This window comes from Brachyistius frenatus, unplaced genomic scaffold (genome assembly GCF_029030835.1).
Source record: "Brachyistius frenatus isolate BFR_SWC_R1_liver_20210118 unplaced genomic scaffold, ASM2903083v1 Contig_78, whole genome shotgun sequence".
Taxonomy (NCBI): domain Eukaryota; kingdom Metazoa; phylum Chordata; class Actinopteri; family Embiotocidae; genus Brachyistius; species Brachyistius frenatus.
This window is the reverse complement of record NW_027210677.1, coordinates 1916156-1973506: the sequence shown is the minus strand read 5'-3', so window position 1 is coordinate 1973506 and position 57351 is coordinate 1916156. Positions and strand designations below refer to the sequence as shown.

Below are 57351 nucleotides of genomic sequence, written 5' to 3'. Positions count from 1 at the left end.
GTAATACACCTGGACACGACACCACCCTGCAGTAATACACCTGGACACCCCGTAGTAATACACCTGGACACGACACCACCCCGCAGTAATACTCCTGGACACGACACCACCCCGTAGTAATACACCTGGACATGACACCACCCCGTAGTAATACACCTGGACACGACACCACCCTGCAGTAATACACCTGGACATGACACCACCCCGTAGTAATACACCTGGACATGACACCACCCCGCAGTAATACACCTGGACACGACACCACCCTGCAGTAATACACCTGGACACCCCGCAGTAATACACCTGGACACGACACCACCCCGTAGTAATACACCTGGACACGACACCACCCCGCAGTAATACACCTGGACACGACACCACCCCGTAGTAATACACCTGGACACGACACCACCCCGCAGTAATACACCTGGACACGACACCACCCCGTAGTAATACACCTGGACACGACACCACCCCGCAGTAACACACCTGGACACGACACCACCCCGTAGTAATACACCCGGACACGACACCACCCCGCAGTAATACACCTGGACACGACACCACCCCGTAGTAATACACCCGGACACGACACCACCCCGCAGTAATACACCTGGACACGACACCACCCCGCAGTAATACACCTGGACACGACACCACCCCGCAGTAATACACCTGGACACGACACCACCCCGCAGTAATACACCCGGACACGACACCACCCCGTAGTAATACACCTGGACACGACACCACCCCGCAGTAATACACCTGGACACGACACCACCCCGCAGTAATACACCTGGACACAACACCACCCCGCAGTAATACACCTGGACACCCCGTAGTAATACACCTGGACACGACACCACCCTGCAGTAATACACCTGGACACCCCGTAGTAATACACCTGGACACGACACCACCCCACGTGGAAAGTAAGTGACCTGACACAGAACAGGTGTTTTCAACTAATTTAAGATCTAACGACGATATCGTATTACCGCAGTAATACTTAAACAGCACTCGTAAAAATATTATTGAAGCAGTTCTGAGTATTTTATCTTTAAAACCGAATATAATTAGTAAGCATAGATTTTACTAAACACACAGTGATGGTAATGGAGGGGTTGACATTAAGATAACTACAAATTCAACACTTTTGAATGCAGGACATTTCCCATGTACCTGATATTGACACACAAAGAGGCCTAATTACATAAGCAGGATGCAACTGGGTCTGTTCCTTTTAACACAGGATGCAGACTGCAAGTATCACCGCCTCCATTCAACCTTACAGCAGTAAAGTATGTATGAAAAGCAACAGATCTGCCTCAGCCTACAACTTCATATGTCCCTGTCAGCTGTGGATGAGGAGGCCATGTTGGGGGGGGAAATGGCTGCCATGATTGTATGACTTATGTGCACCAGCTACTTCCATCCAAGAAACTGTTATTTCTGTCTTCAGACACTCAGGCTGACTTAAATCATACATATACATATGCAGAATACACTCAATGGGATCATCACTGCTAACAAAGAACTGAACAGGATATAAGCCTACTCATCTTTAATTATTTGTAATAAGACGGGACACATGAAGCTGATAATGTCGTTAAATTGTTTGAGGTTTGTGTGAACACCTGGGGAGCAGACAGGTAGTCTGTCCCGGGCCCACGCCATCTGAATGGGACACATGAATTGGGCTTGGACAGGAGAGGGGAAAAAGTTGCATCGTCTCAAAACTGCAAATCCACGTAACCCAACTAACTTCATCCTGGGACGAGGAGGAAACGTGGCCGAGTGCGGGACTCCAGCTCCAACGTAACATTTCGACATCTTAATTTAATGTACGACCACTTTTCCGAGTGACTTGCTGCACAGTCGCTTAAGTTTAGAAACGCGAGGGACCGCTGCATCCGAGGGGAGTTAAAGGCTGCAGACACCGACACCTCCAAAACAACGGCTCCACGCTGTCCGCTGGGACATCGACCCTCACGGCACGTTTGTGTCTCGATCCGTGGGAACACACCGGACACTTCGCGACCCTGTCGGGTGTCTGTGGACTTTAATAAGCAGTTCTTTTTTAACACCAAAATAAAGCCCCCACCCACGCGAAGATATTCAAAGTTACGCAAAAACAGTTGTTCACTTACTACGAACTCGATGGAAGTTCCGGCGGCGTCCCGTCACCGTCCGGCATCATAAAAAGCAGGTTAAGCTGGGAAGAAACACACCGCAGAAACATTTGCCTTCCTTCTCCCCTCTCTGTGGAACCACAGCGACGGCGGCCATGACAGTCCATCCGGGTACTGCCGTGTTCTTGACACTCATGTAGAAGCGGATGAATATGGATTACTTGTCAAATACCAAACTAGTGCCATGAAGGATGGTTCTTTACAAAGCAGTTAAAACAACTTTCACTCATAGTGGAAATACATGTTTGCGGATTTCATCCGTAGGAACCTGTCGGTGTTTTCGCAGTATGAGCCCTACGTCATCCTCCCTGTGTGTGTGTGTGTGTGTGTGTGTGTGTGTACTACTGTAGGTGGAAGAAGAAGCAATGAGCAGCAATGGCGGACACACGCTATGTCCTATTCAATGCGTCACATGTTGGACGAAATGCTTCTGGTGGTTCTGTAAAAGAGTGAAATCTTTTACAGCTCTGAGTCCTGAAATTCTGTCCCTCTCTGTCCCTCTGTGTCCCTCTGTGTCTTTGTCTCTCTCTCACACACACACACACAATGTATACCCACACAGACCAGAGCAGACTTACAGTAATGGAGGATGTGAAGCTCATACAATGTCACTTCATCACCCAACACTGGAGCATTGTAGCATTATCTACTGATCCTGTTGCAGTCCTGCAGTATGAGTAGCTGTCGGTGGTTCATCAGATATTTTGCTTTTGGCTGCATCTGCCTGTCTTTGTCTGCCTTCATCTCTGCCCCTGACATGTTAAAACAGGCAGCCATTTTATCCACTTGGACTGTCTCATCATGGAGCCTGCAGACCCTACAGAAACTACACATTCGGCCAAAACCAAATGACGGGCATCGTCTCCCTTTGTCTGTGACTTTGTCATAAAAAGAATAAACCACAAAAATGTGCATTTTTTTGTAATGAAAAAAATAAAACCCTGTAGAAAACAGTGGTAAAGATTTAGCTCAACCCAGTTTGCCCTCTTTTCTCCTGTTTTGTGGAATTAAAAAAAATATGTTTTGATGCAGCAATATCTTATTTGCTAAGTGTTTTCACTTTGTTTTTGATTCAACAGAATATTTGAAATAATAAATCAAATGAAAATGGTGGTGACAGATTTCATGTTGCCCTGCACAGACTAAAAGGTTTTGCACAGCCGCTGTAGTGTTCTAGTCAAGAAATACTTCCATCTTTTCATTTCTGAACACAAAGTTTGGGTGATTTCCAGTTTCGTCTCATTTGTCCAAAGGGAATTCTCCCTGAAGCATTGTGGCTTCTCAAGATGCTTTTTTAGAAAATTCCAGTTTGGTTTTTAAATCATTCTTTTTTTCAACAGTGGGGTCCTCCTGTGTCGATTTTCATGGAGCCCACTGTGTAAAAACAAAAAACAAAACAAAAAACAGCACTGATGTATTTTTAAGTTTGAATTCAGCTTAAATCTACCTGGAAGTTGCTTGGTTCTTTGTCGACCATCAGCACCATCCTTCTGTTTAATCTGGGGTCCGTTTTCCTCCTGCGGCTGCATCCAGCCAATTTGACTACTTCAACTTTTCAGTAATATTTGCAACTGTGGTCACAGAAACATCAATAAGCATGGTGATCTTATAGCCTTTACCTTTAACATACATGTCTATAATTGTCTTTCTGATCTTGATTTCTCTGCTCCATGTTCAGTGTGGTGCACACAATGATACCAAACAGCACAATGACCACTTTTCACCATTGAAAGAGGCTGAGTGACTGATTACTGAAGACTGAAGACATGTGATTCTGATTAAAGAAAGTTTGTTTGAAACACCATTATAATCCAATTATTAATTTTTTTCTGGGGGTAGAAGTAATAACTTGAGTTGTATTTTTTTTTTTTTACACTTTCTTTGCTTTACTCTGTACCAAAGGCTGCATGTCTACATGAGAAAAACATTTTTCTTTATTTTTAGAAGGACTGAAGCATTTTTTTTTTTTTTTTTCTCAGAGCTGTGGGTATCAACAAATTCATCCACAACTCTAGGGTTTCAAGACAGCACACAGCATAAAACTTGTATGCTTTATTGGCGAAGGAACCCTTTAAGTCAACGTGTGTCAGTGCTGATCAGCGTTTTCCTCGTTGAAAGTTTATAGCAACACAAAATAAACAGAAAACACAATTAGAAATGACAAGCACAATATTCATAAAGCCAGAAATCAAAGATCAAACTGGTTGCAATATTGTACAAATAGAGCATCTTCTTTTTCTTTGAAGTAACCAATCATGACTGATAAAACAGCAAGTCCAGCACCCATGTCTTCCATCTGTCTGTCCAAGCTGTGGAGCTTTTTTCCATTTCAAAGGGTAATTTAAAGAAAAATAAAAGCTTGTTTTTGGAATCTAGCCAGTGATTTCCAATGTACAGAAGTGCTGCAGTGAAAATGTGTGCATGAAGGGCCACTCTGTCTGTAAATGACATACTTGGTGAGGGAATTGCATTAATGTCATTGGATCACCTCTGGTCTACACCTCTTCGTCCCTGCCGGGAATAAATAGTCAATAGTTATCTTTTTTTTTCCTCAGAGAGTCTCTATTTTCATCTTTGGGTAGATCTGAAGTCTGCCAGTTGACGCTGCCATAGTGATCTGTGTTGGCACACTTTCCTGATGGTCCTGGTTGCTCTTCATTCAGGGAAGGAATGAATCATTTTACTTCTCTCAGTATTGTCTCAGCTAAAAAAAAACTCTATCCTGGTCCTCATTTGTATGATTAAAGTGTAACATTCATCACCCAGTCATTCTCCCTCTTCTGTTTTGTCTTCAAAAGACCCACAGTATTTACCCACAATGCTCTGAGCCAGTTCAGCAAACTGCCTGAATGGGGGTTCAAGCAAAACTGTCTTATTGCTCCTGCAATGACTCTCACCATATGCCATCCATCTGCAGCTTCTGGTCTCTTCTACTGTAAGAGACACCTCAAATTTTCAGATGTTTTCTCCCATGGCACAGTATATGATGATACCCACATGCTACTCTGCACAAAAACAGGGCTTGTGCAGTAGATTGGGGTATCAGGAAATGTCACGAGCATGATGGTACAGTCACTTTGCTATTTGATGTGCTTCATATTTAAGAAAGAAAAAAGCACAAATGGAAATCACATACATTTTGTTAATGGATTTTTTTTATGGTCATGAAATATTGACTGTACTAATATTGGACACTAATATCTGGTATAAAGTACCTTTTAATGTGGCAGCCTTTTCTACCATCCAAAAGCTCCTCAGATTTCAACATTGTACATCCGATCATTATAATCATTGACTTGGTCTACTTGAAGAAAGGCTGGGAACAACTGATGCCTTTCTACAGAGGTTTTTAAAGCTGCCATGCGTATTGTTTAAAATATGTGTGCTTTCTCTCAAGGCAAATCTGGCCTCCTAGATTTGGTTGAGGTAATGAAGAAGGAAGAGGTGTTTTGGCTTTAATATTTGGTTTCATGGTTAATTTGTCCCACAACCAGATTTGAATCAGCACCTGTTTGTTTGAATCTGGGACATCCTGTATTCTCTTTTAATATCTGTAAATAAATCATTTAATGTTATTTTTCCTATCACCCTTTTATTTCACATTGAGGATGATCGTAAATCACTTGTTTTCCCATTTTGCATGCATTATACATTTCAAAGAAAAAGAGAGATGCCAATTACTCATGCAGTAACACCTGAAGTGTGAGTTTTGTGCATGAACTAATGTTGCTACAACTTGAACCTCAGCAACAAGGAGGCAACTGGTGAAGTCTCAAAAAGACAATCAAATTTGTTAATTTCTTCAAGTCAGGAAATTAGTTGGACCCTGAGCAGACCAAAGTCAGTTTGTACTGGTAGCCAAACTCTAATCAAGTATTTTTGGAGCCTAATACAAACCAAATAGGTTTGGTGCCAAACTCGAATTAAGTGGTTTTGGTGCCTAAGCCAAACCAAACTGTCACATTTAAACCAAAACCATGATCTTTTCCTAAATCTAACCACGTGGTTTTTGGTGCCTAAATCTGAAGGACCTTTTGTGTTTGTTAGATATTGTTTAATTTTGTTTAGTTTTAACAGCTAGCACCGAGGTGTTGACCAATGACACCTTTTTAATGTGTTCGGTCATTTTCCTCTCCCACTGACTGATTTACAAATGCTCTGCTCTAAACTCTCAGAAATAAAGCTTTTCACTTGAACCATTAATGGTGTCAAACCAGAACCCTCTCTGGCTAGTTCTATCCAGAACCTTCCCACCTTCTACAGTTCATAACCCAATAGGTTTGGGTTATACAAGAGGTTATACTAAGAACCCTTTTATAACCAAGAGTTTTGACTAAAGCCCACCGAGAGTCCTCTTATATTCCAAGGGTCTCCCCTCGAACCCAGAGGCGGCTCTAAAAATATACTTTTTAGGAGGATTTCAACTGTTGCTCAACCCTTTTGTCTTCTGAAGTTTCTAAGAAGAATCCTGTTGATGAGTCAAAAGATGATTGAATCCCAGATATTGTATATTGCAATCATCCATCATTCTTATAGTCTTTGTAACAGTTACCAATTTAAATTGAGGGAACATTTGAAATGAGTAAAAAAAAAAAAAAAAAAAAAAATTAAAATCTCAAGATTAATGATAACGAAGGGAAAATATCTGCGGATAAGCCAACTGAACAGGAGAGGCTGTGTAGGAGAACAGGTCAAAAAGGAGCAGAGGACCAAATCAGCAACATGACAGATAGGACACAGGCCAGGCACATCTGGCTGTTCTCAGCAGGGCAATTCATTTAATCTCCTGCAATGGTGACATAGCAGAGGGGAATAGACATGAATCAAAAACTATCTACAAATAACAAAGTAAGACACAGTCCAACAAGAGCAGCAGGAAAAGACTGAATAAGCCCGTCCTCTAACTATGAATAAGCCTATCCTTGAACAATGTTGAAACACTAATGTAAATTAATGAATAATAAAATACTTTTCTCTCGTGGCTCAGATGTTAGAGCATCTTATCCACTCATTGCAGAGTTGGTGGTTTAACCCTTGTGTTGTCCTCGGGTCCCTCTGACCCAGGCCTCAGGTCCCGCGCAACCCTCGTCCTCGGGTCTCTGTGACCCAGGCCCCAGGTCCAACACAACCCTCGTCCTCGGGTCCCTCTGACCCAGGCCCCAGGTCCAACACGACCCTCGTCCTCGGGTCTCTGTGACCCAGGCCCAACACAACCCTCGTCCTCTGGGAGTTGTCGTCGCAGGAGCGTTTTACCCTTCGTATGCTCTCTTGGCACTGGGTGGAGGACTGGGACTAAGAAATGTCTACGAGTGCACAATGGAGATGTTTTTCTGAGTGAGTCACCTGTGACAAAAATGAACAATTAGTAATAGATGCCTGACGGTTATACAATTTGTAAAAACAAAACAAAGAAAACCAGGACTCTGGTCCCACGCACACCCCTCGTCCTCGGGTCGCACACGTGACCCTCCCTGACCCAGGCGGAGAGATGGACTCGATCGCCTGTGGTAAATCTCGACCCGGTCCACATTTTGTCTAGTTTGCGTACGAGCAAACGTAACATATTAATCTAGCCTGTGTGACACGTGCGGACACACGCGCCCCCCCTCCTCAACCCCTGTCCTACACGTCGAAGCCATTATATATTAATCTAGCCTCGGTGACACGTGCGGACACGCAACTCTGTCCTACACGTCGAAGCCATGGCTGCGCGTTTCACAGCCGAACAGGTCGTGCAACAGCTCATGTCGGACGTACAGCAAGATTACGAAGAGGAAGCGGAGGATGTGTCTGAGGAAAAAGACGGGGAAGAGTACAATCCGGACCACGACGACTCGGCGTCAGAAGACGAAGAACAGGAAATTTCCCGGGGTGAAACTCTCCTCTCCAAAAATGGAAAAATAACATGGTCGTCAGCATCGTACGCCAAAGGGTCAAGTAGAGCCGGAGGACAGCCGGCGGGGACCGCGACGGACCCAGGTCCCACCACGTACACGGTGTCACACGCTCACGACATAGCCTCTACGTTCTCCCTGTTTGTCACGCCGGCGATAGAAACAATCCTCCGGGAGATGACCAATCCTCAGGGTTTCAGAAGGTACGGAGACGGCTGGAAAGCGATGAACGAGACCGATCTGCGCGCATACATAGGGCTGCTCATCCTAGCCGGCGTCTACAGGTCCCGAGGCGAGGCGGAGAGCGGAAGGGTTATTTTCCGTGCCGCTATGCCACTCAAAGTCTATCACACTGACTCGAGACTTTTACGGTTCGATGACCGCGAGACGAGACCCGCCAGATGTGCTACGGACAAACTGGCAGCCGTACGAGAGGTCTGGGACGCGTGGGTGGAGCGACTGCTGCACCTCTACAACCCAGGGCCCGAAGTGACCGTGGATGAGCAACTGGTGCCATTCAGAGGTGGGGTTTCTATATTTTTGTTTTGTTTCTCATTGTTCAGTTTTACAAAATAATATAACCAGGCGATTGCCACTAGGTGCAAACCGTGTACGTGTTTCGCGTTACCAGCTTTCCTGTAACCCGAGCAAAAAACCACAAAAAACCCCACAAACAACCAAATGTGTTCTCCCCTCTCCAAAGGTCGTTGTCCGTTCCATCAGTACATGCCCAGCAAGCCGGCGAAATACGGGATCAAGTCGTGGGTGGCTTGCGACGCGAGATCCAGCTACGCTTGGAAGATGCAAGTGTACACCGGGAAGGCTAGCAGCGGCGGCTCGGAGAAGAACCAAGGGATGCGAGTCGTGCTCGACGTGACGGAGGGTCTCGGTGGTTGCAACGTGACCCGTGACAACTTCTTCACTTCTTACGAACTCGGACGACAGCTCCTGAAGAAGAATATCACCGTGGTCGGCACGGTACTCAAGAACAAACCCGAGCTTCTGCCTGCGCTGCTTACACCAAAGGACAGACGGGTGTTCTCGTCAAAGTTCACCTTCACGCCCACGACCGCTCTAGTGTCCTACTTCCCAAAGAAAAACAAGAATGTGCTACTCATGAGCACGCGCCACACAGAGGCCGCTGTCAGCGATCGAGACGACAGGAAGCCTGCCATCGTCCTCGACTACAACTGCCACAAAGGAGGTGTGGACAACCTAGATAAGGTGATAGGAACGTACAGTTGCAGACTGATGACCGCTCGCTGGCCCCTGGTCGTATTCCACAACATCATCGACGTATCCTCCTACAACGCCTTTGTGATATGGAGAAAGCTTAACCCTAATGCCTGGTAAAAAGAACAAGAGGAGGGTGTTCCTGGAGCAGCTGGGCAAGGCGCTCGTAACCCCGTTCATTGAAAGAAGGGAACGTCTCCCCCGCACGGAAGCTGCCGCCTCGGTTGTGAAAGCCGTTCAGAGGCCCAGGTCTTGCGACGCGCCCGAGGATCAGCCTGCCCTGGCGTCAGCCCCAAACAGCTCCCCAGCTCTCGGGGCGAGGAAGAGGAAGAGGTGTCAGATCTGTCCACCGAAGAAGGACAGTAAAACTCAATGTGCTACAGGTGTAAGAAATACATCTGCAAAGGCTCGCCTGCTGTCCCGTGTGTACAAATTGAGGCCGTAGATGGCACCGGACAGTTTGACCCGAGGACTCTGGGTGTACATACGATATGAGATAACGTCGGACGGTTTGACCCGAGGATACTGGGTGTATAGACAATATGGTACATACTGTCCATACTGTTTATATTGTATTTATCTAGCACATTGCCCTTTCACTGCTTTCTTTTGCACTTGTGGTCAGATGATAAAAAAACTGCATTTCGTTATCCTAGTATTTGTAATCTGTGCAATGACAATAAAGTTAAATGTGAATCTGAATATGAGATCACCCTGCGCGGTTTGACCCGAGGGCGCTGGGTGTACAGACAATATGAAATCAAGGCCTTTGATAAAGCTGGACAGTTTGACCCGAGGGCACTGGGTGTCTAGAAAATGTGAGGACAACACAAGTGTTAATGCCTGCCCCCTCCAATCCACATGCCAAAGTGTCCATGGGCAAGACACTAATTCCCACATTGCTCCCAATGGGTGGTAAATGTATGATAACTGACATTATTGTTGTGCAAGTGTGTGTGTGAGAATGGAAGGCAAACGTCATAAAGCACCTTGTAGATTTGCAAGTTAGAGGCACTATAAACAGTCGTGGATGATTGTATATCATTGTTTATTTTATATTTAATAAAAATCAGACTTTAGATTTCTGATTTAACCAAATATTTTAAATACATGAAAATGACAGTGACAAGAGTTGATGGGACCCTTAACTTAATATTTTGTTGCACAACCTTCAAAGTCAGTCTCTTCAAACAAACAACTTGTGCAGCCCCCTAAAAAGACTCTCAATTACAATGTTTTAGTTTTGAGGAGGGAGCGATGGTGTTTTACCTGATGTGAGTTGTTCGCAGCGGCATGCCCAATCCTTCTCCTCGATGACAGGTAGAGTGCACAGGAGATTGTGTAGAGTCTCCATTACCAGCCGGATGGTAAGGAGAAGTGTGGCATTTATCAATGCCATAGAAGCAGCAGAGCTGTCTGATGAGGAGGCGCTAAAAATGTTTGTATAAGCACGATGTTCATGGGTTAGAACTGCAGGTGTATTTCAAAAAGACACCAGTCATAAGGACATTTTCCATCCCATTCTCTGATGGCTCTGGGACAGTGAAGTCAACAGCCAGTATTTGGTTTGGCAGCCATCAGATGGCCCATGTAAGCACAGGCAGCAGGTTGAGTCCTTAGCTAACTGGCATCGTTCACAATGTTGGCACCATGGTTCGATGTCATGGTGCATTCCTGGCCCGTAGCACTGCTGATGGACCAAGTCAGGAGTTCTTTCACTGTCTTGGTGCCCATGTTCATCATGCAGCTGATGCAGGACCTGACTCTTGAGTGTCATAGGAAGTACCAACTGGAGAACTTCTTCTCCCTCAGGGCAGAAGACTCTATGATAGAACACTTCCTCTTCTCCCAGTCCAACTGTCTCACCAGCACAAGAGCTTTCTTGAAGGCCTGGCATTGTTCAACTGCATCAAGGCCCTTCCTCCTGGTCCAAGATTTCAGGAACTCTTTGATGGGAGGGTCCGCTTCCTGTAAGACGCGTAGATCAGACTGGGTGTGATAAGGGAAAGCCAACACAGCGGACTGGGTAGCCTCCGCTGTATGAATAGCTTGATTAGCCTGCTGCAGGGACGCTGGAACTGAACTGCCTGGGGCTGCATACTCCAATGCATTCGCACTGACTCGGAGCTGCCAGGAAAGGGAGTCCGCATTCTGATTGCTGTGACTGGGCCCATACTTGATGGTGAAATCAAACAGTTTTGCAGCCCAACGCTGTTCTGTAGCACACAGCTTGACTGTAGAAAAATGGCTCAGAGAGTTATTGTCATTATACACCACATATTTCTGTCCAGGCAGATAATGTCTGAATTTCAGTCATTGCCCATTTGAGAGCCAAAAACTCAAACTTCATAGAGCTGTAGTTGTTCATGTTGCGCTCTGCAGGCTTAACTACAGGTCTGACTTTACCCACCTGTTCTTGCGAAAGCACAGCACCAAGTCCACTGTAGGATAAAGGGAAATCTCTCGGATAAAGGGCAAGGCAAGAACACTGAAGGCCCTCATAGCTCTGCTCACTCTCCTCCATCCATGCAGTGGGTAGATTCTTTCCAAAAGGTTTCTTGCATTTTGTGCCAGTAAAGTGAGCAAGTATACAGTTCAAAGGGGAAGCCAGCTGGGGGAACTCCTCTATAAAGCGCAGGTAATCCTAGGAAGGAACACAACTCAGACACACGGTTAGGATGCTGCCATTTTGAGACCACCTTCCTTTTGGCAGGGTCTGCAGACACACCACCCTTGGATCTAATGTGGCCCCAGTACCTCACCTGATGTCTGAAGGAGGAACCCTTTTCCAACTTTGAGACCCTCTTGCAGGCAGCCCAGCACACTATTCAAACACTCCATGCGCTGTGCTACATTTTAGAAAAGAAAAACACAACATTATCCATCTACACTAACAATGACTGGCAGTTCTGATCTCCAAACAGTCTCTCCATTAACCTCTTGAAAATATATAAACCAAGTGGCATTTGGTTCCATTTGAACAGCCAGAATAGAGTTCTGCCTTCATTTTATGTTTTTTGGTGGCTAGTACTTGATTGTACCCACTAACAAGATCCAGCTTTAAGAACCAGCAGGCCCCAGACAGGGCATCAGGGACTCCTCGATGCGGGGCAAGGGACATGCGTCCTTGTGGGTCTTGCTGTTTAAGAGTCAACAGTCCACACAGGACCGAAGGCAGCAGCAGGTGCAGCTACAAAATAGAAAGAATAGTTCAGTTCAACTAAGCCCACCATGCTGCCAATTAAAATACATAATGTAGCTGCCAGCTACTCACCACCTCTGGCATAGAGCTGAACATCAAGACAGCCGAACCATCATGGGGTTTTCCAACACTAGATCCCAGTCACTTTGTCAGATAAAGCTGTCCCACATGTAGACACTAGATATGCAGTTTAAACTTGGCATATTGGCATGAAGCGTGATCATTTCACTACATACCTGCAACTCCAACAAAACCAGCCACAGTAGGGAGAGAACAAGTGACAGCAGGTGGTATTTATATCCTGTTGATTGGTAAAATGAGGGAGGAGTCAGCCCTCCATTCAACATCACCACATTTAGATTTGTGTTTTCGTCTTAAAGTGACAACGCAGACATTGATAATGCATTATACCATCCCATCAGAAAAGGCCATCTGTTATCACCCAAACCCTTTTGTTCAAGTCTCTGACAAACCTCATCATTTGTTCAGGCTGCATAGTTCATGACTACATTTAAGCAAGAAACAAATATTATCATTAAAATAATCCACCTTTCAGCACAAGAGTCCTGAACTCAAGCTTGCTGAAACATAAGATCTGGCCCTGTGTACTCTGCTCTTGACACAATCATTGTTGTAAATATCACCAGTTTTGTTCTTGCACCAATAAAAAAAAAAGCGTCCAGAGGTGTGAATAAACTCTTAATCAAAAGGTAGATACTCAGATTATTGAGACATCAAAGTAATCACTACAGATATGCAGTTTTGACCTGATATGCATTTAGCAGCAACGTACCTCCGCTTATATATTGGTTTGCGCGCAATGGACACACCATATCCAGGTCAATTCACACACCTGAGTAAAACACATGAACTTTTGCATTGAGCTGATAATAAGAGCTGTCAAGCACAACGACTACAACCAGCATTGGGTAGATGTCCACAATAAAGCAGCACATGTATTCATATTTTAAGATTGTTATTCACAGAAAACTGTCCTGCAGCTTCACGTGAGTGTTGCACAGTAAACACACTCATCTGACTGTCGTTAAATGTCGTTAAAACACAAACGTGTCATTTCACAGGCTACAACCTGATTTCATCAAAAGACCTAAACAGATAATACGGGTTTGTATGTACAGTGAACCCTCGTTTATCGCGGGGGTTACGTTCCAAATAGAAACCATGATAGGCGAAATCCGTGAAGTAGTAACCTTTATTTTACAATTGAAATAGATAGAACTGGACATTAAATATATCTACGTTACATATAGTCGTAATGTGATTTCAATGCACGATGCAAATCCGTGAAGCAGCGAGACCGTGAAAGGTGAACCGCGTTATAACGCGGTTCACCTTTCACGGTCTCGCTGCTTCAGGGAGGGTTCACTGTATACAGCCAGCTGTGAGATTTGAGTTTTAGGGATCATAAACAAAGTGAAGTTCAGACAGAAGAAAATACAAAAAAAAAAGGTTTTATTGAATATTTAATAACTTCAGTCTATCAGTTTTAATGTTCATTTCACACATCCATGATCTGTTGTTGGGTATAATACATGACTCAATGTGGATTTTTTTTTTTCTAGGGATCCTTTATTTAGAATATTCAATAAGTCTTTTTCAGTGTGTTGTCCTTAAAATGACTTCATGTATCAATGATCTCCTTTTTTGTTTTCCAATAAAACTTCCTCAAAATGATGCAACAGCATCTGTTTTAAACGAAGAGTTGCATAATGACCAACAGGAGGAGACCAATGATGTGTGAATAGATTTTTGTAACATTCAAATGTTTAAGAACTGAAGTTATTGAAGCTCCCCCTCCCCCTTGCCCCAAAATGAATAAATAAATAAATGAATGAATAAAACTAAAAAAATCTTAATGATTAAGTAAAAGTACATGACTGTAAATTAAGTGTTGTAGTAAAATCAACAGGAGATCATTGATGGCTGAAGTAATGTAAGTTAATTCAGGAAAAAAGGACAGTTAAGAATGAAGAGCTGGGAGACATGATGGATGTAAACAGTCACCTCATAGGTGATTTGGGTCAAACAGAAAATGTATGGTCAAATCATGTTTGAATTTTCAAATTTGACTGTATATGGGTGGTTGTTGATACATATTTTTTTGTACAATAAATTTCAATAGTTCATGAAACCTATTTTTGCACGTGTATAAACTTTTTTCTCACGTGCACGCACCTGAACAATGTTTTTTTTTTCCACATGCACGCACACCTCCCCTCTGCTGCAACAATGATATCATAGGGAAACATGGGATATGTCACACCCCCTTTTGCAGAGGCAGATGTGGCAGATTAAACCATGTGGTTCAATCTGCAGTGCAAGCACAGGTTTAGACTACGAAACAGGTTCAACATACCCAGGATATCTTTTCATGCTCTTAAGTCATGTGAGCCATTATTTTACGTTACATCACACCCTTACTTTAAGAATTATGACATTTCTTAAATCAACCATTTAAACTTAGCATATTTAGTTAAATTATGTAAAACTGTACAACAAAATAATAATGAATTTATAAATGAAAAAACTTGAACATGTCTCTAACAGTTACAATGTGAATGCGTGGGCTAAAGGCTTATGATATCACCTTACCATCATTACCGCACTCACTGTAATTACATATGTGTATCCCCTTATGTTAGTTTATTTTTAAATATACAGTCTCATGCTGTGTTTGACATCCTTTCAGCTGCAGCCCTGCTGGTGTCAAACGGACTGGAGGGCAAATAAGAAACACATATAAACATAATTTAAAGCTGTAAGTTGGCTTATTGTCACATCTTATAAGTACAAGTACAAGGCTTTAGTGCCTCATTGTCTTTGTTGTAAGATGATATCAGTAAAAACGCACTGAAAAAGAATCTATATCTAATATTTCCTAAAATAGCCAGGTAAAGCCAAGGAGGATTGTTGGTCTCTAAACACTCTGCCCTCCTCAAAGAGAGAACTGTATCACTCGTGCACTGAGCTCCACGTGATCTTCTGCGACTGGTGATGACATTTTCTGAGAGAACTGATTGGTCAGTAGATAACAGCAAATCCTGCTAACTAGTACAGGCCTCTGAAGGGCAAAACGCAAATGCAAACACAAAAATAAAAAAAATATATAAACCAGCAGTTCTGAAATGCAAATCGCAACCCCCAAAAATTGCAGAAATACATAATCAGCTGCCCTGTCAGCTTTGGCTCTCATAGATGCAGGAAGCATGAGCTGGACGGTGACAGGATTGATAACCTTAGAAATGAAAATGGTCCAATGAAGCGGAGAGCCAGCATGCTGGATTCAACTCGGAGGGGCAGGTCACGCATTGAGAGCCAAACTTTTTGGCAGGTCTGGTAAGTAGCAGCAGGGGCGTGCCTTTGGTCAGCCAACCGTTTGCTGCGGGCAACATTTCTCAGAAAAACCTGACGCGCTTTGATCCAGATGCACCTTTGAATGAGGTCATGAGCCAAGAGGACATTGGACTTATTTTCCAGGGCAGGGAATAAGGGGGTTGATAACCATAGACATGTCTCTAACACAGTTACAGTGTGAATGCGTGGGCAGAGACCAGAGGATGAGCAGGAAGGCTTTGGGAAGCGGACACTTTTAAGCTGCTCTTTCAGTCGCTCCATCTGGCCTGCAGGTGATTGAGCCTCTTAGCAGTGCGGACGTATTCGAGGTTCTTATGGTCGGTCCAGAACAGAAACTGCTGCTCGACCCCCTCCAGCCAATGTCTTCACTCTTCTAAGGCGACCTTAATCGCAGGCAGCTCGTGGTTCCCCACATCATAGCTCCTTTCCGCAGAGGAGAGTTTGCGGGAGAGGACGGTGTAGGGGTGCAGTTTATTGTCCAGGGTGGAACTCTGGGAGACGACGACTCCGACTCCCACATCCAAAGAGTCCACTTCTACAATGAACTGCAGGTAAGGACCAGGGATAGCGAGAATGGGAGCAGAGGTGAAATTGTTCTTAAAAGGGTGAAAGCCTCATCAGCCGAGGAGGAGCAGGTGTACTTTACAGCAGCAGAAGTGAGAGCATGTAGGGGAGAGGCTATGGTGCTATAGTTCTGGATAAACCTGCCGTAGAAGGAAGCATCAAGGAGTTCCAAATTGGTGAAGTATTTGGCCCCCCAGAGGAGCTCAAAAGCAGAGATGAAAGGTAAGAGATATCTGTTCTTTACAGTGATATCAAACCTTTGTAGTCCATGCAGGGACGAAGGGACTTGTCTTTCTTCTCTGCGAAGAAGAAGCCTGCTCCTGCTGAGGACGATGAGGGATGGATGATGTTGGCTGCCAGGGATTCACTGATGTACTTCTGCATTTCTTCATGTTCTGGAGAAAACAAGGAAGAGAGATGACCACTAGCAGAACCAGGTAAAAGATTGATAGCACAGTCGTACGGTCTATGCGGAGGAAGGGAGGTGGCCTTAGTCTTGTTGAAGCTTTATTTTAGGTCCATGTAGCTTTAAGGAATGCCGGAGAGGTCAGGGAAACCTTTAGGGCGAGAAGAGGTGGAAGCCAAATGCAGCTACGTAGGTAGCAGCAGCTGGGGCCAAAGAAGAGATCTTCTGAGGTCTGGAGGAGACCGAGGAGGGAAGAAGACAGGATGCCTGGCAGGAGATTCATTTAAAAACTCTGCCGGAAGCCCAATACACGTGTGCATTGTGGACTGAGAGCCAGGGATAACCTAATGCCAGGGTTTGGAGAGGGCAGTTAAATAGATGAAAGCTGAGTGTCTCTGAGTGTCCGTGAGCCATAACAAGTTTCACAGGTTCAGTACCGTGTGTGACTTGGCACAGAAGTTTTCCATCTAAAGCGTTAGCCTGTAAGAGTCAGAGGGTGGATCGTAGTTGTTTTTTGCTAAATCCCAATCCATAAAAACTTTGGCCAGCCCAGAGTCGATTAAAGCCAATGTACTGATGTGCTGTTCTCACGGCGTCAGGTATGGAGGAACTGGAGCAGAGGAAGAATTCGGCTCTTGAGCGTCCTCCTCCTTAGCTGTGAACCCGGTCTTTTACTGGACTGGAATTAATGTAATGTTCCTGTTGGCCACAGTACATGCAGCGGCCCTCATTAATGCGGAGTTGATGTTCCTTCGGAGTGAGACGAGCTCTGCAGGGGGGCGCTGAAGAGGCTGCGGGGGCTGATGATGAACCAGAAAAAAGTGAGTGTCCACCGAACGGCAGGTGAAGGATGGTGGCCGGGAGGCGGTAGGATGACCTGGCTCTCTCTCTCTCTCTCTCTCAACCTGTTATTAATCTTGATGGTTTGAGAGATTAAGGAGTCCAGATCTCCCGGGAGCCTCGAGGGATGCGATTCGGTCCTTCAACTGATCAGAGAGTCCATGGACGAAGGCTTTGAACAGAATGGCCGAGTTCCAGTTATTGTCGGCTGAAAGGGTGGGGGACTCGATGGCCTAACCCGCCGCCCTGTATGGCCCTGTATGGCCCTGTATGGCCCTGTATGGCCCTGTATGGCCCTGTATCTGTATGGCCCTGTATGGCGAATATCTTGTGCAGGGTGTCAGTAAAGGTGGTCAGAGAGGAGCGAACAGGAGAATTTCTCACCCACTCAGCGGTTGCCCACGCCTCTGCTCTATCAGTGAGGTGAGGGATAATGAAGGTTATCTTGGATTTCTCTGCTGGATAAGCAGTCACCTGGAGTTAAAAATGGGGACTGCACTGGGTCAAGAAGGGCTCGCAGTTACCAGAATCCCCCGAGAAGCGTTCTAGGTGGGTGCGATGAGGGAACACAGGAGGACCAGCAGGATTGGGCCACGGGAGCCGGAGGTGGAGGACCGGAACCAGGAGAGTGGCCAGCTGCTGCCTCTGTTCAGATCTGCTGAGTTAAAAAATTCCTTCAAACCCCACTCGCAGGAACTCATTAACTCCTCCTGGTGGGTTAATCTGTGTCCCTGCTTGGCCAGGGCAGAGCGGAAAGAGTCCATGGTGCCCAGTTTCTACTTTAATATAACAGGTACTAGACTCAAATGCATGACTCAGACTCACACCTCAGTTTATTGCTCTTTACTGAAAGAATCAGAAAAGTCACAGGCAGAGGTATCAGGTAAAAGGGAGATCCAGGGAAAAACAAATCATACACAAGGAAAAACTCAGACAAGTAAATGCTGGAACGAAGAGCTGTGAACTACGATGAACTGGCACAGAAGGTAAGGAGAACACAGACTAAATACAGGGAAGACTATCACAACGGCGTGAGAACACGAGGGCCCAACGTGAAGTGATCTGAAACGAAACGAGAGATGAGTAACAAAATAAAACAGGAAACAGAAGATAAGAAAAAAGAACTTAACGGACAGGATGAGAAGTGACACCTACAACACCACATGGGTTTTGGCAAATGCTACCAGTGAGTATGCCGAACAGTCCCTGTTTGTAATGAACCCGTGGATGTACTGACAAATATTTCAGGATTATGGTGATGTAGAGGAAAACTTAATTTTCTGGGACGTGGGGCATGTTCTGAAGTTAGAAGGACCATCTTGTGATTTCTCAGCAGATTTGGACACAGGCATCATGGCAATGGGCATCAGAAATAATGAGTCTAAGTCACACTGACTCTAAAAATATATATATCATGTCTGTGTACAAATTTGACAGAGAAAGGAATGTAATTTTTATGAAAGTGTGAGCTGTTTTTTTTTTTAGGTTCTCTGAGAAATTGCTTTGTTTTTAGAGCTCGTCTCTTCACCTCGTAGAATATCTTTACTTCTCTATGGGTCCCCTTAAATTCTCCGACAGCCCCCTGGCAGAGTTGAATCACAGAGAGTGAAGGGGGGTCTCGGGAAACCACTCGTCTCCCCCACTGGTCCAGCAGGCAGATGGCCGCCCACCCTCTGTGTGGTTCTGTCGGAAGTTCCCTCCTGTTTGAAGGCAGTTTTACCGCCAAGTACTGCTGAAGGGGGAATTATTGGGTTACTTTCTAGAATATTGTATGGTACGATATTGTACGGTCTTATGCATTCTGTTCACATTTATTACATATGAAACCGGTCAAACTGAATTAAGTTCCTGTTGCAGCCACAGCCACAATAAGAGGACGTTAATAAAAGAAACGCAAAACGTGTCACAATATTTTGTACCAATTTATTACCTGACATTAATTCTGCAACAGAAATTCAATTGCTATATTTCAATACTCTGTACAGCACTGTACACATCCTTCATTACATTGCTTTCAACCACAGAAATGTGATCAACCAGGTGAAGAGAAAACACACACACACACGCACTGTATATCAGGTATGATATGGCATCTCATTGAACATACATTAAAATTACACATGTAAGTTTACAATAACATTCTTCTCCCATCCATCAACACTGCTGCTGTACAAATGCATACCGAGTTTGAGAGATTCTCTGCTGAGAGGTCTGATTGCACCGCGATGATGTCGAGTCACAAACAGCATCGAGGTGTGTGTGAAGGTCCATGAAGAGAATGATACCGAGGTCAGATGATTTACTGTGGCATTTAAAAAGATGTGTTCACGGCTGTCGTGTGGGATAACCAACACTTCTGTTACTTTTCGACATAGCATGTTAAGTGATAGTCAGTAATGTCATTAATAATGCTCAGTAATGCCCATTATAACCAGGATATAGCAGTAAATGTTTGCAAGTGCTGCTAATCATTGCCAGTCCGTTACTTCAGTGGCACAAGCAAGCTGGCCCGGATCTGTTTTTGGTGGAAATGCAGCAATCTTCCTGACACAGTTCCAACAAAAAATGATCACTATTCTTTATAAATGTTAAAAAAAAAATTAAATATATCATTCAAAAACATAATGTAATGGACAAATCTGCTGCCATCTCAGTTTTTGGAGAATACCTTAATATGAGGGCTTTGGGCAAAGATGAATCCACAACTTAACATGAGTCAGACTTATTAGTCATGGCCATTTATTTATATATATATATAAATAAATATATATAAATAATATATATATATAAGCTACTGTTGTGCCAGCTTAATTTGGTAGAAATTGCACAATGTATTAAAGTGTTATGGATATTTATGTTAAAAACATGGACCTCAAAAACGTACAGGATGTAAAAGATCTGCTGCTGATGTCTTGAAGCCTAATATACCCCCGGACACCTTCAGAGGTCTTGTATAGTCCATGCCTCGATGTGTCAGAGCTGTTAGGCGGGATGAAGGGAACCTACACAATATCAGGCGAGGGGTTTTAATATTATGGCTGATCGGTGTATAAAAGTTCAGATCTTGCTAAAGAACTCGAAAATTGGTTCAGTTGCATCTTATTTGTTTAAATTACCCTCAAGATAGGTTTAGAAGGATGGATACCAGGACAGGAAATAAAATAAACTCTCTGAAGACCTTTGTGATACAATTGTGAGGAGGCATAGAGCAGGGCAAGGATGTGAATCCATTTCTAAAGCTTTGGGTATAAAAAAGGGAACTGACCAAGAACCCATTGATAACTCTAATAGCTTCAGAAGTCCTCTGCAGATTTGTGAGAACCTGCCCGAAGGATGACCGTCTCCATCAATCAGAACTTTATGGGGCAATACAAGAAGAAAAAAACTCTGTTACAGCCGGATTTTAGTTTTCCAAACCGCATTTAAAGGATTCTGACAACATGAGGAGAGAAATTGAGTCAAACATTGAACCGGGCTCCCCTCATCATCTGGCTCATACCATCCCAAGAACCATCCATCTGAACTGGATGCCAAACAACATTGTGCAACAATATTTAAAAGCAAAATCTTTTAGATATGTGGATCATTCCATGATGAAACAATCATCATTGGTCCATTGCAGAGTTAAAATCACTTCAGAAAGTTTTCTCAAAATAATAACTTCAGTTTATCATTAGACGTTGTCAAGACTAAAGTTATGTGGTTCTTGTTTTGTAAGAAAACCACTAGTAATGAAAGCAGCAGGTTAAGGTTCATAAATACCTGTGAATCTGGCTAGCTAGTGCATTGTCCTTCTCTCATATTGCCGTCAAAGGTTAAGAAAAAAAAGGTGGTTTTCTATACAGAAAACTCTTTTACACCTGCTACCAACCCCGTGATCTCCTACCTCCCTTGTTTGATTATGGAGATGCAGTTTATAGAGTGGCTTTCAAAAGAACATTTAAAAACTCTGTTCTTTGATTTGTTATTAACGCCCTTTCAGAAAACATCACATCACTGCCTTCTGTATTCTCTGGTCAAATTGTGCTCTGTATACTTGTTTATGCTTATCTCTAAAACTCTTCTTGGATACTCACCCCCTATTTAAGTCAGTTATTGCAGCCTGCATCTGTGTCCTTTCATATCCTAATAAAGGTCCCTAAATCAAACACTGTTTGGCCTTCTTTTATTCCAGTCTGCTGCTGCTAACGAGTCACATTTAAAAGTAAATTCAGCACAAAAAAGTGCCCAAAAATCAAAGGTTCTGAATACTTTCTGAAGTGACTGTAGTACTAAGTCATGTCATGTTTGATTCTGAACAATCGCTCTTCATCAGCGACACATCTCAGTGCAGGTTTACTGAGACTCACATTCAGCTGAAGCGTCTTAATCAAAGAGATGTATTACATTATTAGATGAATGTAGAGCGACAGGCTGCACAGACAGTATGTTGATATTCCAGCAGATGTATACAGTGTGTGATATGTCCTTTGTGGCCCTGCAGCAGCTTCCTTCAATGACTTAATAAGTCATGTAAGGCAAAAGAAAAAATAAATAAATGAATGAAAGATGTCTGGAGCAGGCTCAACTGCAGATACATGCCCTCCACATCCGTTCTGCCCCTTCGTTCTCTCTTCTGTCCTCCTCGTACTTTTCTGTCTTTGACTCACTGCTGGTGTCCAACGTCAGGAAGAAGAGCATGCCAAGTCCACTCAAAGTCAGATCTTCATGCCAAGCTTGGCTTTCTGTTGAACAGACACATCACAGATGTTAAACGGATTACAGCCGTCCATCATCTGACTAAAAGCAGCGTCAAACTGCAAGAACAAGAGTAGGGCACTTCAAACAGAAACATTTCATTACCGTTGGCTTTCGTTCTTTGGATTTGATGGAGTGATGGCGGCTCTCAGAGCCAGAGGTGCAATTTAACTCGCAAGCACAAGAACTGTGCTGAAGTACAAATCTGAGTTCATTCTTACTATTTATCTAAAATTATTTATCAGCTTTGGTACTCGTTAATTACAGTATTGTTCCATCTGTATTTTCTCATTGAGTTTTGTGTTTTGATTGTATGTATTTATTGTTGAGTTTGTGTTTTGTACCGTCCCTAATGTATGTGTGTTTACCACTGTGTATTTTACGCACCCATCTGGGGATAGGCCTTGTAAAATAGCATATTAATGCTTTGGTGTACGACGTCACTACATGCTACTTGTCTCTATACAAATAAATATTTATCAAAACAAAGAGACTGTTATAATATGCAGATAATGGATATTTTTTCCTAACACCTAAACTAAACATTACATTTGACTTTTCTGACTAAATAATAACTCATAATAAATATATATGTAAATATGTAATACAAAAAAATATATTTTCAGAAGTACTGGTAATGAAAATGAATGGTGGCAGCTTAACATTTCTCCTGCGATGTAATTATATACAGACTGTCGAGGTTTTCTGGGTTTATTAATTGACAATTTGGAAGGTATCTGATCTAGTACAACTAGTACAACAAGTGTTATTGTCATCTTGATGTGTTAAGGAGCGGAGCAGCTAAACAGAATGATATATTGACCTTCAGGCTTCTTTAACCAACAGAAATGACAGCTGAAGGTGAACTTACGATGCCAGAGGCATGTTTGGGTTTGACGCTGTAGGAAGCCTTCTCCTTGGCCTGTCGGAAACACTCCTCCGCTGCTTTTAACCTGTACAACACACAGTTAACCCAGTTGATGTGAACATTACAGCTCCAGTAACCAAACAGTACATTTGAACTTATCCATAGAAGAAGGTAATAATGTGTCTAAAATAAATTATTTTTAAAGGTATATAAAATAAACAATCTTTCAAAGGTGTATTTTGGTTGAAAGAAAGAAAGAAAGAAAGAAAGAAAGAAAGAAAGAAAGAAAGAAAGAAAGAAAGAAAGAGAGAGAGAGAGAGAGAGAGAGAGAGAGAGAGAGAGAGAGAGAGAGAAAGAAAGAAAGAAAGAAAGAAAGAAAGAAAGAAAGAAAGAAAGAAGAGAGAGAGAGAGAGAGAGAGAGAGAGAGAGAGAGAGAGAGAGAGAGAGAAAGAAAGAAAGAAAGAAAGAAAGAAAGAAAGGCAGCTGTAGAGCAGCATGTACCTCTCCTTGAGGATGACTTTGTTCTCTTTTTTCCACTGGTCCTTGAAGTCGGAGGAGAACTCGTGCCAGATGGAGAAGAGCGTGTTGAGGGAAACCTCCTTCTCTCCTCCTTTGGCCTTCACTGAGAAGAACACTGTGAGCTCCAGGAACCTGACAGGACACAATGTCAGCTTTTTACCCACCAGTACGGGACACAGTCAAACATGCAGCTGCAGTTATCTGGTACTTTAAAGGTGAAGACTTGACTTACATACAAAACACGATGCATTGTTAAACATTGAACTGCTGGTTCCCAGCGTTTGAAACTCGTGACACGTCAATAAATCAGTGTGTAGTCAGATGTCCGTGAGTTGTTGCAGCACAAAGACATTTCTTCTTTTAACTGTATATTTATGTTTAATAATGTCTTGAAAGGTGGACAGTTAAAAAGCGTGTCTCTCCTATTATCGGTTTGGGGTACTTATTAAAAAAATACTTGAAAGACCAGCCTAAACCTTGTACCGTGCCTGATAATCATGTTGGACCAGAGCTGCCTGGCCTTCAGGCATATCGGGCATTTTCCCATTTTCTTTCTTTTTTTTTGGTCTGACCAATCAAATACACAATACTTCAGATCAACGCTCTCTCTAAAATGAAACCTTGTGTTACTGTCTTCATCAATATATACTTAGAACCAATGTCACTATCTAACTCCAGCAAGTGGGCAAATCTGTTGCCTAGCAACAACTGAAACCAGGTACACCCACGTCAGAGCTCCGCTGTTAACAGGAAATGATCCACACCTTTTGGCAAATTATAGCTGAGTATTCTCTGGAGGAAGATCTCTGCCAGTGAGAGCATACAGCAGGTTACAGGTGAGATACTTTACAGGTCAAAGTACCATTAATGTACCACATTCTCAACATCTCAAAACAGTTTCACTTCTTATGTCAGTGGCACATTATTTATTAACTCAGATTCAATTTATACACATTATTTTTACTGTAGATGTATATTTGCCCCTCCCTCTGGTGACATTATGGGTTTCACCCGTTGTTTTGTGATCGTTATGAATCCTCCGGTTCAGATTCTGTCCGTCACCATCTTGTTAGTTCGGAGCGGTTTGGAGCAGGAAGTGACCATATTTGGACGAGCTAGTGGAGGATCCACGGTGGATCTGACCAATCTGATCGGAAACCTGACGATACTACGTCCCGCCCACCGATAGCTGTAACCTGACTGCACCACAGGCCTGTCAATCAAACAGACACGCCCCCAAAACCAGGTCTTCTTGAATCTTCTTTTCTAATGAATGAGGGATTATTTTCAGATGGACCTCCAGAAAACTAATAAGAAGGAGTGACTTTAGCTAACAACACCGAGATAACTGATGGACACATTTTATTCACTTTGGATTTGATGAGAGAAGTTGAATGGGAGTCTATGGAGCCGGAGGCTTTTTGGAGCCGACCTCTAGTGGCACTCGCTGGTATTGCAGCTGAAGACACTCCTGGATCAGAACCATTTTACAGACCTGCAAGCTTTGTCCACTTTTTTTTATCCAGTCTATGATTTCAGCAGCATAAGTTTGTCTTTTAACTTCCTGTGTACACAGGAAGTGGGGCCGTGTCGCATCGTGCAGGCTGACTTATTCTATTTATGATCATTTTGCTCCTGCATTTGATCAAATGCAAAAGATATTATACTGGTACTGATTGTTCAGAATGTGATCAAATTTGTGATTTTGTGATTTGTGATTTGCAGAGGAGCAAAAGCTGTTTCCAACATGTTCTAATACAGCACTTTACAGCAGTTTCACTACACAGCTCAGTTTCTGAAAGACACAGATTTAGATTATCATTCCATATTAAACTGTCATTTTTAAAGGTGAGATGCTCTCTTTAAACAGATCTCCTCATAAATACAGATGAGTTCAACGTATTAGTAGTCTGTGTGAACCAATCAGCAGAGAACAGAAATGAAACAGATGAAGCAGGTTGTCCTTACAGTTTCTGAGTGCTGCTGAGTTGAGCATCCAGAGTCTGCAGTTCACTTTTAGCTAAGAAAGGAGAAATAAGACAAAATGTCAGAACAAAGGATCAAACATGAGAAAGTCCTTCGGTTCTGTCACCCATTCAGTCCAGTGAAATGTCATATGATAAAAAACCTCCTGTGTTCAGAGGGCCAGACAACTATACGGGATAATCAGTGTCTCTTTCTGAGATATATCAAACATATTGTAATCTCTGTCTACATTCTACACAAATAGAAAACTAACTTTGAGAAAATATGAGAAACATACTCCTGCTGTAAGGGATTCTTTGTTGGCGTGCCACGATTTGCGACTGAGATAAATAACCAGAGACGAACGTGCTTCGACTCACACAGCTCTCTTCACAGATTTATGATTCTCATCACTTACCTTGTGCAAGGAATTCCCCCATCTTATCTTTGAAAGGCTGCAGGTAGTCTTCATTTGACACTTTGCACACCTTCTCCACTTCTGACGTACACGCTAATGAAATAATGAAGAAAGCAACAATAGGGTAAAGTTGATGGATATCAAAAAAGAAAAGCATAATCATAAGGAAAAACCTAGATTGTGAGGACATTTATGCAGGTCCAGGGGTAATTTGAAAGTTAAAATGTTTTTATTTAAGGTTAGAATTAGGTTCAGGTGAGGGTTAGGGTACCGTTTGTAGTTAGAGACTTCGTTGTTATGGTTAAAGTTAGGGTAAGGGGCATTATGTCAATGGGTGTCCTCATAAAGATAGAACAACCAGTGTGTGTGTGTGTGTGTGTGTGTGTGTGTGTGTGTGTGTGTGTGTGTGTGTGTGTGTGTGTGTGTGTGTGTGTGTGTGTGTGTGTGTGTGTGTGTGTGTGTGTGTGTTACCTCTCAGGTCCTTCCTCAGTCGTGTCAGATCTTTCTGAAAGTCTTCAAATTTCATCTGTGAAGCCTGGAACAGGTCGTGAGGCTCAGGGAGAGGAAACACACTCGTCTCCCTGCCGGCATCCTGGTGATGGTCACACACACACACACACACACACACACACACACACACACACACACACACACACACACACACACACACACACACACACACACACACACACACACACACACACACACACACACACACACACACACACACACACACACACACACACATTAAACATTTTCTAGTAAACAAATAGTCAAGTTTATCATGAACATTTCATGTGTGATACAATTCCATCATTTTCAGATATGTGATTATTATAACTCCTAAAATGTTTGTAAATACGATGTAGATAGTCATTATGAAGCAGATCACATCTGAATGTGAGCTACATATGAAAGGAAGATATGTGCGATAACACAAAGTCAGTTTACCTCGTCGAAGTGTCTGAGGTAGTACGCAACGATGTAAGACAGCAGACTTCTCATACTGTCCTGCATGTGGAGAGAAGAAGAAACATGTTTGTTTACAGGAGTAGGGAAGAGACTCTGATGAACATCCTTACAGCTGTTTCTAGTGTGGCTTTATTAACTGTCACATATGAGCTAAATCAAATCAAGCACAAACTAAACACCACAACTCAGTACAATGTTGGAGTGACACCTACAGATGGAGGTAAAGGTTCGGGCCCCACTGGGCTGCTGATTCTTTAATTGAAAATAAATAACTTCAATCCCTGCAAACACCAGTAAAATGAGCCTGTCTGAACAGTAAAAACATGAATTGTCTCATTTACAAAATATGTGAATATATATATATACAAATGAATGTATGGAAAAATCTGAATGTTTGAAACCCTCCAATGAGGGAATGATTAGAGGGAAAGGCCGCTGCAAAGCAATTAAGAGTTGTTCTGAGTCATCAACTTAATCCTATGATGAAACATTTCTGTCCGGATGGGAGTGGACTCTCTCACTGAGTGGTTTGATGAGACAGAAAATGATGAGAATCACGAGCTATCACCTGACATTCACCAGATCTCAACCCACTTCGACGCAGAGATGGCGCTCTCCACCATCAATCAATCAATACACCAGCGGAGGGAAAATCTTTTCAAGGAGCATTGAAGCTGTTCCAGCAGCACTCAGCGGCCCAAAACCGTACTACTACTGAAATCCAACATACTCAGAAGATCTGGGCACCAGTCCGTCACGTTCCTCACTGGACAACACGCCATCTCGAACCATTGATAAACATGCCTCCAAATCTTGTCTTGCTTTCCCAGATTGCTGGAGGATTCTGTCTTCCTTAATTTGCTTTTTAATTGCCAGTGTTTGTTCCATTTTTTCATGTTTTCCATCTGCAACACATCAAAAGTTACCCCATGCATCTGAAGCACAGACTGGATACAAAAGTGGACGAAACTTTTTGAAGTCTGTAAAATGGTTCCGATCCAGAAGTGTCTTCAGCTGCAATACCAGCGAGTGCCACTAGAGGTCGGCTCCAAAAAGCCTCCGGCTCCATAGACTCCCATTCAACTTCTGTCATCAAATCCAAAGTGAATAAAATGTGTCCATCAGTTATCTCGGTGTTGTTAGCTAAAGTCACTCCTTCTTCTTAGTTTTCTGGAGGTCCATCTGAAAATAATCCCTCATTCATTAGAAAAGAAGATTCAAGAAGACCTGTTTTGGGGGGCGTGTCTGTTTGATTGACAGGCCTGTGGTGCAGTCAGGTTACAGCTATACAGGAGGCCCCAGATAATGTAAATTTAGTACATTTTGCCTCCCGAGACTGATAAAGGCCTCAATTTCAGACATTTCACATGGTTCCAACTGAGGAAACGTCAGATTCCTTTTTACTCACGCTGCTCTTGACATCTTTGAGTTTAGGCAGGATGTCGAGGACGAAGCCATCCGCTTGGCCCCTGGTCCGATTACCACCATTCATGAAGTTACCAAAGGCCAGAACCAGACCCAGAACCCTCTTCACGGTCTCGCTGTTCTCTAACGCCTGCAGATACAAGTATTTTTTTTTTCAACAGATCTCAGATAGAGAAAGAACCTGATAAACACAGATAAAGTGATCACATAAGGACTTAAAGATATTGGTACCAAACCCTAAAAAGTTTGCTCCATCCTGTGTTAGTTTGCAGGATAAATCACAAATCGCAAATGATGGAAAAAAAAGATTTGTCTCTTCCTCTTGTTTGCATTGTGGCTCCGGAAAGTCTCTTGTCAAGCAGGCTCTGAAAAGTTTCCTTTGTTTTCTGTCTTATTTGCAAGTGATTCTTTTTGTTTTACTTTCCGCATCTAATTGACAACTCCCCTGTGTCCTTATCTTGTGGCCTACAACCAACTCAGTATTACCATACGAAAGCAGATACAAAGGGAACGGGGGTGACTGTCAATTGTTTGTCAACTGTATAAAAGCTGCCCTACGGAGGAGTGACGTAGAGAACTGCTGGGGGGAGCACTGCTGCACACCTCTCTTTGAGGGTCCATGTAGTTGCTCCTTCTTGCAAGAATAAATGTCCAATGTGTTTGATTTTGAACCAAGCTTCTGAGTAATTTTTCCAACAGCAAACGTTTAAACCAAATCTCTAGAAATGATTGTGTGTTTTAACATGAGATAAAAGCTGTTGGCTAAATGGAGAGAACATATTCAGTTAATGAGTGAATGCAGCTTCACAGCAGCTGGAACTCATCATCCTCCTGCATCACATACGAATCAGTATCTGTACATCTGTCGTCCTGAATGTCCACAGCGTAGATGTGTTATGTTGCTCTATACACACAACATATATTACATCTGGAGAACTGATGCCTCCTCTTTGGCTCTTCCTGAGGTTTCTGAGTGACTTTTTCCTGAATCAGAATTATCTGATGTGTGAGGACTTGGTGTCACATGCTGTACTGACTTGTGATATTTGGCTCAACATCTGCTCATCACTAAGTTGGACAGGGTCAGTGTTTACAGGTTATTATGTTGTTAATCAGCTGTGTTCATGGCTGCAGTTGCTCAAACATGTTTGTTCCTAAGTGGCGGATACAAACTTTCAGATTCACGGTATAAAAAACACTTTTCTCATACTTTGTCTTGAAGGAACAAAATGTATAAGTGTTCCAGAGACGTTGTACGAGTCCTGGGTTAGAAGTTATGACGGAATTAAGGACATAATAATGTTTTATTTTTATAGTGGTCAGTTTTAGGGTTATAAGTGCAAAAGTAGGAAGAAGAGCAAGAACAGAACATACAAACAACGCATCAACGATCAGGTCGTTCCTGACTTGTTTTTTCGTAAGTATTCACATTTTCATGTATAGTATTGTAATGTGTTTCCAATATCCTATGTAATTATCAGGACTCTTTTTTTTTTTTTTTTTTTAAATTTTAGTATTTTTATTGCCACATTCCTTTCCAGTAGGTTCCTCATCACCTTTAGAGTGAAATACTCTCCTGACAAATACCTCTGTGACTGTTCCTGAGCACCTCATATATCCCATATGTCCTGGGCTGCTTCACTTTCCAAAAACCTCCTGTAACTGTCTTTATTTCTATCACAATGCTGATGACTCGAGTTGGACTTACATTTTAAACATTTTCTCATTATTTTGGCTCCTCTGTTTTTCTGATCTGTTTTTGTTTGCTGATTTATGACAGCAGATTTTAAGCTCTACAGTTTGAGACCTTTTTTTTTTTTTTTAAATCGTGCGTTACATTTTTGTGAATGAAACTTTCCCACAAACTAAACAAAACAGGCAAACATACATGATAAATTTAGAGGCCATGATAATGTTAATTATCTCATGGACACACACCTCCTCATGAACTGCAGGTATTCATCAGCATGAGATACTGACTTTAAGGCAGGTACATGTATGTGCAGTTTGGTTTTTACCTCAGTTTCTCCCTCAGCATTTTTTACTCCGTTTTATTCTGGAACTGTAAAAGCGTAGCAGCGAACAGTGTTTTCTGCAGTCTGACTCACCTTGCAGACCTTCTGCAGCGTGTCCAGTTTCCTCATGATGGACGACATGCACTCCGAGAAGCTGCACTGGAAGAGGATGCAGAAGACTCTGCCTGAGAAGTTTGGGATCAGGGAGAGCTGGTAGAGAAACCTGCAACCCAGAGGAAACATGAATACACACAACATTTAATGTTATAGTTACTTTTAAACTTAGTTCAACAGTGCTGTCGTACGCCAGCCAGTATGGATATTAAGATTTAATTTTGAAGGAAAATCTCACGTTTAAGGAAGTTTTTTTTTTTTTTTTTTCCCATTCATCAAGTAATGAATCAGTGCTGAGCAGTCAAACATGTAAAGATCTGGGACTTCCCACTGACAGCTGTGAGAGGGTTGTTCAGATTACAGTATGTGACTAGCATCATGGGTTTCTGTGAACAGGTGAATTGTAACATTACAGAGCTCTTCCATTGTTTTGGGGAGTTCAAAACTGAGGAGGATATGTGATGGAAACCTCTAAATATAACGCAAAGATGTAATATGACTCAACTTTGGAACAGACTTGAGAAAAAAGCGGCTAACGAAGCATTCTTAACTGAGATATGGATATTAGATGGGTACCTCTGGATTACTGAAATCTGACTGATCCTTTTTAATTTTCCAAAACACATAATAAACCTTATGTCTAAGTTTAATGAGGAAGATCTGTTCACATTTAATCTATATTTTTCTGTGGAAGTTTTTTAACATGCTGCTCTCTTTTCTTTGTCACCTCCGCTTGATTAATAATCAAACAGTTCAGAGTTTCTAAACTGTGTAAAATGGTCTCTTGTACGTGTATCAGACTCTCACTCACTAAACATGCTCATCGGTGCTGAAGTGTTGGAGGAATCACTCACTGTTCAGGTTTGTCCAGAGGTTTGGCGTTCTCCTTGTCTTTAGAGGATTTTATATGCTTTTCAATCTTGTCCAGCTCATCCTGTTGCGCCCTCTGTAGGGGAGACACAAGAGACTCTTCCTGATCCATAATTTATGCACTTCATCGTGACAGCAGAAAATATATATTATATATTGTAGGCGGTGCACAAATCCAGGAGATGCAGAACAATCATTTTATGTTGTGTAGGGGTCAAACGATAAAACTAGCAGATTTACAGGAATGTAGATTAACGTGTATTGTCCCTGAAAAATGATCAAATACACCCAGGACACTCTGGAAAGCACGATTATTATTAAATTGACTATAAGAATATATAATATTTGTAAGAACAAGCCTTCCAAACTGATCAAACATGTAAGTCCACTTCTGTATTCAATCCAGGAAACGTTTTCTAAATTAGTGGACCTACTCATAGCAGGAAATACACCACTGATATACAGTATTTTTCCTTTGTTCAGTTAGAATTAGGAATGAAACAAAGTTGGTTATGTTTAGGGAAAGATCAGGGTTTGGGTTAAAGTAGAGGACATTTGTCATCATGGGACTCTAAATTTATGTCCCCTCACTTTCTCTTTTGTTCCCATCACAATCCATCAATCCGTAAAACATAACTGTGTGTTGAAATCGGCTGCAAGCACAAACAGTCTAGACGTGGGCAGTAAAAAAAAAAACTTAATCTGAACTGAATCAAACTTCCTATCAACCAGAAGCGATGCAAAGGCAGCATGGGTAACGGAAGAAGTCAGTGAGCCAGCACCCACCTGGAAGAATATGTTGGAACCAACTGCCACTCAATACATGCACAACAAGGATTGAAATACACACACTGTCTTTACATGGCAGGGCACACAAAGTTCTGTGCGCTGGGAAAACATGTTTTAGGTATGAAATTGACATCAATATTATAATGCACGAATGCATCTTTACAACACACCCCTTGTTGTAGCGTTCTGCTCCTCTCAGTGCAGCCAGGTTCATGTTGAGCCACAAAAATAGCAACTTGGCACAAGTTTGGAAAACATTTAATCATGTGCTGCACTAAAATGCAAATGCACATGGTGAGAAAAGAAAACAAACTGATGTCAAACTAGATTGTAAACAAGATGAAGTGATTGTAGAGAGTGTTTACTGCTCACATTTTCATACAGCGCCTGCAGAGTCTCCAGGTCAACTACTGTGTTGTCCAAGTTCAGGATGGCTGGAGGGGAGGGGGAGGGGGAGGGAGAGAGGAGAGAGAGAGAGAGAGAGAGAGAGAGAGAGAGAGAGAGAGAGAGAGAGAGAGAGAGAGAGAGAGAGAGAGAGAGAGAGAGAGAGAGAGAGGAGAGAGAGAGAGAGAGAGAGGGAGAGAGAGAGAGAGAGAGAGAGAGAGAGAGAGGGGAGAGAGAGAGGAGAGAGAGAGGTTACTGGTCACATCTGTGTTAAAGGATCACTAGTAATTAGTGAAAAGGTTCAATCATATTTTTTTTTGGACCTGTTATGATGAATTAAAGCTTCAGGAACAAGATTTAAAGGAGAAAACTGGGAAACATGAAACAAAGGAGAAACTAAAGAAAACCAACAAAGAAGAGAAAAACTGAGAAAGTGTGATGATCAGTTTGTTTCAGTCTCTGGCTCAAACAATCAAAAGATAGAGTAGAAAAGAAAAAAAGAGTACTATCATTCTGCTGTAGTGCTGTAATTACATACACAATAATATACTAAATATCAATAAGTTTGTGTGAAAATAAAACATAAAAAATAATGTATGAAAAGAACTTTCCAGTTCCTTCAACCCTTTGTTACCTGCGTTCACAAAATGCTAAACGGTGAATTTGTTTACTTATGTTTTAAAAAGCTGCCACTTGTTTTAGTCATTTTTGGGCACAACATAACAAAATAATACAGACCTTAAATTTAAAGTAAAGAATTTAAAGGAAGACAAAAAGAAAACTTGTCACTAAACAGTATTTTTTTGTTGTTGTTGTTGTTTTACCGTCCTATAAAACAGCCCGACCGGCCCCTTTATTTATTTTTAATTGACAGTGGGCTGGCCCAATCACAGTAGAGGATTTCTTTCTGAAATGTAGTGGAGTAAAATTTAACATAAAATATAAAGACAGAAATTAGTAAAAGTGCCTCAACTTGTACTGAACTGATCTGCTGCTTACTTCCCATCACTTTTAAATAATCATACAGTCAGAAAACCAGATGTGCACCTGGTTTTTGCACCTTTTTGGAAAATATTTACCAGAGATTTACCAGAAAAAGTATAAATTTAATTGACTGAAGATTTTCTCATCTACATGGTGTTTCTGGTGGTACAGCCTTTTTGGGGTATTTCAAACCCAGCCGGTTAATAGACTTTGAACAAATCCAGTGATTTCCAGTGTGACCCTGATGTACAATAACACATGACAAGCACAGACTGGCGCTGATTGAAATCCAGTTAATTGAATGAATGTGTTCAGAAAGTGCAGAACTCACCATGCTGGATGTCTTTCATGTCGAGGTGCAGGGAGGACATGAGGATTCCTACTGCCTGAGAACGCTTGTTGTTCAGGAGCTTCACAACCTAAACAATAAATCAACATATCAGACATGACATCAGATCCAGAAGCTCAGATGTACTTTGTAGTGTAAAATATGTGTTGTTTGTTCATATTCAGAGTGAGTGAGTGTTGTTTTACTGCAGGGTTCGACCTGTCCGTATTCAAAATGGGAAACTGACAGATTAACGATGCACTCAGACATCTATGTTTAGCCTCTGTTGGCACTTCTGTACTTTTTAGTGTCAAGTTGAGTCTTTAAGAAAATTTAAACTTTTCCAGTTGCAATAGTCTGAAAAGTTGAACATAGTAAACTATAGTAAGAAACAGATGAACTGTGGACAATGTCCAGACCTGATTCTGCAGACAGTGTTTGAAGTTGCCCTGCAAGTTATGTAGCAGACAAACAGGAGACCAAGAAGCAGTCTTCGCTGCTGGAACCACTGCATTCAGTTCAGGTTGGAGGAGGGTGGAGCGTAAAGGACGCATCAACATGCCCACTCATTAGCTGTATGATCCTGCTGTATCTACACATCAATCAGACATTACATGACCTTCTAACCAGGGAGCTGTCAGGTAAAGTGTGTTTCATGTCCGGTCCGACTGATTCAGATATTTGCGTTCTCAGAAACAGCTCCTCCGGGTCATGTCGGTATGAAGTGCATGTGTGAAAGCAGCTTTTAAACACTCAGACCTGTTTGGCTTTGGACTTGGTTATGGTGTCAGAGAGCGGCTGCTTCTTCTCCTTCACGGCTGTTTTGGAGAACAACTCCACAAACTCCCCAAAGTCCACGTCGGGCTCCTCAATCGAATCCCACACCAGCGAAGAAGAAACCTCCCTGAGGAACACAAAGCAGCACTTTAAAGATTCCCTTCCTCTGGTCTTACCGGCCACAACATGATGTTGACATAAAATTAGATGTGCGCCCTCTGCTCATGTGCAGAGGGCGTTTTTGAAAGACAGAAGGCACAAAACAGAACCTCATTATTGTATCAGATTGTATCAGGTGATGACAAACCACCCGTTAGACCAGTTATTTTGGTGCCGTATCAGTGTTGGATATCCAATTAATTAACAAAAATGTGACGTTTTTCCCTTCGATCACATATCATTTACATCACTGCGACTTTTTCACATTGCACTGTTAAAGATAACAGTTCTGCATTGCATGAAGCCAGAGGTACATTATGGGAATAAAGTTGTGGAGAGAACCTTATTTATTTATTTTTTTACATATACCTTATTGTTCTGCATTTTAAAGGCAGAATCATTTACCACTGAGCATAATGAAATATCTGGTAGGGAATTGTTCATTTTCAGGTAAGAACTTCATGAACTTACACACTGCAGTTTATGAATCTCATACACACATCCTGCTGTCAGAAATACTGTATTTGTGAGGTGCTTTAAAAGATATACTGTTGGAGCCTATGGGCCATGGTCCCCTGCATTCGTTCTTGCAGGTATGGTTTTATGAAAATGAAACCATATTTTTAAATATATTTGTTATCAGAATGGGCTTGGAGCTGAGTAGAAGTCAGAAGGTATTAAGAGATGGACTAACACATTTTTGGGTTAGCAATAAAAACATAAAGCAAATCATGGCCACGTGTTACCATCTTTACTTTTTGGTGTGGAGCTGGATCCTGGTCCAGTAGAGAGGCTTCATGGGTCTGGGTGGCTCCATCACGGCCTTCCTGGGAGGTTTCTCCTGAGTCAAACCCAGAGAGAACAGCCCCAGCGGCAGCGGAGGGGGGAGGGAGCCCAGAGCTCCTGGAAGGGCCGGAGGAACTCCGAAACCTCCTGGTGGAGGAGGGGGAGGAGGAGGCCCACAGCCTGGAGGTGGTGGTGGAGGAGGAGGAGGGCCGCCAAGTCCTGGTAATGGAGGAGGAGGGGGCAGAGCACTGACACCGGGGAGAGGAGGGGGTGGAGGTGGGGCAAAGCCACCAGGAAGGGGAGGAGGAGGAGGAGGTGGTGGAGCAAGACCACCAGGGAGTGGAGGTGGAGGTGGGGGTGGAGCAAGACCACAAGGGAGTGGAGGTGGAGGTGGGGGTGGAGCAAGACCCCCGGGAAGTGGAGGTGGAGGAGGAACTGCTGAGCCGGGTGGTAGAGGAGGTGGTGGGGGGGGAGGTGGCATTGCGCCTCCTTGTAAGGGTGGAGGAGGAGGTGGAGGCGGCTGAAGCTGACAGGAGCACTGGAAGCCGTCCTGCCGCGGTGGGGGCTGCAGGAAGCCTTTGACTCCACCCGGCTCGCTACAAGGCACTTTGAACTTAAAGCTGTCGTCCATGGGGGACGTCTGCACCGACTTGGCCTCCAGGCAGCCCGGAGACGGAGCCGCCTCCGTCTGCAGGTGAGCGTCACACAGGGCCCTCAGCAGGCCCTCCTCCCCTCCACACTCCCTGTCTGTGGTGGAGGCGCTGGACTTTGTACTGTCCCTGTCCAGCAGAGGGGGCTGTCGCTCCAGCTCAGCTATCTTAGTCCTGAGGTCCTCTATGGTTTGTTCCAGCTGTTGGATGACATTAACGTGTTTCTCCTTCAGCTTTGTCAAAGGAAGGACGCACTCCTAAAGAAAAGAGAGAATCATGATAAAAATCATAAAAAGAAGAACAGCCTCCTTAAAAGACCTTTTGATCTTCGGTCTGCTGTCACTGACTCATCACATTCTGCAGATCTTCTCCAGAATAAATGTCGGTGCTGTCGGACCGAACAAAGCCACTGACGATACATACAAAAGCTACAGGAACATAGAGGATCAATATTTAAATAAAACAAATCTACGGTAATGGGGTGCTTGAGTAACTCCAGTGGAAATGAAAATATTTTGAGAAGATAACAATGTTTTGAGAAAAACACTGAAATGTTATGAGAATAAAGTTGTAATTTTGAGGACAAAATTTATAGCAGGATAAGAATTAAGTTGTAATTCTGATTGTGACATTATCATATTTAAATATACAAGATTTGACAAGAAAAAAAACATGTAAATTAAATATTTAAAGGTAGTTTAAGCACTGAAATCAAAGGCTGCAGAGGAGGCAGTTCTTGTTACTCAGGGTAATTAGCTTTCAGCAGCACTAATTTATCCAGTGTTCCTTTTTTACGTGCTGCAGACTCTACCGGGCTTCTCAGGCCCGGCTGGAGCTTGTTGCTCAGTTATACAGGGTAGACGAACAGCGGGGATGCCAGACCTTCACCGTGGCCCAGACTGGACCAGCACTACCTCCTGAATGGTAGGTGAATACAAAGATCCGTCTCAGGGTGCCAAGGCAGCGCTATGGAGGGATTAATAATTAACAACAACAGCAAAACCAGTTACAGGGCTATACTTACTCACAGAACTTGAATTATGTCCAGTAACTACAATTACCATAGATGATTACTGAACTTTCAATCAAAGTTCGTCTCCCAGATGCAGATGTGGAGCAAGTCTTGCATAATTCCTGGGGTAAACTTGATTGACGATAGTTAAGACTGTCGGTATAACATGCACAAAAAAGGGACAAAAACTTCAGTGTCTCCTACTTTGGTAAAAACACCACATGATAGTCTGTTGTTGCTGTGTGTCTGCAGATTCTTCCATTGCACACAATAACATATCATGTAGTTCAGTCACTCAACCAACAGAATTAGTTCATTTATAAACTATCAGTTCTCAAATTGGTTTTATTTTCACGTGTTCCAACAGGAGAAACACGATAAACTTGAACTTTAAAGTTTCTATATGCAGTATGTAGAAGTTTCAGCCTCTCAGTCTCAGGCTCCAAATGAAGATGTGAAAATGAAAGTTACAAACCTCTTGGCTCTCTTTCTCTTGTTGCCTCGAACCCATGATGGCTGCACTGTTTTCTGTACAATCAGACACATCAGAAAGTCAGAACAACACAGTACAACAGAAACAACTTTCACAGGCTTATGGTCTCCTCTACATAACTGAGAACATATGAAAGTAACTCGATCCAAATAACATATCAACGTCAGCAACACTTTTTTACTATCCTTGCATATATATTTGTATAAAAATACAACAAGGAGAGCCTGAACTGTTGAGCAGCTTGAATCCTATATCAGGCAAGAATTCCTATTCTTTACATCAAAATGTGTACCAAAGCTACACTCCACTCACCAAGGTAGAGGAAGGTTTATTTCAAGTTATAATATCACCAAACGGGGTCAAATCTTCAGCTGGGACCAAACAACATTGTCAGTGTGCTGGAGTCAGCAAAAACTCATCCCACACCACACAGAAACGATTACCCACCTTGATTGTCCTCTAAAGAAGCCAAAGCACCAAAAAGACAGGAACAAAAAAAGATGAATATGTATTAGACAGTTAATATTGAAGACTTGGATAGTTTGCCATTGAAACAAATAGCTCGCTGTTCACCAACAAACAAAGAGAAAAACACAGACAACGTGCATCTCCTGAAGGCTTTCATTTTGAGAAATGGGTATCCAACTTGTATTACTGGAGTTATAGCCATGTAATAGTTTATGTAATAGTAGTTTTTAAAGGAAATGAAGACAGAAGTATTCTCACATCCAGTTGATCAAATATAATCATCTGATCATCTGAGGATAGTCAAGTCACACTGATCCTCATAAACTCCGGAGTAACAGCATTTATAATGGTCAGCAGGACCAACAGGGTGGTCAGCTTGTTTTCCTGTTTGCCTACTGCTGCTACGCAGACAACAAAACCTGTGCTCCTCGACTGTATCCGCAAACCTGAACGACTGCCAACATTCCAGAAATAATCTCCCTCACTATTTCTGTGAGTGTGCAGATTAAACCAACTGAATCCAACATTGCGATTAGTGAATTTCAGAATTGTTGTTTGGCACATTATTGAACTTTGGACAACCAATGGGAGAATAACAGACAGTCCTGGCACTGGCAGGTGACCAGTTATTACAGGGCAGTAAAGAGCCACCCAGATTCAGAAATGCAATGTCATATAGAGTGTTATAATAAATGTCTTGGTAACACTTCACTTAAGGATTCATGCATGAATTCCTGCATGATTTCAACATTAATACCTCATGAATCATCAGAAAGTAACATTAGTTCAAAGTCTTTCATTCATGATCTCATGCATGAACAACACATTAATACATTTATGAGAAATTATTTCATCATTATTAATTCTTGAGTTATGCCCCACAAATGTGTTTCATGAGGTCACAGTGACCTTTGACCAGAAGATCTGAGAGAAAGTTTGTGCGAAATATGAAGAAATGGCCTCCAGAAGTTCCTGAGATATTGCGTTCATGAGAATGGAATGGACAGACAACCTGAAAACAATAAGCCTCCAGCCAGGCTATAACCGGGTCTGAGGCACAGTGACTGGGGTTTCTGAAGAAGGCACAAGTGAGAAAGCGTTTCACTTTTAAAGTATTAAATCTCAGCATCTTGCCACTTATCACAAATTACAAATAAAAGTTACAGATCAGAAAGACGTACACTGTCTATACTTGCCGGCTTGTGATGCATATACAACATGTGGAAGTGTGGTTCTTACCTGTCTCTGTGGATTTGAGTCCAGTCTTATTGTCACCACCTGGTTTTCCTGGAGGCCAGTGGCCCTTGACCTGACCTGGTAGTTTCCCTTCAAGAGGCTCCAGGGAGTGTGGCGGCTGACTGACAGCTGCCCATGTGTACAGCTGGTCATGCTGGGGAAACAAAATTATTAACAGGGTTTACATTTCATGCCAGTTGCACTGACTTATTCCAACCATGAATATGTCCCAACTTGTGCAAATGCAAATCAAGAATATGTACTTCATTTTGTAGAGTTGTGCAAGTCAAGTAGAGTTTTCAGGTCAAAAAGCTTTTCCTCTCAATCAGTGCTTCGTTTCTGTCTGGAACACTGAAGTGTTTCTATACTGCTCCTGGTTTTATTGTAACACATCTCTGCGCAGTTGCATTGCAACCAGGATGTGAATTCTCTCTGTTTCCCAAAATATTTGACACAAACATTGATGCACGCTCTTTGCTCAAGTTTCAGGTCGATGGTGAAATCACATCGCAGTGGTCACAAAAAAGTGTTTAACTCAAATTCTGACTTTAATGAAGCGATGGACTACTTCCTCACAGCGGTTGTAGCTTCTCCCTGCCTCATGTGCATCACTGTGCTGCACTCCATTCAATCTTAACAGGAGCAGTTGTGGAACTTTTTGATTGGCCATCGTATATTCAAAATTTGTGTAGGAGTGTTGGGCTTTATTTCTGTTGCATCAAGTTTGGTGGAGTTGCAGTTGAAAACAAACTGTTTAGATTAAATTGAAGTAAAAACTTTAAAAAAAAATGTTGCTTGTGTTTTTAAAAATTCTCTGGTGTCTGTTGATGGGGACAAAGAGGATTTACTGAATTTCAAAATTGTCCAACGTGTCTCTCATCCATCGAGCATGAGGTTGTTCATTTTAGCCTGAAAGGGCTGAAGGTGTTACTGACTGAACTTGGGCATGTTTTCTGTAACAATCTTACAGTGTAGCGTAGAAGACTGCTGATGCTGCTGAATGCACACAACTGAACCACACAGTCCCAAACGTGTGTTTTTAATGTTAAATGTAAGAAGGGTGCAGATTTATAAACGGATAATTATTAAGATTACAAAGTTTATTTCAGATGGATCTGTGGGCACAGACATTTGTATCACGATGGACAGAAGCCTTTAGACCCATTTGACCTATTTTCACATGATTTTCACAAAAATGAATTTGCATCTAGTTTTCGAACGTTTTGTTAAAAGCTCACGTTTCATCCTCTCCCTTCTGCTCATAATGAGGTTCACCAAGAAGCTTTTGTTTCTCCCTAATGCCTCAAAGCCTTTTTTCTAAACTAATACTGAACTTACTCAATACTCCTGGTTGTTGCTGTGGTTGACAGGCTCTGCAACACATTTGCAGATCTTTCTCAAATATTTGATGGCTGAAAGTAGTTCTGACCCAGAGATCTGATTGGTCAACTGAACATTTGGAACAAATCATCATGACATTACATCCTGCTCATCACTAGAAATATCACTCCATCTTCTCAATGGGAACATAGAATTAGAATAGAATTCCATATAATATGTAATATAATGTAGTTTCTACTTGTTCTAGTTCTATTAAATGACCCATCTGATGAAGTCGGGTCTCTTTTGGTCCTTTTTGGTCGCTCCGAGCACCCGTACTGTAACACCACAGATAGTCACGCACTTACAATCCTAGCGGCGGCTAACTGGACCGGTTTGGTTTGAACACATGACACGGAGCTAAAATGGATATCTTTGTTCATCAGATATCTTTGTTCATCAGATATCAGCAAGATACAGTGGTGTGAAAAAGTGTTTGCCCCCTTCCTGATTTCCAATTTTTTTGCATGTCTGTCACAGTTAAATGTTTCAGATCATCAAACAAATTTAAATATTAGTCAAAGATAACACAAGCAAACACAAAATGCAGGTTTTAAATGAAGGTTTTTATTATTAAGGTAGAAAAACAATCCAAACCCACATGGCCCTGTGTGAAAAAGTGTTTGCCCCTCCTGTTAAAACATAACTTAACTGTGGTTTATCACACCTGAGTTCAATTTCTCGAGCCACACCCAGGCCTGATTACTGACACACCTGTTCTCAATCAAGAAATCACTTCAATAGGACCTGCCTGACAAAGTGAAGTAGACCAAAAGATCCTCAAAAGATAGACATCATGCCAAGATCCAAAGAAATTCAGGAACAAATGAGAAAGAAAGTAATTGAGATCTATCAGTCTGGAAAAGGTTCTAAAGCCATTTCTAAAGCTTTGGGACTCCAGAGAACCACAGTGAGAACCATTATCCACAAATGGAGAAAACATGGAACAGTGGTGAACCTTCCCAGGAGCGGCCGGCCGACCAAAATTACCCCGAGAGAGCAGCGACGACTCATCCGAGAGGTCACAAAAGACCCCACGACAACATCCAAAGAACTGCAGGCCTCACTTGCCTCAGTTAAGGTCAGTCTTCATGACTCCATGAAATAAGAAAGAGACTCGGCAGAAATGGCTGCATGGCAGAGTTCCAAGACCAAAACCACCGCTGAGCAAAAAGAACATTAAGGCTCGTCTCATTTTTTCCAGAAAACATCTTGATGATCCTCAAGACTTTTGGGAAAATCCTCTGTGGACTGACGAGACAAAAGTTGAACTTTTTGGAAGGTGTGTGTCCCATTACATCTGGTGTAAAAGTAACACCGCATTTCAGAAGAAGAACCTCATACCAACAGTAAAATATGGTGGTGGTGGTGTGATGGTCTGGGGCTGTTTTACTGCTTCAGGACCTGGAAGACTTGCTGTGATAAATGGAACCATGAATTCTACCGTCTACCAAAACATCCTGAAGGAGAACGTCCGGCCGTCTGTTCGTGACCTCAAGCTGAAGCCAACTTGGGTTCTGCAGCAGGACAATGATCCAAAACACACCAGCAAGTCCACCTCTGAATGGATGAAGAAAAACAAAATGAAGACTTTGGAGTGGCCTCGTCAAAGTCCTGACCTGAATCCTATTGAGATGCTGTAGCATGACCTTAAAAAGGCGGTTGGTGCTGAAAAACCCTCCAATGTGGCTGAATTACAACAACTCTGTAAAGATGAGTCGGCCAACATTCCTCCACAGCTGGAAAAGACTCATTGGAAGTTATCACAAACGCTTGATTGCAGTTGTTGCTGTAAAGGGTGGCCCAACCAGTTATTAGGTTTAGGGGGCAAACACTTTTTCACACAGGGCCATGTGGGTTTGGATTGTTTTTCTCCCTTAATAATAAAAACCTTCATTTAAAAACTGCATTTTGTGTTTACTTGTGTTATCTTTGACTAATATTTACATTTGTTTGATGATCTGAAACATTTAAGTGTGACAAACATGCAAAAAAATAAGAAATCAGGAAGGGGGCAAACACTTTTTCACACCACTGTATATATACCCATAAACTGAGAGCATTCCCATTATTCCCATTAAAAGGTGGTGCACTTTTTAAACCTATAAATTAACAGTAGACCGTAGTAATGCCTTGTTGTTGTAAATAGGCTTCCATGAACAATATATCCAAACAAATCACAACAAACATGTTGGGAATGAAACTGTGTGAAGTGCAACTACCTACATCAAACTTGGTGGGTGCGGTGGAGGGGATGTGGCCGGTGCTGCCCCCCAGCTGCTCTCTGAAGCAGTCTGTGAACGGCAGCAGGAGGCCCATAGCCAAGATCCTGGAGCAGAGCCTCTCGGCCTCCTCAGGCTCCTCCTGCTGCCTCTGCAGGAACAGCTTCTCCAGAAGAGTCCGGCCTGGACAGCAAGGAACGAAAGAGAGAAACAAAGAAAGTGCTTTATAAACAGTTGAATCTATTGTATTTGATAAATCAATTTGCTGAATCCCACATGTTCTCTATCAGGTGTATCTTTATCAGTCTTCATTTCATCAATGGAAGGTTAAGATTTTACAATATAGCTCCTGTTTGAATGTTTAAATCCATCACCTCCTACAGTGCCGAACTGTGGTTATTACTGCTTTTGGAACTTTACATATACCGATGGCATTGCCAGACATTTTGACTTCAAAGAGGTTAACAGGATCAGTCAGGATCCAGAAGTCCATCACAGCCATAGAAAAAAAAAAGAAAAAAAAAAGAAAAACTGCTAGCTGAAAGAGAGAAAGGAAAGAGCTCAGAGAGAAAGAAGAAGACATCTGGAAGAATCTGTCAGAGCAGACGGAGACACTCAAGAAGGAACTCTATGAAAAAGATAAGATCCTCCAGACTGAGCTCACTGCCGCGATGAAAACATCCAGGAAGGAGCTCTCTGAAATTTATGAGAGTTGGGACAGAAGAGCCAGAAGTGGGACAAAGAAGAGAGAAAAGTGGAGAAGATGCTGCTGGTGAAAGAAAACATGTGGAAATACCGAGCGGAAAGAGGAGATCCAGCACTTCAGAGGAAAACATCCAGCTTCAGGGACGCTGCTGCCTCAGCTCATCTCTTTGATTCTAACCACATTCCTACAGAAGACTTTTAACCTTTAGAAGAGAAATAAAAACCTGACATGGAAAGACAAGATCCTCTCATACAACGATTTGCACACATGCAGTCGTAGTCCCGAAACACCAGGCAGCACAAAGTGACTCCACCCTCAAGAAATCAGCGGTCCACCGTGACTGTAATCCTGAATACTGAGTGCAACCCGGTATCACAGCAAAACATGAAATAGACACGCCGATAATCGACCAAAATGAAACCTATTGCATGCGAAGAACCATGTGATTTACAGGAAAATGAAACTTATCGCTAAAACATGTGGTTGGGGTTACTGAATAAGCACATGATTGGGTTAGGAGACAAAAAACAACTCAACTAAAATATTGTCACCTCCTGGATTCAAACATCATTGTCCCACATGCCCGTCTGTGACTAATGCCACCAAGACACCCCTCCTGCCTCCTAATACCAAGAGAAAATGTCCTTTGTTGCCTCTGTTGCGGGACCTTGGTCACATGACATTTACTTGCGTGTCAGTTTCATGCTTTCAAAACATGTAACTGTCACGCCTGGACCGGCTGAAACGTGGCTCTTTCACATTTTGCTGCATTGGGCCAGCGTGTCTATTTCACGGTTTGCAGTGACACTGGGTTGCAGAGTAACAGTGAAATGTGACTGCTGACCAGATGCATGTAAATTGGGAGTTTTACAGCAATCTCACTATTGCAGCGCATGTGTTAATCAAACTCCCACCTGGTTATCTAAAGTAATCTGTAAATGTGAGTTACTGTCACTAAATAGTGAAATAATGTCTTTCAACATTGACCTAATGGAACCACACAAACGTACTGTTACAATCCAAGATGAGTTTCCCAAAAATGACATTTTTATGCAACTAAGCTGTTTCCCCCGTTAGGTTCAGATGCAACATTATTACTAACTGGATTACTTTCAATGTTTCGTTTGAATAATTTAAATGAGACATTAACGGAGGAGACAGCAGGAGGTGGTTTGGGTCGATGGAGGTGCTCGACTGTCAGAGACCAGGGTTCATATTCAGATTTCCATCTGTGGTTTAGGCAACAAAATCACTCAGTAATGTCACCAATATCTTTCTCTAACCACTAATCAAATGAAGTGTGCAAAGAAAGAAAGAAAGAAAGAAAGAAAGAAAGAAAGAAAGAAAAGAAAGAAAGAAAGAAAGAAAGAAAGAAAGAAAGAAAGAAAGAAAGAAAGAAAGAAAGAAAGAAAGAAAAAGAAAGAAAAGAAATTTCACATTAATGTCATTTGTTGATCAACAAACGACATTAATGTGAAATTAAAGAACAGTAAAAGGGCACATTAAGGAAAAAAGGTCGAGCCTGTCTAACACTAACTTTATTGATGTTAAACAGCTCGACACAACATAGTTCAACAATATGTTTTAGAGTGTTAAGGAAATCCTTTTAATGTGGACAAAGGAGTCGTGGCTTCATTGTATTAATCTCACCTGTGAATACATCCTGGAAGCCGCAGGTGGACACCTGTCCACAGGAGGATCTTCTGGTAGCACAGATGGGCTGGCTGCCTCCTCCTCTGTAGCCCACCAGATATTCTCCTGAACCTCCTCCATCTTCGTCTCTGCTCCTCAGCCTCCTCTCCAGCTCCTCCGTCCAGTCGGCCGAGCGACTCAGAAGCCCGGCGAGGCTGCGGGACCGCTGTCTCCTCACCTGGTGACCCTCCACCGTCGTCCTGGGAACATTCACATTCATGGTTTGCTTTACTTTGAAAGTGGGTAAAAAAAAACCTTCCATTTTCCAAAGTACAGTACGCTCTGTGTTTTCTTGCCTTTCAGATGGTCACTTGTTTCCATTTGTGCTTAATGGTTTAAAAATGAAGTTTAAAAGCTCTAAAACCTTCCAGTTAGGTAAACTATCTAAACATTATATACTATATACGTTTGTTGGGGTCAACATTGCTTATTAACACAACTGAAAGAGGGACTGCACAGTATGACCACACAATAAAGCAACTTTTCCAACAACAAAAGCAGCATCATGTTCCTCATGATGGACAGAACATCTCAGGGATACTTTCTGTACGTCTTTGTACGCTGATGTCGATGCTATATGGAAGATATTGTAAACAACTTGTTAGCTCGAAGAAATCTAAAAAGTCCACCACGTATTAACGTACAAGTATATACATTGCAAAAGATTGTATTTTGGAACACTTAAACTGTCATTGTAAAAATCTACAACTGTATTTGTAATACATTCTTTTATATTCCATAAATATACCTTGGTTGAGGTGAAAGTGTCGACAGTACGTCCAACTCAGAGCCGTTAAGTGGATAATTGTGCTGCTGTTGAATCCTTCCCTGAAATAGTAGTAGTTCAATCATAGCCTAGCAACAGTAACTAGGCAATAACAGTAACTCCCTGAGCAATTTATTAGGAACAGCATACTAAGACTAGGTCGAGCCGTTGTTCTCAAAACAGCCTCAATTCTCAGTATCACGGACTCCACAAGGAAGTTAGAAACATTTCTTTGATATTTTGTGACATGTTGGCAGATTTTGATCACATCATTTATCATCATTTAATTAATCAGCTGCACATTCACGCTGCCAATGTTTGGTTCTACCACATCCTGAAGATGTTCTGCAGGATTGAGATCAGTTAACTGAGGTGGTCACTGAAGTCCAATGAAAATTAACATGTTCTTGAACCATTTTAAGAAGACTTTTGGTGCGTTATCTTGCTGGAAGTTTCCATTACATGTCAGACGTTTTGGGATTTAAAACCACATCTGAATGGTATAAAGGGCCCTAAGTGTGCAAATAAAACATCCTCCTCACCGATACACCAGCAACAGGAGCAGGTTGGTTCCACAGATTTATGTTGATGCCAATTTTTGATTCTAGAATCTGCAGCCTCAACAGAAATAGAGATTTATCTGACAAAGCTAAGTTTTCCCATCTTTAACTGTCAGGTTCAGGTGAGCTTGTGCCAACTGCAGCCTCACATTTCTGTTCTCGGCTGACGGGAGTAAAACCCGCAGGTTTTCTGTTGTTGTAGCTCATCCGTTGCTGTTTTTCTGGATAAAGTGGTTATTTGAGTTACTGTAGTCTTTCTGTCAGCTCCAACCAGCCTGGCCTTCCTCCTCTGTCCTCTCCCATCAACCAGGCAGCTCTGCATGTATTCTGTGTAACCTCTTTTTGTGTGTTAAAAAAATCTCAGATCAGCAGTTAATATTTTAGTTAATAATAATACTCATCCAGCCACAATCTGCTACCAACGATCTTCACTCTGATGTTGGAACATTAGCATGAACATTCACTGAAGCTGCTCACCTGCAGGATATTAGGCATTTCACTGCTGACACCTGATTGCTTCATGAGGTCATTACATGAATAAACAGTTGCACAGGTGTTCCTTGTAAAATGTGCAGTAAGTGTATTTGTCGAGAACAAAGATAATTTGTCTTCATTAATCTTCAGTCACACAGCTGCCAGAGGTTTTGGTCGTTCTGTATCTTCCATCAGTCACGCACAAGCCTGAAGTAAACAAACTGACCACTCACATGTCTACACACATACTTCCACACTCTTTTACAACAGCTCTATCAACTTTTGATTGTCAAAGCAATAGTTTCAAGAGTATTTCCCTAAAGTCATAACTTAAAAGCTACTAACACGGTGATATCACTACAACAAAGTCTGAGCAGAAACACAAGCTGTCAGAAAATTAAGTTACAGTTTGGTTGTAGAGAAATGGTTTAGCTGGATTTGATTGGTGATAAATTTAAGTGAGCACACCTAAACTGTTGCATCGTGCAAAACTAAAGTATGGCAAGTGTAGACTGTCACCTTAATTTTCTTTTCCATATGAGTGAAGCTAATCTGGCAATTTGTTTGGAAGTGATCACGTTCTTTGCAACGTCAGATTTCTTTTTAGTGACATTTCTGTGAATCAGAAGTCATCTGGGTAAATACAACATTATCATCAGGAGGAAAGATGCCCAGAACTTTGGAAATTAGACCGAAGTTATAAAATCCTTTGGTGAATAAACTAAATGAATACAGTTCATCTATTTAAAGTGCTGTCAGACACGTCTGACTGTCATGTCGAGGTAAAATGAAAACACATAGTAGTATAAAATATTTTGCATGCAGCTGAGTATCCACAGGTACCTGTGGAGGTGATGGTGGGCTCTACGTGGGGACAGGGGGCTGTGGGAGGGGGACAGGGCTGGGGAGTGTCCGGGGGAGCTGAGCTGTCTGGTGGTGGTCTTGATGTAGGACGGGAAGATCGGAGGGTAGGGTTTCACCACGGGGCTGGAGGAGGTGGAGGAGTGGGTGGACCTGAGGAGCCGTTTGGCCAGAGTGGGGCTCTCCTGGGGGGGCAGCGCAGTGAAGCCGACACTGCTCCTCCTGCACTGCTCGTTTGAGGGGAGGGGGCGGTGCCGGCGGCGGTGGAGTGGTTGGGTTCGGAGCCGGTGCTCAGGCAGTCCTCCAGGGACTCGGCACTGGTACCCGAGAACAACTGACCCTCACCTTCCTCAAACGTGGCTCCAGAGCTCAGCCTCTCGGTGTGTTCAGGACTTTTGTTGTTGTTGTGTGCAGGTGGAGGAGTGAAGTCAACATCCTTGGGCTCCCTCTCCTCCTCCTCCTCCTCCTCCCGCTGGGTGTCACTTCCTGCTTCCTCCTCTTGCCCTGGGCTTTTCCCACAGCTGTCAAATGTGAGATCAGGGAAGCTGTTACCATTGGTTGTCACGGTGACTGGGCTAACTGCTGCCCCCCCTGTCGTGGCCATAGAGACCTCTGTATGAGGGGGCTGCTGCAGCAAAGCATGCTGGTCTTTTGTGCCTGTGGCAACACAAAGAGAGGCTTCTCTCTCCCTCTGTCCCTTCCCATTTGGCTCAGGATGCTCCACCTCCTCCTTCTCCGCCCTCCTCCCATGCACCTCTGTGTGGGAGGGGAGGTGCAGCACTGGAATTTGGTCCATGTGCTTGACGGAGCCAGACAGAGTTTCTGTCTCTAAGAATGACAGGGCATCAGAGCCCAGCTCCAGCTCCGGGGTCAGGTCCAGCACCTCGGGAGGAGTTGGTTTAACGACCCCGTTACTCTGATTCCTCCTCCCCTCCCCTACTCCCCAGCTCAGATCGTTTGCTCCCCCTCCTTGTGGCTCCACAATTGAGTTACCCCCCCCATGCTGCTGCTGCTGCTGGAGCCTTATAGCCAGCTGGATGTCTGCGAGCAAATCCTCGTGGTCGGCCGCTGAGTGGAAGCTGTAGATGTCTGTGTCCGACCCCGAGCTCCCTCCCTTCTGCCCTCCATCCTCTGTGGGAGAGGTGGCTACGGTCGAGACTTTCTGCTGAGTCTCCTGCTTCTGCTCTCCTCGTCCTCCTCCTCCTCCTACTCCTCCATCCTTTTTCTCTTGCTCTGGCTTCTTTCTTTTCTCGGAAAGAGCAGCCTCGGTGTCCGACTGTCCCAGCTCGTCTGCAGACAGATCAGGTGTTTTGTTGCTGTGCAGCTCGTCATGTTGAGATGCTAAAACATCCTCCTTTGACCCCGTTACTGATGAGCACGCGTCTCCTTTCCCTTTCAGGTTGCTCTTTCTCTTCCGGATGGAGAAAACAGAAGACTTGGACTCTGATTTGTTTTTCTTTTTGCCTGGTCCTGTGCCATGCACCCCCCCTCCTCCTCCTCCACCGTTGCCTGCTCCTTTGCCTCCATGCTTACCGTGGAGTTTCTTTCCTCCCTTTTTTGTCATGTCCCCTCCTCCCTCTCTCCATCCTTCATCCAATGAAGGGTAGCTTCCATTACCCGATGCTGCTGCAGCTTTCTTTTGCTTTGCCTCCTGGTTGCCCATGTTGACGGAGCGCGAGTGATGCCTGCCTGCCTCTCCTCTCAGGTCATGCCTGGGAGAGCTCCTCTTGATTAGGGGAGCTTTCAGATGCCTGCGCCCGGGGACGATAGAAGCGCCTCGGCCTAATCTGTGGATGCAGGTCTGGTGGAGGAGGAGGAGCTGCTGCTGCTGCTGATGGTGGGTTTTTTTAAGCTCTGTTGTGCGACGATCTTCCTCGTTGTTTTCCAGTGACGAAGGCTGGCGTGGCAGTGATGTTGACGTTTATGCAGGAGAAAAATACAGCTCCCTCTTCCTCCCCCCGTTCTCTCTCTGTCTTACCCTCCCCCTCCTCATCCTCCTCTCCATCTGCTGAAAGGAGTGACGCAGGCACTGTGTGCTCCGTGGAGCTCTGACAGGAGGGCAGACTGGGATAGATGGAGAGCGACTGGGATGGGGACACAAACCCAGGACCTGAGGGGAATAAAGATGCTGCTGGCGGCTGGGACACGGTGGTGCTGCAGGGAGGTGGGGTGGAAATGAAGCTGTACAACCTCTTCTTTCTCATATAGTTTGTCACTGCAGCTAATCACAATCCCTCACTACATTTCCCATGATTCTCACACTCCTGCCTGCCTACATTACCCATAGTGCAAAGTGTGGGCTGCACTATAAAAAGGGGATCTTTCATGCAGCATTGTTAGTACAGGATGTTTGCTCTTGAGTCCGAATGTCTGGACAAACATAAACAATCATACTTTGTCTTAAAAAGTGAGACATGTTTATACAATGTTCATAAATCTTACCACAAGATCCCCTGAATAACTGTTCGGAAACTTTTGATAACATCACATCATCTCCCTCAGAGGATGAAGTTGTCATTGAAATATAGATGTTTAAATTTCTTTTTTTCTGACCACTTGATGCATGTTTTATTCCTCTATTTATGTGTCTCCATATTAAAAATGCATTATTTGCTGTGGTTCCATCATATCAGTGCAGTACATTTCTCTTTTCTAGTTATTTGATTTGTTTAATAAAACACTGCAGATCCTGTATCCTCTCTATTGCCACCCAGAGTGGCAATAGAGAGAAAGACAAATTTTATTGTTCCCTCAATGTACTAAATCGTGCACACAAATGAATTAAAACGTGTTTATATATCTCCTCTGCGAATCACCACCTTAATGTGGTGGAGGGGTTTGAGTTGCTCAGTGATCCTGGGAGCTATATTGTCTGGGGTATCAGCCCCTGGTAGGGTCTCCAAAGGCAAACTGCTCTCAGGTGAGAGCCCAGACAAAGAGCGGTTCAAAAAGACCCCCCGATGAACAGCAGCCCCCGGACTGAAGCCACCTCGCCTGGATCAGGGAAACCAGGGCACCCTCCTGGAGCGAGACCCAGGAGGGGAGCTCACCGGCGACCTTCCGGTGGCCGGGCCTTCGCCCACGGAGCCCGGTCGGGCTCAGCTCGAAGAAACAACATGGAGCAGCCACCCTGTGGACCCACCACCCGCAGGGACAAGCATCGGGGTCGGGTGCAATGCAGACCGGGCGGCGGGCCGGGCCGGGCCGGTGGCCTGGGCAAGCCAATCGCCGGCGGCATAGACTAGCTCTAGGGACGTGGAACGTCACCTCGCTAACGGGGAAAGAGCCGGAGCTGGTGCAGGAGGTGGAGCAGGAGGTGGAGCGGTACCAGCTAGATATAGTTGGGCTCACCTCCATGCACAGCACTGGCTCTGGAACCAAGCTCCTGGAGAGGGGCTGGACTTGATCCTTTTCTGGAGTTGCCCAAGGTGAGAGGCGCTGGGCGGGTTTGGGGAGACTCACGAGCCCCCGGCTGAGCGCCGATGTGTTGGAGTTCTCCTCGGAGAACGAGAGGGTCACCTCCATGCGCCTCTGGGTTGCAGGGAGGAAGACTCTGTCTGTTGTTTGTGCTTATGCACCAAACAGCAGTTCGGAGTATCCGGCCTTCTTGGAGATGGTGGGGGGAGTCCTGGAAAGGGCGCCGCCTGCCGACTCCATACTTCTTCTGGGAGACTTCAACGCTCATGTGGGCAACGATAGAGAAACCTGGCGGGGGGTGATTGGGAGGAACGACCTGCCCGATCTGAACCCGAGTGGTGTTTTGTTATTGGACTTCTGTGCTAGTCACGGTTTGGCCATAACAAACACCATGTTCGAGCATAAGGTGGTTCATAAGTGTACCTGGTACCAGAACAACTTAGGCCGGAGATCAATGATCGACTTTGTAGTCGTTTCATGTGATCTGTGGCCATATGTCAGCAATACGTTTCAAAAATCTGGGAGAGGGGCATGTTTACCACTTTGATGCATCACCTCTATTTTTTCAACACTCGGTAAACGTCTGGGAACCGAAGAGACCAGTTGTTGGAGTTTTGAAAGTCAAATGTTGTCCCATTCTTGCCTGATAAAAGATTTCAGCTGCTCAACCGTACAGGGTCTCCATTGTCATATTTTTTGTTTCATGATGAGCTAAATGTTTTCAAAGGGTGACAGGTCTGGACTGCAGGAGGCCAGTTTATCAGCGGACTCTTCTACTACGGAGTCAGTCAGTCCATCTTAAATGGGATCAGGCTCTAAGGCAGCAGCATTTCTGGATCATGTTAATATTTGGTCTCTTCTCTGCATGGTAGAGTTTTAACCTGAATTTGAGGATGCAGCGATGAACTGTGTTCATAGACGATGGTTTTCACAAGTGTTCCTGAGCCCATGCAGTGATTTCCACTCCAGAATAGTGTGTTTTTAATGCAGTGCTGCCTGAGGGCCCAAAGATCACCACCATCCAATATTGGTTTTCGGCCTTGTCCCTTGCATGCAGAGATTTCTCCAGATTCTCTGAAACTTTTAATAATTTTTTGTTCTGTCGATGATGAAATTCCTAAATTCTTTGCAATTTTACGTTTACATTTTTTTAAATTTTTTTTATTGTTGCACTATTTTCCGACACAATCTTTCACAGTGTGAACCTCTCCCAATTTTCACTGATGAGAGACTCTGCCTCTCTGAAATGCTCTTTTTTACACCCAATCATGTTACTGACCTGTTGCCAGGTAACCTGATTAGTTGAGTTGTCCGACCGAATGCTTTTTTGGCATTACACAACTTTTGTTGCCCGTCCCAACTATTTTGAAATGTGTTGCTGCCATCAATGTCAAAATGAGCATATATCATTCATGAAACAATAAAATTTCTCAGTTTCAACATTTGTTATGTTGTCTTTTTAATGAAATATGGGTTTACGTGCTTTACAAATCATCACCATGTTTTTTTATGTACATTTTTCACAGCGCCCCAACTTTTTTGGATATGTGGTTTTATTTATTTATTTATTTTTTTATACACTTTATTAATCCCCGAGGGGAAATGTCTTCACTACAGCAGGGGGGCTCTCAGGGGGGAGATGCTGCAGCAGGCTGCCACTAGCGCGGCGCCAGGTAACCTGACCTGAGGTGCATGTTTTTGGATGATGGGAGGAAGCCGGAGAACCCGGAGAGAACCCACGCAAGCACAGGGAGAACATGCAAACTCCGCACAGAAAGGCCCAGGACCGGATTCGAACCCGGAACCTTTTTTTTTGCTGTGAAGTGATGGTGCTAACCACTGCACCACTGTGCCGTTATAGCATTTATTGCTTTTTGCCTCTAAAACTAAAAAAGTACAGTGTACAGTAAGTGTACAGTGATTTGTTGGTCAAGTATGAGAACAAATGCTCGCACAATTGAAAAGTTAATTTTGGAGTTGTTCTGGAATTATGGAGGTACCATATACAGTGGGTACGGAAAGTATTCAGACCCCTTTAAATTTTTCACTCTTTGTTTCATTGCAGCCATTTGCTAAAATCAAAAAAGTTCATTTTATTTTCAGAATACTTATGACCATGTGATATTTCAGTTTTTCTTTTTTAATAAATTTGCACAAATTTCTACATTTCTGTTTTTTTCTGTCAAGATGGGGTGCTGAGTGTACATTAATGAGGAATAAAATGAACTTTTTTGATTTTAGCAAATGGCTGCAATGAAACAAAGAGTGAAAAATTTAAAGGGGTCTGAATACTTTCCGTACCCACTGTAGTATAGTGACTTTCTTTCATGATAGTCATGTGCACAACAGTGTCACTCGAGAAAGGAAATAGAGTCTTTGATAACTGCAACCCCACACTTTTATCTTGAAGCCATGTCAGAATGTTATTGCACTATTTCTAACACATGTCAAAATCGTATTTCAGCAATCATGGTTTATATAAGAAAAGTTATACATGTAATTTTATTGCTGTTTTGCTCATTTATACAAGTGAAACTGGCAGTTTTTTTGGAAACACTTATAAAACACTCAAGTGAAAAGTATTTAAGCTTTGTTTTCAAAACCATATACATATGATATCACAGCAGTATCCAACAATTAGAAATAGTCTCACATTATTGTCAATGTAAAAATAAGAGTGGTGGATCAAATGGAACATGGTTTCAGTAGTGCTTAATGGCAGACAAGGTGAATGGGCCCAGTTCGTGAAAGAATGGGTAGATGCTGAGGGATTTGATTTAAACATGACTTTAGTCATAAGAACAGGAAACCTGAACAGTATCATGAAAAATGTCTCTGTATAAACCAAATTTAAAAGTGCAGGCATAATGAATATATAAAACATTTATTCATTATATCTGAATATATAAGATAAGTAAAAATATCTAAAATTACACTAACATTCATAGAATTGGTGTTTGGAGTGAGAACTGCTTGTTCTAGCATGGGTCTTTGAAAACAGTGGAAAAGCTGTCAGTCTTAATTATCCAACCAATCACCTTGAATGCAACTCCTCAAGAAATAAATATGGTTTATAATGGCTGTTTAGGTTTAGTCATCGTCAAAATGCATTCATAAAAATGCTATTATGCAGAATTCATCGCCTCATTTCTAACAATACAACTTTTTTTTGTAGTTCTCTTGTTGTTAATGATTCCTTCCGGGAGCATTTTACCTTCTATTTCTGAAATTTAACAATCCTCAAATGCTGTTTCAAAAGTCTGACTGCCATGCATTTGTAAATGCTTTCTTTATTTCCTGTAATCAATCCAGAACAAGGCACATCCAATATGAACTGTATTCACCAGGCTGACATATGGTGCTGTCTCATTAATGTGTCAAGAGCATGCGTCTTCACATTAATATGCTACTCGATGGTATTTTCACCGATATACATCCAACAAGGCTCACACAGTCCATAATACTGAGAGCTGCTTCATACAAACACTAAATTGAATACACATTCAACCGATAGTGATCGCCTGACTCAACACACTCGAGGTCATTTTAAACTAAATCATTGTGGAAAATTGAACAGTAGTGCATTTAGAGTATTTTTATGCTATATGCTCAGCTGTAAGTTTATTTGGTAACACCAGCTAAAACTAATGCAGTTTAAAAAAAATGCATCCCATTTATATCATGATGGATGATAGGATAAATATCACAAACACCTTTCTGAATAAGACAATTGCATTTTATAGATGCACACTGAACGAACACCTCTCTGAAACTATTTCAATTCATTTATTTATATGCTCTCATCAAATGGTGAAATGTAAAACTCTTACCCTTAAAATCCTTAAAAACAAAAAGACATAATGAAAACCAAAACTGGTAAATGTATTTAGAGCTCTAAACCGTTCTAAAACCACCAAATTAAAAGCTGAATAAATATATAAAATTTGCTTTGCTTTTATTTTGATAAATAATTCTTAAATCATTTCATAAACCACGCAAAATTTTCCTTCTAGAAGAGAGGAACAGACACATAATTAAATATAGTGTGTCTCTGCATACATTTTTATCTAAACAGCACTCGTTTAACACCTTACTGGAACAAATAAATGAAAGTTTAGCATTTTGTTAGGCATCAGGTTTGGGAAATACAAGTCCGTCCTGAGGCAGGACCAAAATCGAAGGCCACAGATTTCAAACATTAGCATCAAGAGGTTTTGATTCCTTAGAGTAGATGTTCCCACATTTTTCAGACCATGCACCACTATGTACTTCACCAGATTTCCAAAGTACCATTTCCCATCGCAGGTACAGCTCTTTTCATGAATTTTTTTTTTTTTTTACTGATTTAACCGTGCAACAATAATCTAACTGCAGCTCATAAACTATGAATGTTTGACAGCTCGCGTGTTTGAAGTGAAGAAAATTAGGCTACATATCGTCATCTCCCGTTAGAATAGAGACGCTCACCTGGTTCCTGCTGCTAAATGAAGCTGAAGGTAATAACGTTAGAGTAAAGACTCCAACAAACAGCTCCAAACAACAAACACAACTTCAGCTCCTGTTATTTTTTTTGGCAAAAGCTGGATTACATCCTTTAATGATAAGTGTCATGAATAAAATGTGCTACAGACTCGGTCTTCACCGCAGCAACTGTTTTTCTTTCCATAAAAGGGTTCCTTCTGGGCTTCCTCTTTCCGGTGTAAGATTAGCAACAGGAGTTTCCCACAAAATGCGTGAATGTTGGCATCTGAAAACCACTCTGTTCGCCATATTGAATATTGGACTATCACGCAGGCTGTGCCACACAAAGCTCTTGCAGACCACCAGACGGACCCTCGCACCACAGTTTTGGAATCAATGCCTGAGAGTGTTTGTATTGGTCGAGATTGTACGATATTCCATCTTCATTTTTGGCCTGAGGGTGGCTTTAAACTCATGAGGATGTGATAGTTTGTCCTCTGAGATGACGAATATGCCCAGAAAATTTCAAGTAAATATATCCATAAATTGTGGGCACATTTTGAATTTTGCATAATGTAACTGTTAGCCTGAAGGTGATGCTCAAGCAAATGTCAGGGGGCCACCAAAAGCACTAACAGTTCAAACTGTGAGGACCTTTAAAATTCACAAAGTGAAAAACCAGTGATTCATTTTTGAGATAAGAAATATTTTGTAATCAGTTTGTGAGCTCACTCAAGGGACACTAAGCTTGTGTTCAGACTGTCAGCCAAAATCCAAATTCTGTCCAGGTTGTACCCAGATTTATTTTTGAAAGTCTGAACAGCAAAAAACCCACCTGAAATGGTATTTATGCAATCCAGATCCAAACCACGTTTGAAATGTGATTCCAATCAGATTCCTACAGATGTGTCTGAGTGGACGATCTGCTGGGGCAGATCGGATTTCTTGCAACACTCGCAACGCGACACGGTGACGACGTCATTTTCAGAGAGACCGAGTGAACAGAATCTATGCTACCGCTAGCAGAGCGCTATCAGAAAATGTACGACGATAACAACACTCCACGGACAGAAGCTCAAATAAACTGTCTGCTGACACCTCCATCACCAGCGTAGCTGCACGCACGACGTTGCC

General features: G+C 42.7%; 1 protein-coding gene and 2 pseudogenes across 1 annotated transcript; 1 reads left to right on the top strand and 2 right to left on the bottom strand.

The window, feature by feature from the left end:
* The first annotated feature begins 7897 nt into the window (after window positions 1-7897).
* LOC138626871 (piggyBac transposable element-derived protein 4-like) lies at window positions 7898-9759 on the top strand (annotated as a pseudogene).
* An 828-nt stretch (window positions 9760-10587) lies between these two features.
* Window positions 10588-12163, bottom strand: LOC138626870 (uncharacterized; annotated as a pseudogene).
* Window positions 12164-19612: 7449 nt separating this feature from the next.
* Window positions 19613-50028, bottom strand: fmn2b (formin 2b). The gene is given in 20 exon segments (XM_069708822.1): window positions 19613-22433; window positions 23318-23399; window positions 23816-23965; window positions 25802-25853; window positions 26217-26309; window positions 26688-26808; window positions 27168-27227; window positions 28597-28743; window positions 30722-30851; window positions 31597-31688; window positions 32774-32835; window positions 34101-34188; window positions 34857-35001; window positions 35789-36726; window positions 37957-38009; window positions 39682-39832; window positions 43285-43463; window positions 45637-45878; window positions 48322-48584; window positions 48587-50028. Coding segments are annotated over 20 exon segments (4491 nt in total). The 5' UTR covers window positions 50003-50028; the 3' UTR covers window positions 19613-22406.
* Between the last annotated feature and the right edge of the window lie 7323 nt (window positions 50029-57351).